This window comes from Oreochromis aureus, linkage group 11 (assembly GCF_013358895.1).
Source record: "Oreochromis aureus strain Israel breed Guangdong linkage group 11, ZZ_aureus, whole genome shotgun sequence".
In the NCBI taxonomy this organism is placed as follows: domain Eukaryota; kingdom Metazoa; phylum Chordata; class Actinopteri; order Cichliformes; family Cichlidae; genus Oreochromis; species Oreochromis aureus.
Genome location: NC_052952.1, coordinates 26,601,111 through 26,673,199, shown reverse-complemented (window position 1 = coordinate 26,673,199; position 72,089 = coordinate 26,601,111). Strand labels below are relative to the sequence as shown.

The following is a 72,089-nucleotide window of genomic DNA, read 5'->3' as shown; positions in this document are numbered from 1 at the left end:
TTTACACTGCAGAATTTTGGGGGGAGGAATACAGAAGATGCCTTTTTACCTAGTGCTCCAGATTGGACTGGTGATAAGAGCACCTTCCTATCACTCTCTGCTAGCGGCTTCCTAATCACATCTCTGCAACTGATACTGAGGCCGAAACACTGAATGTGAGAGTAAGACTGAGCAAGAAGAAGAGCGATAGGATGAGCAGCAGAGAGAGAGGGGCAGTTGAAGACACAGTCTTGAAAATCAAACGCCACAATCCACCGTGAGCTTAGCACAGCACATATACAGCAGCAGCAGCAGCATTCAGAGGTGACATTGCAATCGGTGGTGAATACTGTAACATGTTTACTGGACTGTTAGGAAGGTGGAAGCCACAAACTGCACTTATGAGGAACTCTTACAGTGTTTCCCTCCTTTACTTGTGATTTTATTTTATTTTTTTTAATTTACCAATACCTAAACCACTTCCACTCGCTCCACTTCTCTGCCAACTCATTAGAAACATTAGAATTGCTGATGCTGGCAAGAAAACACATTTTGCTTCGGTCTGAAGAATATCTTTGTTCTGCTTCCAATACAAATAGAAGGAGATTTAAATATTGCTCCTCTGGAGTGTGCCTGGGTGGCTCTGTGAGAGTGAGGCAGAGAGTCTGTGCATCTGAAGTTGAGCCGCCATTGGTTGTGTATACCAAAGGATGAGCTATTATATGAGCTTGTATGTGTGCGTGTGACTGTATGTGTGTTCCCACAGGGTATTTCTGTTCCTTGTGGGGAGTACAGTTAAAGTGAACAATAGGCAGTGCTGCACTGCACCCTATGCTGCACGATACTACAGACGATCAACAAAAGGAAGGCTTCGGCTTTGTACATGAATCTGGAATCCTACTCGGTCAAATAAATGGTCAAAAATGTTGTGAGTTTTTGGCCCCCAAGGTCATGCGTGACTCGTACAAAACAACTCAGGAGCTGATAAAAAGGGAAAGAACTGCACTTGCAGATAAGAGAGGTGAAATATAATGACTGAAAACAGCAAAAACAACAACGACAAAAAAAATGTAAGTAAACAGAAGGTGGAGACATGAAAACAGAAAAGGGTGGGATGGTTAAAGCTTGCTAGCTTTCCTCATTAGCCATGCAGAGCATCTTGGCTGCTCTCCCACACCTCCCGGCTCATCATCGCCTGAGCCGTGGCTGCCAGCGCACCCCCACTCCCATGAACCATCCCTCTCTGCCTCATCCCTCCATCCCTTTCCCCCTCCCCTCCCGGCCCCTATAATCACACCCGCAATCACAGCCCCTAATTAGGTTAATTAATTTGTATCAGCCCTTGTAGGGACTTGGCTGATGAGGCTGCCATAATAGCGTCATCACCCCCTCCTTTAAAAAAAAAAAAAAAAGGAAGAAAAAGATCTGATGCAAGCCTGTCTGTGGCAAGACAGTACTATAAACCATGGGGTCACATTTACATCCCCACCCCCAAACCTTTCTTTCAGCTACATCTTTTCTCTTCTCCCCTCCAACTCCAATACATCCCTTCCCCCTGCTCTTTTTATTCAATAGGGGTGACACTGACACCAAAATAGTGATATATAACCTGTCATGTCACAGTGCATCATTGTGTTTACTAGAATGCAAACATCCCGTGTAATAATAATAATAATAACAGAGTCTGCATCTTTACAATGACACACTTCCCCACATATTGAAGTGTGCTGTTTTGCTTGTTTGTTTACACTCTGTTTGCAGCGGCGTTCCAAGAGTGGAGGGGGGGGGGGACTGTACGCTATGATAATGATTCTCTTGGCGGTTTGTCTCTGTAGTCGTCAGAGACCGATCGAAGCATCACATTACAATCAGCGGCCCTCATCGCCCCTCATCAGGCCACTGACGAACAAACTCTGATTAACACCCCCATCTGATTACTGCAATCACCCGAGCTAACCACGCACAAGCACTGTCCCCCACCGGCGCGCACACACTCGCACATACTGATTCTCACACCTCACTGTTACTAGTAGTAGATAAAAGGCAAACGTGTGCACACAAAGTAGCTCTGATCAGGCATTGTCACATAGTTACCATTAAAGGAAAGCATTAGAGAAGCAAAACACTAACAAATTTTGAGAGGCAAAAAAAAAAGTGCACGGAGGAGAGCGTGATTGTGTGGAAGATGGAGGTAGATTAAGATATTGAGATTATAATTAAGTCATAATGAGCATGCTAGTAGGTGTATAAATATAATGAATGGCTTTTAAAAACTCACAAGCACGATATCAAACTCAAATGTGCGTCTCAAGAATAGTTCTTAATTTTAAGTAACCAAGTAACTCCCCCCACCCCCCCACAGGACACTTGAATTGGGTGCATTCAATTGTGATGCAAGCAGACACTTGCATAAATATACATACACACAATCTCAAGTCGACAATGACACAGGGAGACTGCGAGACAAGGACAGATCCGGTAGTTAAAGCGTAATGAACACGTCCCCAAGGCACGCGGCTGGCATTCCCCTGAATGATGGACTGACAGTAATACCGGGGCAGATGGGTGCGCTCCACGCCCCGCTCAACACCACAGATACACACACATTCTGGCCTTCTTTCCTGAAGAGAGATACCCCCTGTAGGTCTGATATGGAGGTGGGGGAATAGCAGGGGTGCTGTGTATGTGTGTGCGCAACTAGAGGTGGGGTGCGCAAGTATGAGGCCTCTGTCATGATTTAGGCTCCCATGCAAATTTAATCAATTCGAGTACCTCTCGCCAGCCAGGGCTCATTAGCGGCAATTTAAAAAGGAGGCTCTGTGATCCCCACCTCATTGCATGAGCCAGACATTCGGCTCAGGCACACGTTCATAGTATATACACACAATCATGCTAGAATACACACAGATATCCAAATACTCACACACAAATTCACAAAAATGAATGCACATCAGGGGGACTGTCATGGTTGTAAAGATTTTCCTTCAGATACCTTCCCCCTGGCATGGAGAGAGACCCTGCCTGAACCTCCCCCATGCTCCCCCTCTTTGGTCTCTCCTCTCTTTCGACAACTTCAAAAGGTCCCTGACACCCAGCTTCAAGTTAAAGGATTGGGGGTATCCATGGATAAAGACTAGCTCTCATCCCCCACCCCTCGCATTTGGAGATGCCCTCCCAAAAACTCAAACCTAGGGCTACTTCATTCTTCTCACCACCTCTCACTCTCCACCTCTCTGTAATTGGGGGATCGATTAGTACTGTCCCCAAATCACGCTTTACTGTGGCACTGAATGCTGGCTTTGCAGAGGAAAAGTGGTATTGGTAAATGAAGTGGGTGAAGTGCAGCAGGTTGTAAGGATCAAGCACCTGTTTAAGGGAGGTGACAGCAGCACGTGTCTAATTAGAACCCTGTATAAATAAGAATAAAATTTCACCGCGTTCTAGAATAATAAGCCATCACACCAATGCTACTGAAGATTGGTAATGTTTAAATGAAAACTGCTCACAGTGTGGTCTTTAGATCTCTCTCAAGAGGAGTTGTGTATCGGATTGAATGACAAATATCAATACTGCAAGCAGTAAAAATTAGGTTTTGTTCACTTTGCCTGTACTGGGACCATGGCTGAAATCTTTGGGTTACCACTTTGACAAAATTCCCCAGAAGAATGAAACAATCTGAAGAAAACTGACCAGATATCAGACATCAGTTTAGGTTAAATCTTGAATATATTAGGTTACTAATAATCACATGAGGGGTATGGCTGTTCAAAAGATTTTAAGGAAAAAATAGATGTTGGTATGATTTTATTCTGCTATTTTTTGTCTCTTGAAAAAAAATTAAAATTGATCCCATGCTGCCCGTTCTGCTAGTTGTTTTTCACGTATTTAGCAATTACTGTTTAGCAATTACTAATATGAGGCATAAATCACTGGTAGTCCAGGCTGATTTGTTAATCCTGTAGTTTGTATAAAGTAATTAACAAAATAAGATGGATTACCTGATTCCAGAGAGCACACACTGGGAACTCTAAATTCAGATCACTCTAATCCAGATTAAGTGTTGTTAACAAATGAGCCCTTGAACAATTCAAGTTTATTTAAAATGTGCAGTATTCAGTAGAAATGTACAAAAGAAAACCCCAAAGTGTGCCAGTTTTTAGTTTTGCTCTTTCAAATGTTTAATAACTAAAGTTAAAGAACAAAAGTCTGTTGTATTCCATTTTAACCAGGCTACACTTTCACTCTCTGTGAACAGTTACTATATATCAGGGTCAATGTCATACCCTGCAGCTGTGTGACTACCCCACAGTACTCCACTTCCACCCCCCCCAATTCCAAAAGTGACTATCCGTTAACAAACCTCAAGGGTCATTAACTTTAGAGATGGCTTATGGGGGACAGGATGGCCTGTGAGAGTAGTCAAATGAATTATGAGCCTTTTGACAAAAGAGGAATGCCTGTCTATATCTTTAAAATCAGAAGGTCACCCACTGCCCACCCCTGAGCCCTGCCTCTGCACCCCTGCATAAGAGTCCCGTTACTGGGGAGAATGAAAGGAGAGCTTGAGGAGGAACAGTGGCTTGTCTGTGCTAGGGTCGCATAGTCGGATTGGGGTCCCGGAACTGCGCACACAGTGTTTTGACCCCCGGGCTTTCCTCAACGACCTCCACCCCCTCCGCTTATGGACAGTGAGCCTCAGGGTCCTGGTACACACACGCCCTCATAGGAGTGTGACGCAGTAACAGAGGGCAGAGAGGGTGAGAGGAAGGCGTAAGGAAGGAGGAGGGAGAGCTGGCTGAGGATGCAAATCACTCGTACTGGGTACAACAGAATTCTGACATAAATCGTCAAGCATACAAGAGCCTTGTTTATGCTTTGATTAAAGTGAAATACATCAATCTGTGCACTATAACCTCGAGATGTTTATTATATAGGTGTACTTTTAGAGGTATTTGAAAACATCTACATTAACAGAACATTTTGTAGTGCTAGATTTGTCAAGCTGTTCTTCTAGACGAGTGCAACTGAAGTAAGCAGGAGTCCTGCTATCACTCTTTGCCTCTTTTGGCCCATTCTGAGCTACTGGCGCACCTTTCCTCTGGTCAGCAGAGTTTGGGCCAAGACCTGTGGTCCCTATCCTGTAGCCTCTATGCCTCTCACTTTTCCTGATGACACATTCACTAGGTTCCCTGCCTGCCCTCTTACCCCCCCAGTGGCTCCCAGGAGAAACTGATGGATGGGCCCCATTTATGGAGCTGCTGCAACCAACAAGGATCAATCAAGACCGGGTCACTGTGAACTGTTGCTGGGCATCAGGTACTCAATTTGTTTCAAACTACTGAAAGTAAGCAAACATATTTTTACCTGCTTTATGTGCAGACAAGACAACATAAAAGATTAGTAGAGATCGTGAGACAAGGAGCAAGAAAGTCCAACCTTTATTTTATTTTTATTTTTTAAAGTGTGCTTGCTTTACCCTAAATCATGATGCTTTCCTACATTTCAGGGAGTAGAGCAACCTCTATTGCCCACACAGGAATGGGATACCAACGGCTAACTGCAAAGGATTTGACGGACAAGTTTTATCATCAGCATTTTGTACAAATGAATGTGAGTACTCACATTTGGTTAATTAAATTTTCAATTTTAGCACCTTGATGTCCGGTAAGATTCTTAGGCAGCATCAAATCAGTTCGCTGAAAGAGAACTACCTGTCGAAAATGAGCTAGCTGTAACAATTTATCTCTCAAGGGGGCCTTTTAACAGAGATGTTGTTGCATAAGCACAGCTGCAGCTAATAAAATTAATAATGGGTAATTTTGATTAAAGTGAGCTAATGAGCAAGCATTGGCAATAGTGTTATTGTTATCGATGCTTGCTAACTGACACCTAAATCATTTTTAATTGTATTAGCTGCAGCTGTGTCTACCCTGCTGCGACATGTGAAAAGGGCCTGTTAGAGGTGTGCTGCATCCCAAGTCGAGGGCTGCAAACAAAGATGTGTCCTTCAGAGGCTCTGAAGGCTAAGCCAAGCCTGCGTCTCCACCACAGAAAGCAGTCCAGCTATGCTTCACTTCAGCACGCAAACAATGTCCTCAGTTGATGTTAAAAATATATAAATCATTTTTTTTAGATAATGTATCAGAGCTTCCAAAATACTTAACCTCGGTATACATGTCAGTTATTCAGGACTAAATAACACATTATTAACACATCATGCGTATCTCAACGTTTAACAAAGCATTACGCGTGTAACATGGAGAACTACCAAAGTTGTCCTCAAACTTGGATAAAGTGAATGTATTTCTTGATGTTGTTGTGTAAATGGGACAGTTACTGAATTAGAGAGCAACAACACATGAGTGAGAAATTTTATACCCTAAATCTGACACAAAAAGGAAATGGTAGGTCATACTTGTAACTCAAACTGTGGGGCAAGGATGACCTAGAATACAGTCCACAGCCAACCTTAACTGAATATGGCATTTATTTAACTACAGTTCAGCTTGGATCTTAATATTATTATTACTACTACTTCTTTTACTACTACCTGTCAGAAAAGTGTGAGGTGTGGGATGCAAGTCTTCTTCATCCTCTTAAAAAGAGTATACTAAAACAAGTTTAAGAACCACTATAGTAACTTCTGGGAACAAATGCACTTATCGCTCTCTCTTCCAGTTGCCTCAGATTGGAACACTCATGAAGAACACTAATGCCCCCTAGTGGTAAAAAGTAATATTATATTTCTTAGCTAACCAGATCATACAGCACCCCTCGAGTCATAGAGCCTGGGAGCTCTCCACTTCTTCACAGGCAAAGAAATCCTTAAAATATAAGTTGTCTCCAAATCAAGAAATTAACTCTAATTACAAGTTCTTTTGATGTTTATTTGAAACAAATTAAACATAGTTTATAAATATATACAAAACTGAATTTTCCATAGGAGAGAAGTTCATTATTTCCAAGTATCACCTCCCGACAATGATTTTCTTTCCCTCCTCTTGTCAACGTTTCCTCTTAGCTTCAAACTTGTAAATTGCGGAAGTACTGGTGGTCTCCTTCTTTACCTTCACTTTCTTGCACTTATCCTGGAGCAAAGGCAAAACATTAAAAAAAAAAAACACTGAAATGAAGACAGTCATAGCACACCATCACCAAAACACTTAAGGACCATGTCCTCCTCACCTGCAGGTCCTTACGGGTCTGAATTTTCTGGCTGATGACAAACATTTTCTTTTCTCTGTCAATTCTCTGGGAAAGTATCTTGTATTGATGTTTCCTTTGCTTTGCCAGTTTCTACAGGTACAAAACACATAGACCCATCAGTAGAATGAAATGCTGAATCTTAAACGTTACTATCAATGAACAATTCTGAGGAGCTGAATTTTAAAGAAATATTCAAAAAATGAATAAACATCATCTCCACAGACCCCCAGAGCACGCGGGTCTACAGCTCCCTGTATTCTCTTGGTTTCCAGTGTTTCCAGTGTTGGTCTGTTGTACACTCTGTCCACCAGCTCCGGAGCTGTGTTGAGGTGGTCCGCCAGGTTAAATGAATGCACTGAGGGAGGAAAAAAAACACAAAAAACTTCTCAGGCAATCTCAAGACTGAAAGCACAAGAGGAAAAGGATAGTTTGTGTGCACAGTACTTACACATTTCCAAGCACTCACTAAATTGATTAAATATACCAAACGCTTATATTCACCTTCTTTTTTGGAGTCCACAAAAAATGTGTGCTTGTTCTTTGGTTTGCTCTCTGCATCCAGAAGATGGAGCTCTCCTTTCAGCCTCTCAATTTTCTGGAAGTACATCATATACCCAGAAAGATTAACCGAGGCACCACCACAGATGTAAATGATGGCGATAATATCTATGCTCATGCTGCTGCCACTGCCCTTAAACTACTAGAAACATGTACCACCACAGAGCCCTCTCATTCATTACTGCAGATAGCTACTGCAAATTTGCCTTTTCAGGAACAGGAACCCTTCATCTCCCTTTATATTCCAGTACTAGTTCTACTCTGTGGAGCCTTTGGAAACTGAACAGTTTTCACAGGGGAACAACTTTTACCATTTGGTTATCATTTAATTGTGATGTGATGCAATGATTTGTATGTTGATAAGTTATTTCTTTGGTTTTTTTTAGGTTTTATGTTTTCAGATTGAGAACTCATGCTGTTGGAAAGAGTCATGCACAATATTCATGTTAAAAATATTAGTGCAAGGATAATATGTAGCCTGGGTACACTGCCCTGCAAAGTAACCACTTCCAAAATGGTATTGTGAACAGTAACTAGTATTTAAAAATTACACTGCAGTAGCATTGCTTTTAACAATTAATGGCTTTAATTTTTATCCACACCATTCTTCACCTTTGCTATTCATGTGTATTGACTTTTCATTTTCAGATCTTCACAGGTGCATTTCCGATGTCTAAAACAAACACTGAACATCTCTCGCTAGGAAAGCTTCACACATGCCCAATTCACTTCTTACTGGTCCTGCATCAGCAGTGTGTTTGAAGCCGTTGCCAATCAGAAGCTTTCCAGAAGGTGTTACATGGGGGACTCAAAATCTCGCGGTACTTTTTGGGTTCATAATTTTATCAGTTTTAACAAGATCTTCAACACGACTGGCTGAAATGCTGCCTCACACCATGACAGAGCCTCTGTGCTCTCCAGATGGCCGTAGACACTCACTGTCGTACCTCTCTCCTGACCTGCTCCGTACATATTGATGACAATTTGAAGCAAAAATTTCAAATTTGGATTCACCACTCCATAAGACGTGTTGCCACTGATTGTCAGCCGAGTTGTTATTTAATTTGGGATACCTCAGCCTGTTCGCGTTGCTTAAGAATGGCTTGTGAAAGGCCATATGTATTCCTGTTTTTTAAGCACATGACTTTTTTAGTTATTGTTCATCTGCTGCAGATACTTTTTAAGCCTCACCACTTCTGTTGTCCTCCCTTTGGTTTTCAGCTAATAGCACTTTGCCAAATTGTCTTCTATGTGTAGACAGACTAGTAGTTAATAAATTGAGGAGCATTTTTAATGCTTGGATGATTGGCAGATCAGTATTAAATACCATTTTAAATAATTACAAGAAAGACTGGTTCCTTTGAAGCAGTATATAAAGAAATGAAGGGTGAGTCAAGACTTTTGCACATTACTTTACCACAGTAGCTACTGGTTCAAAGACGTTATGATGTCACCAACCAACTAATTATCTATCAGAAAGATGCCTGGTGTAATCCGGTAAGATGAGTTGTAGTAATGAATCTCATAACTGGTCAACAAGCATGTCCAAAAAACCAAAACAACAACAACAAAAAAAACAAAACCCAACAACATCACACTAATTGAACAGAGCAGAAAAATGCAAATGTGGTTAAAAGGCAATGAGTTAAGTTGTGGCCACTGAGCCTATTAACAAGTCAGTTTTGCCACAGTGGTGGTATTTTTTTCTTCTGCATGATTTATCACATGGAAATTAAAGGTTACCTTAACTTCTGCAACCCTTTTCATCTCCACGTAGTTGATATCCTGTGTCCTCATCATTTTCTTCTGTTCCTCAGTCACCTCCTCCACCTCCTTTGTTTTTTTAATTACGTGAACTCCATCCTGTCAACATGCCACAAGATAAATAAAACGCTCAGGCAAAACTCATATATGACCGAATCTATGAAGCAAGGAGGTGCTTCTAGTTGCTTTAATACCTGCAGTGGAGAGCTGATCATCTTGAAGTAAAATTCATCCGGGTTCTTCTCCAGAGCTTTCTTTCGCAGAGCAGCGAGTGTGTTCTGTTTCTTATGATAGTCACTATACAAGCAGACATGGCAAACTTAAACATCTTACCTTCAAAATGTAAACACAACTATAAAGTGTGTCAATAAACTTGCACTTTTCCTTACTCTGCACGGAGTTTGTAGTCCTTCTTCTTCTCCAGCAATCCCAGTTGTTTCCTGAAGCCGGGCTACACAGACACACATACAGAAAGGACAGATCCAACATTACTATCTATTACTGTAAGTGTGTGCGTGTCAGAAAAACAACTGAACACACGAGAAGTGTGTTGTTTTGCCTTGGCTAATAGGCTAACGAGCTAGCCAACAACATTGAAACGCTCACCTGGGATCTTTCATGGTGGTTTTTCTGTCGAGATTTCAGTGCCTTTCTGAACGAGGACATATTTGTGAAATGACCCCGACCGTATACACGCAAAAATAACTTAAAGCAGATGAATATAAGGCTTATTAAGCACACACACACTGATGTTTAAAGCCTCCTTGATGCATCTGGTTTCTAGTGCTTCCCTGTGAGAGGGACACGTGGGTTCCTGCCTGATTTAGAGCGTGCCGTTTTTCATTTCGCTGTCGCAGATTCGCAACTCAAAACCGGCTGAAAATATCGTCATATTTTCAAAACATGGAGTTCAGCAACAAGTTGTATAAGTATTTAAAATTATATATCATTTTTCATTTACATTTTAAATAAAATTAAAGATGTTTTAGACAAATTAGAATAGTCGGTATTTTGGTGCTGCCTATTGTACATTCGGGTAGTAACACTAGGGGGCACTGTTGCATATGAAATGTTGATAAGATAACCTGTACGTGCGCTCCTACAGAGGAGACAAGAAAATATTAAGCAAAGCATAGATATATTTAAATAGTTAAACCCAGCTAAAACTTCATTATTATGTTTTTCTGTGCATTTCTAATCTTTATCCAAAACATACATTAAATATATAGGCTAATTTTTTAACACTTACAAGGGCTTTCTGGTGAAAATACAATTTAAAATATGTTTTCTTAAAACCCAGCATTTTTCTGATTCTGACTATAGAAGATTCACAGGTAATTAAGTATTTTGACCATTAAACTTTTTTGTTTATTGATAATTTTAATATTTTTTAAATCAGTAACATTAAATTATGAAATTATTTTGATATTATTAGTCTACATAGATGGGGGAAAACAGTGACATATTAACTGGTTATTTAATACATTTTCTAATAAACGTTATGTTTAAAAAAAATAAACTAATGTAATATCACTGCAATCCGAAGCCCTGTAATTTGGTTGTCTTTTGGTTTTAAATGTTGGGTCTATAATACTACAGTCGTCGTGCTGTAAGGCTTACTGGCAAAGACAAACTGAATTAATCTTATTTATCTAACAAGTACTCTCAGGCTATATACAAGCCAGGCTTGGCACAGGAAAAAAAGCCCAAAACAAGTGAGGGTCATCATAGTACAGCTAACGTAATATGTGTTTGGCTGCACTACTCATACACCAAATTGCTTTGGTTATTATAATGACAGCCAGCATTTGCCAGAGAGCACAGTTAACACTAATTGGTAATACGTTTATGTTTTTCCAACATGAGCATTCACTGCGTGTTTCCGTTGGGATTCCAGACCCCTATTTTGATTAATGCCCAGTCCAACAGGCCTAAAAAGGATTACACAGAAATCCTGTAATATGCCTTAAAACATTCACACGCTCTCAAACAGGAAACAAACTCAATTACACTTAAAACATTTATATGTGCTTTTCTTATAGCTATAGAACTAAGACACTGTGACTTTAGCTCACATGCTTGAAATGAAATATATACATGAGGAATTTCTGTGTTTTCCTTTCTTTCCACTCTGAAGATGAGGGTCACCCCTTCTCTCTGCGAGAAAAGATTCTCCACTTCCTGACATTTCAGGGAGACAAAGACAAAGCCTCAACGGCACCAGTCCCTAATCTCACCCAGGTTCTCAACTCTCTGTGGATGTGGGACGAAGCCAGCGAGACAGAGAGTGATATTCCACTTAACGGCCATTTTCTCCGATGGAAGCCCACTATCTCCTCACCAACCGCAAGGAATTTGTTTTATATGTGTGAGATTTGCCTGGCATGCAGAATGTCTTGCGGGTGATGAGACCTCTGAATGGGATCAGTTTTTCCACATTATGTCACGGGCTTGTTTATCAGTGTGATGGCTAATCACCCCGATTCCTGTGAAGGTTTCAGCCCAAGGCCCCACTGATCCACTCACCCACTAACATGTATTTAACTAGGCAAACACAGACTGCAGCCAGGATTTACGGGTTAATGTCTGCCTTCTGACTTACTGGGCTCCGTGCTGTTTAATTCATGTGAGTATTTATCATTACAAGTAAAATGCCTGGTGAGCCACGGCAGGGGTAAATACTACTTTGGAAATCAGGGACTTGTAACGAGCTGACACAAGAACAGGAGCACAACAGCTTGTGGGTTTGTTCATGGTCAGCAATGGAGGAATGCCCTTGCAGGGCAGATGCAGAGCCATTGGGTTTTCCGATATGACCTCGTAAAAATAACACTGCTGACATATTGTGAGGCTGCTGCACTCGGGGTGAGCTCAGGACTTTGGTATGTCTCCCCTGGCCGTGGTTGGTCTTCATCTGCAACGGGCCATTTGACCAACCCAGTCGAAAAATGCACGGGCTACAAATTTCTCCTGTGATTATTTAGTTGTATCTCCTAAGAGATTGAATAAGTTGTTGCTGTCAGCGGTGGAAAGTAGTGTTAAGGAAATTCTATTTACATCATTTCTATCTTCTTTCTTTATATATATAACCTTTATTCTTAGATGGAAATATCAAACTTTTTACAACATCTGGCACCTACACTTCAAACTGACTTTAGAATTCATTAGAGTGAACCCATTATGCCTATTTCTATATCCATAATGCCTTTTTCTTGGCACACAATTTAATATAATCCCTATTTACTTCATACCAGGACTTCATGCAGTTGCTCAATCATCTACTTTCAAGATGCTGTAGTTCTTCCCCCTTTAAGGAAACCTTAAGGCCAACTTTCTCCTGATTGGCTGCCTATTGCAAACAGAAGATGAAGATGTTTTCATGTAGTTAGCAATTCTGTCAAGCATCTTTCCTCTTATGAATTCCTCATATGGTTTAGTTTAGATAACTAAGTAGGTAAAATGACCCAACATTAAGAAGAAAAAAAATGAAATCAAAGAGGATTAATAAACAAAACAAGAAGAAACACTCAGTATTATATTATATAATAGCAGACATCATTTTACCCCAGAAGGATCCTTTGAGCACTGACATACTAGATAGTTTACTAGATAGTTTAAAAGCATTTATATTGATTCAGTCTAATGGTGTAATGTGATGCCCACGGTACATATTGAATGCATAGCTTTTCCCTTGTAATAGAACAGTGTTACATTCTGCTTCTTTATGCCCAGTTCCCAGTACATTACAACATAGGGGCACTACTGGGTGGGATTCTCACAATAGTAAGTTAACCACAAACTCTTGTAAAACAAAATTGTCTACTATTAAGTGTTGATATGGTGCTTATTTTCTCTGCTTGAGTTTTGAGAGTGTATATTGTGCCATAACTGGTTTTATACTCCAAGCAATCATGGCGGCAAAGTGTAGAAAAAAGGGGTAGGGTTTTTAGATGAGACCTGATGTGCTCTGTAAATAAGCTCTAATTGCTGATATCATCAAACGCCTTTGTTTTTAAATCGATTGTCTTGTGATAGGTTATTTTGAGCTTATCTTTGATAGATGATAGATGGTGTACTCCACGTGCTTCTCTATCTAAAGCTACAAAGATATTGTAAATTCAATTTAAATATCCAAACACCCTTTGATTTTGTGCTGTTTTGCGCCTCGCACCACTGAATATGACAATATTTTTATTACATTATAGCTGGATGTCACGATGTCCACTTGCCATCATGTATCTGGTGAAAACACACACAAATTGGTGCAGGACACATTTAGATATCACTCAAGTGGGGCATTTAGCAATTTAGTAACACCATTGGTCTTGTGCTCAGGGTCATGTTGTTCATTTGAGCTAATTTGCCTCAGATGTTTCAAAACCACACATCCAAGAAAAGAGCGTGGTGTGTGTAGCAATACACAATAATCAAGAAAATTCATTGCATAGCATTCACTTTAGACATTATGATCCATTTCTGTTCATGATCAAGTCACATTCAGTTGACTCATATTAAACCTTTAACTTGTTTTGCAAAACTAAAACATAAATGTTTAAGGTGAAGGTCACAGTTAACTTGGTTACAAAGTAAGAAACTCATCGGACTATCTCGACCACGATGAATTGACAGGCCTGTAATCCTGTAATTTGTTTCACACAGCCTGATGGGACCACGCCTCGGAGTGTAAAATTAGAATTCATAATTAGGGGGTTGCGTGGAAGTGAGGGGTCAAATGAGTGTGGATCACACTCTTTCAGTTTTCACAGAACCATGAAAAACAACGTGCCACATGGTCAGAGGGTTTTGTTTTAAACTTTAAGGTCAAGGTCAAGGTCAAATTTATTTATATAGCACATTTCAAACAGCTGATGCTGCACAAAGTGCTTAACAATATAAAAATGGCATTAAAAAGCAACAATGTAATACAATAATAACAATAAAAAACAATAATAGGACAATAAAAGAATTAAAACAATAACTAAAACTAATTCAAATAAGACCAAAATGCTTGGATCATAGTGTGTTAAAAGCCAGGGCATAAAAATGTGTCTTTAGTAATGATTTAACTTAATATGACTTTAACTTTAATGACTTTAACTTAATATGGGCTATCCTCTGTTGCTCGTCCATAAACAATCAAGAAACAATGATGCCATATTAAGTGAATCAAATTAGCAGGAATTTATATTGTAGTATTTAATACTTCTGAGCACTGGCTTTCTTGGAAAAGTCTTATTTGAAGGAGAAGCTTATTGACTGATCGCTGTTCTTATTTACTGATTGTCATTGAAGGGTGGTGGTGCAGCTTACAGAAAGTATGTCCACAATCTAATACAAACATCTAGTCAGTTATTTATCATACAGTGAAGAGATGTTTTCATCTCTCTGCAATACATTTAAGTGAAATTTGCTTTAAATAGTGAGTTGAATCGCATAACAAATAGCTAACAGATAGCTGAGGATGGACACTTTTTCTTGATCAGAGAGTTTTAAGTTACTATGTTAGTGCCTTACAGCCAGAGGGCTTGTCAGATGGCTAAAACAGTATATGAAACCTTTTTGCCCTGCACACTGGCACATTTCTGAAACTGTCACTCCGCACACATCACCCAGAGACCAATCCTGTTTTGTTAGGTGGAAGTGAGAAAGCAGGATAGGTTTGAAATTCTCTTGCATGGTCTGTTTTTGTTGTTTGCAAAGCTGTTTGTGACACTTTTGATTGAAATGCAGTGTAACGTGAATAATGTCTTCCAGGAGAAAGCGTGCACCACTGTTCACATCTGTGTGGCATTGTGACGTTTTTTACTTGACCTTTATGTGGCCTTTGATTGAGGCCATCCTAAAATAAGAGTATCAAATAGCTTGCCTTGCAAGAAGCATATAAACCACAGAGAAGGTTCGAAAATTGAGATCATCAAACTGTGAGAAGATTAATTACTGGTTCAAGTCACAGATATGGTCATATGGTGCGGTGGCTATTATGGTCTTATCTCCGCCTTACTGAAAACTTGCAGAGCACCCTTAAAAGGAAAATCTGTGAGAGGGTCTTCAGTATAGCTGCAAACAGCAGCATGTAATAATAACAATACTGACATCCTTGAAATGAAGTCCTGCAATGAGCTTAAACAGTGGTTAAAAACAGCTTTTTTTGGCCACAGGATGATCTTAGGGGCGGCATCAAAGCAGCATAGGCCAGTATGAGGTCGTCAAGGATTGCTTTGAACTGTGAACTGCAATACAAAGATATGCTAGTAGACTAAAAATATGGAGTTGAAAATTAGCACCACAGTTCTTTAATTACACACATTGAACTGTTAAATGTTGAAGTTTTTTCACCAATTCACAAACAGTTATTTTTTGAAAACTTTTCCTACAAAGAGTGTAGTCTTTGTGGTCTTTGCTATGTTTGAGCTGCTGCTGTGTATATGGTTGAATCCCTAACCACAGAAAGTGTATGGTGACTGCCGACCTGAACATGATGTACTGTTTATCATGCATGGAGGCACTTGTGCCAACGATACTGTGTTTAATGGGTTGGGAACATACTGATTCACTATAATGACTCAAATGGAGATATCAGGATCATTCACTGTATGACAAAACAGCAGCCAGCTGCATCCAGGGGAAAATGTCACTCCCACTTGTTGAGTCATGACAAAAAATGAAACATGGGGAGTGGAGAAATGACCCACACTTTAAAATAGGGAAGTGTAATTTAACAACTGGGTTTGCTCTTTACCCTTTTTGGTAATGTAACTGCATGAAAAGGTCAACAAATGTCACTTAAAAAGCAAGAGATTTGTGTGTTTTAGAAAAGCAAGAATGTCTTAATACATATCTAGGCTGCTTGCTGCTGTTCACTTTCACCAGTTAATATTTATACTTACACATTATTTAGACTATAGGAAATATAAAGTCTCTATTTGAACCCAAGTCATTAATATCTGGAATTGATCTGAGACCAAAATGTCAGAGCATTTTAACCCTATTATATGCATCCATTCATGCTTTATTTATTTATTTTTTTTAATGTTTTTATCGTAATGTATTTTATTTTTTTCCCCGCTTCTCCAGTTCAGGGTGCTGGCCTGGCTGGAGTCTATCCCAGCTCTCATAGAGTGGTCACGTCTCATGTGTATTAACTCTAAACATTGCATGGGAGGTTCACAGATACTTTCAAATTCATCTGACAGACTTTTTACTTCTGTCTCCTAGATGCTTGATTTATTTACTAACCGGCTGATTGCTTGTCAGAATTAATTAAGGAAGCTCGTGAGCCAGTATCGCCTTCTCCAACATACTTATTGTAAGTAGGTGTTTCCTGTTAAGGATATTAACTCGGCTATAATATGTAATTCTACTAAAACTGACAGCAGCACGGAAAAAATAAGGCCCGGTTGAGATGTACCCTCCACTGCCTAGACTACTCTCAGGTCTCGTTTGAAGTCGCTGCAGGGAGGGAGGAAGGGAGGAATGTTTTTTGGGGGGGCGGGATCTTGTGACTCACCAGCAACTTCCTCAGTAGTAGGACAAAAGTAGCCGGCAAGCTGCATCCCTCTCTGCCGCAGAGGTTTATCAACAGTCAGAAGAAACACAAAAAGTAGCACAGTTGCGGGCGACACGTCGGAGGAGCGATCTGCGAACTGATCCCAGTCCTGATCTGAGCGAGAGCCTGCTGACACAGAGGAGGAGGCGGGTTACCACTTTGAAGTTGCAAAGGTGCCTCCAGACTTCAGAGACTCCTGGTAGGATTCAACTTTCTTTTAAAAATATATACAGATAGATAGTTATATACAGACTTTTCCCCTTCTTACTATCACGGTATTCCTTTTACTAAACAATGAATATACCTTTAAAACAGGAAATTACTTCGCTAAAGATGGATCATGGCAAAATAAAGTAACTTATACATACTGATTCTTGGTGAGGTATTCAGCTGAAAATACATTTCACAAAGAATCTCGAGTTTAAAGAACTTAAAGTGTTGTAATGACTAGTTGTGTCATTACTGTTTTATATTCAGTAAATTGATAATAAATAACAGCCTCTGATTGTGTCTCGTGGCAAAAGTTGACTCTTTGTGAAATGTATTTTCAGCTGAATAGTAATCAGCTTACTGAAATACTGATTATTATTAGTTGCGTTTCATGTGGTTGAACTGGTAGCACTGCACTTAGCTGCACAGTATGAGCTTCATGTATAATTTAACATCTTAAGATCACATTTACTCTGCACTTTTCATGTTGGGAATTGCAAGATAAGAGCAGGCTTGGGCTTGACATTATGACAAGTATTAATCCTTCACACCTTAGTCAAACACAGGGCCTGTGGATAAGCCTGCAAAGTAAAACCCAGAGACATGTCAGGGGGCCTGGATCTTTTCTGTCTGTCTATATGTTTTTCTCCTTTCTTTTCTTTTCTCCTTTCCTTTTCTTTGTTATTGTAAAACAGTATATGCATACATGCAAATGAGGCATAAAACAAATAATGTCCACTTAATGGAGAAACAGAGTGTGTGTTAGTTTGTGTGACCCACTGAACTGTGTCGAGGAAGGATTAAGAAGCAACTTTTGTACCACTGAAGCTCCCGGCTGAGCAACGTGTGAAGGCCTCACTGAGCAAAGTCCCTCGGGCTTAACTTGTCATTTCTCCAGCGGAACAAAGTGGGGTATGGCAGTGTGCGTCTGGGATGGGTGTGTCCGTACTGCAGCTTCGAGGTTTCTGTTGGGCGTGTATCGTGACATCATAATGCATAGTAGCAGTGTCATCCTTGTGGTGATTGTTTGGTGTTTCATCTGTTGTGTCATGCGGGTGCAGTGGGCATGTGGTGAGAGTAACGTGTTCACAAAGGGATAAAGTTTAATCCAAGGATTGAAGATGGAAATGGTGTTTATTTTTATTTCTACAGCGTAAGCAGATTACAGACACAAAGTATTGTGTTTTGTCTTGGGTATAGTTGGAAGGGCTTTCAGGGACATAACAACTGCTCTTGTGCTGACACTACATGTGATGCCAAGTTACAAACTGAAGATGCAAATTCAGTTTTTCCATTGTGCTAGGAGGATATTTATTACATTGCATTGCCTGTAACAGATCGTTAACATACAAAGATTTGGTCAAGTTAAACTCTAACCATGCTTTGAATCACTAGGGATCTCAGAAACACAGAAACTATTGTGCAGCACTGACATATGGTATTGTCACCATATAAAGTTGATATGGCACTTACAGTTGCATATTTGCATATCCAGCAGATAAGGAACAGCACAGGCTTTTGTTTAGAGCTCTGAAGCTGGCCAAACAGTGATTATAGCTGGGATATTGACTTTCCTTTCTTAGTTTTGTTCTCTCAACTAGTTCCTCTTTGTTAGTTTTGTCTGTCTGGAACTCAGCAAGTAGTATACAGTCACACTTTCCAGCTTTAGCTGGGAATAGGGTTTAATGAGAGCAGAGATACGCAGTGAGCATAATAAAGTTAGGATGAGGACACGAGAAATGAGAAAATAATGAGGCAAAAATGCTGATACTCTTTGCAAATGAAGGAACCTGCAGATCTGGGTGATGTCTTTGTGATGAGCAACTGCTTATGCATAGTCTCTTGATCCATTGTTAAAATTAAAATATTATTAGATTTAAAGTAAGGGCTTGACTCCTGAAACCCAGTGGTTCCTTAAACACATGTGTCATTGCGGCGCAGCTGAGGCCTAGGAGACAGAGGCAGTCCTCTACTAATTAGAAGGTCACTGGTTCAATCCCTGACTACTCTAGTCTGTATGCTGAAGTATCCTTGGGCAAGTTTTTGAGCCCTGGGTTTACCCCAGTGCATACATTGGTGTGTGAGTGTTGCTCATGATGGTTAGGCAAGGTGCTTATACATAAAGTAATGTGATGAAGGCTTGTAGTAGAAAGTGCTTCGAGTCCTCATTTAATGCAGAAAAATGCTAAATGAATTATTAAATAAGGTGTGTTTTAATGCAAAGACAACAAATGTTCAAATCAGCATTAGATCCAGCACCCTTGTTTTCTTTGTGTCACTACAGAATTGAAGGGATGTGCTCTTTTTGAACGCTCGTTGTGCTTTCACCATTGACAGGTTATGTTTGTTATTTTTACACAAATGCCTTGCCACAGTAACACGCAGAAGTAATACCCTAGCAACCAAAAGACAGTCATTCTGTCCCATTTAGCATCTGGGAAGCTTGCCTTGACAGAGCCCACGGGCTGTATAATGTATTTGTTTGCTTTTTTCCCTCTTCCTCTCTCCCTCTCTGTTTCATTGACCATGGTCACATTCTTCAGAGGTCTCAGTGTTTTCTAAAGGTTTCTCCCTGCATGGTGGTTGGACCATGGCCAGCTCTAAACTGTAGTGGGACTGCAGCTAAATGAATTGTCTGTAGCTAGTTTTATGTGTTGGCACCATTTGAAATAAGGCCAAGGATAATGATGGAGGAACTGGTGGTCAAGTGTTTGCAGGTGGTTTGAGAGCAGAATATAGATTTGTAAAGAAGTGGTTCGCCCCTGACATTTTGCATTGCATTTTTCCTGTCCCTCGGTGGTATATGTCAGAGGGCACGTTGGGCAGTTTCCACAACAAGTCATTGTGATATTTGATAAGTTTTATTTTGATTACTGCTTCAGCTTCTTTCAAAGTTAAGGCATGTGTGTCTTTCAAAAAGATAGTGGTGTCTTCCTAACCCTCACTTGCATGCTCCCGCGCTTTGGTCCTTTTTGTGTCTTGTTTTTCTTTTCAGTTAAAAATCTGAAATTTTGATTATCCCAGCACAGATATGAGACTGCATAACTTCTTTCCAGAATTAAAAAAAAAACAAACTCAGTCCAACCTGTAGCTGTTTCTACTGATTAAAAAATGTCTGTGTTACATGTGAGACCATATAAGGCAAAATGTAGTCCTTTCTGCTTTAGAGTTAATATATATATATATATATGTATATATATATATATATATATATATATATATATATATATATATATATATATATATATATATATATATATATATATATATATATATATCATGGCAGCACAAGAACAAGCTCTGAGTACAAGATCCATAGAGGCTGGGGTCTATCACACCAGGCAAGACCCCAGGTGCAGGCTGTGTAAAGATGCCCCAGAGACAATCCAGCACATAACAGCAGGGTGCAAGATGCTAGCAGGCAAGGCATACATGGAGCGCCATAACCAAGTGGCCGGCATAGTGTACAGGAACATCTGTGCCGAGTATAACCTGGAAGTCCCGAGGTCAAAATGGGAGATGCCCCCAAGGGTGGTGGAGAATGACCGAGCTAAGATCCTGTGGGACTTCCAGATGCAGACGGACAAAATGGTGGTGGCTAACCAACCGGACATAGTGGTGGTAGACAAACAGAAGAAGACGGCTGTAGTGATCGATGTAGCGGTTCGAATGACAGCAATATCAGGAAGAAGGAACACGAGAAGCTGGAGAAATACCAAGGGCTCAGAGAAGAGCTCGAGAGGATGTGGAGGGTGAAGGTGACGGTGGTCCCGTGGTAATCGGAGCACTAGGTGCGGTGACTCCCAAGCTAGGCGAGTGGCTCCAGCAGATCCCGGGAACAACATCGGAGATCTCTGTCCAGAAGAGCGCAGTCCTGGGAACAGCTAAGATACTGCGCAGGGACCCTCAAGCTCCCAGGCCTCTGGTAGAGGACCCGAGCTTGAAGGATAAACCGCCCGCAGGGGGCGTGCTGGGTTTTTTTTTTTTTTTTATATATATATATATATATATATATATATATATATATATATATATATATATATATATATATATATATATATATATATATATATATATATATATATATATATATATATATATATATATATACATGTATATATCTTTATATGTCTCCTCCACCGTTACTCACTTCCCTCTTCATTAGGATATGGGGGCGCGTGGCTGGCAGCATGAGTGTGTCTGCATTCCCTGAAAGGGGGGAAATGACCTCAGGCTTCCTGTGTGGGGAAGGCCAGGTGCTGTGCTGTTATTGTGAGGGTCGCAAGACTTCCTCCATGGACGCTTTGTTGGTAAATGTCTGAAACATGATCCCTTGAGCCAGGGCCCCTGTGGGAGGTAGTGCCCCCCTCGCCCCACCACCACCTCACAATTCATTCATCTTGCCTAACACGTGTGACTGCTCGTATTTCTCACTGCCACAGTGTTCAGTCCATATGAGATTTTATGTAAGGAGAAGTCAAACTTCATATAGGCTGCAAAGGCGTGTTAAAGGTAACTTACTCTGCGCTAATGGGGTAATTATGCTCCTTTAGGAGTGTAATTACGGGTCTATACCTAGCGCTTACAATACAGTACCTGCTGTCCTTAAAGGAAATACTGTTTTCAGAAGAAATACCAAATTGCGAGGACCGAATACTAGGTAACTTATAACTACACACCTACTAGTTTAATACAAGCTAATTATATGGCACGAAAGAGTGGTGCTTTGTTTTGCGTCACCCCGCCTTTCACCTTATCCATTCAAGTTTTCCACACGTGTCCTATAAATTTATTACACATTGAATTTATGGAAACCATTCGTAGCTTATCAGTGTTTCCTTTGCAGCCTTTCACATGAAACAGATGTTGTTTGGGTGCAGAAATCCTGTCGATTCAATGCTTCGTCATCACATTCAGTTGTGCGCTGAAGAAATGTGTTAGTCACTCATGACTCTTTCCCTGCGCCCTCACCTAAAGGGAAGAGAGTAGGGTCATGTGCCAACAGATGTACAGGACTCGATAAAAGGAATGTCATGTAAAAGCTACGGCCGTTACAAAGCCTTCCATCATCTGTGTAACCTGACTTGTTCCTGAGAGCAGGATCCCAGAAAAAAACTGTCGTTAGTTTCTTGGAACTCCTTCAAGTCTGCTGTGTGTTGACTGAAACTTTGCCAAAAGGTGTGAAGATCTTTGAATTGCATAATGCAGTTGGTTGCTTAAAAAATTGGCACCCATAAATGATGCTGTCCTGGGAAAGTAGTAGATTTCAACAACGAGAAAGAATAGTTGCAAGTCCCATCAAGAAAAGGGAGAAGGGAGGACTGGGAAGAAAGCTCAAATTCAAAGTCTATGGACAAATTGCAGGGCTTTTATATAACTGGTAATAAGATGTGTGTTATAAATTCATATAACTAATGGTTATGTTGGGCTGTGGCTAAATCATAGGATAACCTATGGTTAATGGAAGTACTTGAGGAGAGGAATGTTGAGTGAGGAGAATTTCTCCAAGATCCAAGGTAATAAGATGTTATTCCATCCTCATATGTCTGCTAGGAGAGATGAAAAAATAAAGAACCAGTGCTTACACTTCAGATTGTAACACCACACTTTTTACATGTGGAATAACAGAGAGAGATTCTTCTGGATAATATCACGAGGGACTCACTGAGTTGAAATGATCATGACTTCTGTCACAAGTAGATGACTCTCAAGTTTGTGTGCCTGTTACTTATAGATCCCTGATCCTGATCCTACCACTAAAATACTTTGTAGGTTACTACATGTACGTTAATCTAACAGCGATCATCAACCTTCCTAGAGCTGATTTATTTTTTTAAGGGGTACAACAATGCTTATCATCCTTTCCATTGGATGGTCTTGTACATTGGCTTAATTAGGTAATAATTTGAGAGCATGTGGCAAACAGTCCTTAACCACGCAGTGATGCACAGCAGGCAACAAACACAGCAACAGTGCCTGCAGCTTAAAATGCCACCTTTCAAAACACTGCAACCCCCAGAAAGAATGGGCTGTTAGCAAAGAATTTCTCCTAAACAACATACTAACAGGCCTCTGTTCTCATAACAGATGTCTTGGAAAGGTAATTAAAGCTTGGCTCTGTATACCTGCACTGTTTGTTCCACCACAGCACTACTGTATCTCACCTTTACCCCATGCTGCGGTGGTAGTTGTGTCTTTATTTGGCTGTAACTTCACTTTGCCGCAATGCCAACTGCGCTGGTGTTGATTGCTTCCCAAATACTTTATAGGGTTGGCTCTCACATCTGCACAGAATGAACCCAGACTGTGACATCACAACAGAGGAAGTGCCGTCAATCGAGTTTGGGTGTGAAGCAAGCTGTTTAGCATGTGCACATTTTTATTTGAATGCTCACAAATGTTTGCTGTGTTGCACAACTGTCTCCAAGGAATGAACCCCAGGGAGTTTACACGATGTCCTGTGTGAAAAGCTGGTACATGTTCAGAAGTGAATTATCTTGTCTCTGATAAATACAACTCTGTTTATTTGGAGTGAAGCTGTAAGAGAGCACGTTCCCCTTGCTTAACATAAACACTGTAAAAATGCCTGCTCTGCATGATGAAACTAGCAAATGATGAAGAATGTGATTCTTTAGCCAGAATATCTCGCTCCATCTTCGTAGTTCTTTTTTGCCTTTTGCGCGCACGTATTGCAGGCACACATACATACTTTTCTACCATCTCACTTTCATCTCTATGGGTCTGTGGCAGAGACAATAGTCTCTACAGAGAAAACAAGCTGAGACAAGCCAGACTCGCTGCATACACAGAGGTGTGGATTTATGTCAGTCTATAAATTGTGCTGTATATGACAGTTGTGCCCTTTTCGAAATACACAGAGGAGAGCGCGTTCACCACTGCTTGTGTAGCATTTGGTACTAATTGTAAACCTGTCAAAGTTGCATTGAATAGGTGTACGAAGAGGGCAGGATATTTTTTGGCCTCCCTTGCTTCCCTGTCTTCTCTCACCTTCACTGGATACTGACTGGCCCTCATTCAGTGCGTTGGAGGAGCCATAAATGGCAGAAAGTGGCCGTTGTCTGGCTATAAAAGGACGTTAGCTTCTCTGTGAGAACACGACGGTGATGTACGACTAAAACGACTAACAGAGAACTGGGAAGGGATTTTGTGGCTTCTTTGGTTGAAGTGAAAAGCGAGAATGAAAGGATGAGATGGCTAGGAGAGGTGAGCGCACGCATTTATCAAAGGACTGTTACAGAAAGGTGTAATCAAAGGCAAACGTACATCCCTACTGTTTATAGTACACTCTGTGCACCACCTCTCCGTCTTGGAGAAATTTCTATTATTAATTTGCAATAATTTCAACAACTATTTACTCTTATTTCAAAAATGCAAACAAGCAAAAGAACACGTTGTGCATCCAGCGATGCGTCTGGCATCATCTCTCAACTATGAAACTCCTTAAAAGTGATGCAGTGTAATCTTAAAAATGAAATACTGCTTTGTTTGAAAGTGTGTTCACAACCAGCCGATCACATTCAGCTCAGGATGTTTTTAGTACTTTCAGCACAACTCCTAATGATTCAAACTTTTCCAGCACCCCAGAATTATGTGGGCGTTGTTTTACTTTTGTTTTAGCGTAATCACCTGGCATTGAAAACCATCATTGGCTCTGTAGCAATACTCTGTAGCAATTCCAAACCTTTTTGTCTTTTACCAAGGACAGAAAGTCCACGCATGCAACACCGAGCACGGAGCCTTTCACTGTTTTTGAATATGAAGGGAAACTGTGCAGAGAATTTCAGACACTTAAACTTAAATATTGCGTAAGTTTACATGCATTTCATATATATTTTCTGATTATTTGTTTAATATTATGTATCGGATGTATGTTGGGCTGTGATGCAATTATTCTTGGATATAGTTGTCTGCACAGTTCAAAAAATTATATTTAAAAACAAATCTAAAGCCAAGATGTCGTCATATGATGACTATGTCTCTGCCACAGCTGGAAAAACATAAAAGGGCACACAAAATAGGCCTTTTTGCAGACCATGTGGTACATCAATACACATATGGCTAAATGAACTTGAAGAATAGTACCTTGGAGTGCTTTTGCAGCAATTCAGTTTCGTTTGATGGGGAAAAATTATAAATGTCTGGACGTCATTGTTGCAGCCTTAATGAAGTGTATTTTTGTGTTTTTGGAAATGTCTTCTTTTTGTGCCACTCAAAGCATTTTATCTTTTGGAACATAACATTCCCCCAACTCACAAGAAGCCCTCAGTAAGAAAGGGATTTCACTTCTTGCAGGTAACCGTATAGTGTCTAAGTTGTCTTATCTGAGCATTATAAGAGTCACTGTGTAGTTTTCTGCCCTTATGCGTAGAAATAAAGCTGTCTCTGTGATGTTGTAGAAATTATGTGACAGATACAGACCCCCCATTACAACTAGCAGCTTGATGTATTGTATATGGCCTGGGCAGTGAGCCAAACCACCTACAGAGATGGTTTTTGAGCGCATTAGTGGCAGCACAGTACAAATATAACATGTCTCCAACAAAATGTGACATCCTGGTTTTAAAAAATTTTTTAAAAAAGTTAGGATGCTGATGTGCAATAATTTGCAAATCATTTAAAACCCATATTTAGCTGAAAATAGAATATAGGCAAGTCAGATTTTGAAGGTGAAATATTCTACTCTGTGTTTAAAATTATATTCGATAATAACTACCAGCAACGCATGTGAGCATAAAGATTCTACATAAATGGATATAAACTTTTCTGACGCTGTGCTCACATATAATGCACAAGAACTAATTCGGTTTTATTTATATACAGCCATTTCACCACAACAATTATCTCAAGGCACCTTTATATAGTAAAGTAAAGACACTAGAAGGTAAGGTTAAGGTATTGCCTTCTTCCATCGTACTAAACGCCCCTCAGAACGAGACAGTGTTCCTTATTCATACTATATTCTGCAGTCCTCTCAGAAGCCTGGCAAAAAACACTAAGTTGTTTTCCTACTTGTCCTAAGGTCCACCATACGTTTGCAATTCTGTCAGTACTTTAATGGACCTAAACATTCAGCTTCAAACAGAACCACATCCAGTGTTGGCAATGGAAATTAGATCAATGGGTAAAATGCAGGCCAGACGGTGAGCAAAGCAAAGCAGAGGGCCAATGACACAAGCGCCATGACTTCACTGTGGAAGTATTCAACCCCCCTTAAAAAACCCCATCCCTCATCGCATCGCACGCTTTCTCAACACTGGTGAGTGGAAACTGTTTAAGGTTTAATGATTGCTGAAGAAAAAAGGAGGAAAAAGTGTCCTATAGTATCAGAAGACTTGCATGATCAAGCTCATTTGAGACACTGCGTGTTTCCAAGATCAGGCATTGGATTATCTCAGTGTCTCTGCACAGCACTTTGTGCCATGTAGCTTTTAACCTTTATCTACTGCTAGTCTAATAGTGAAGGTGGATCCATGTATCCTGATAATTTACACTTAGCATGACTTACATTTACACTTTACTTGATCGATGAAGAGGCTGTGAAACCAGGATGCAATCCTTGTGGCTTTAGCTAACTCCTCACTTTGTCTGTTTTGTGTTCAGCACAGTTCCCAAATCATTCTTCTATATAGGAAAGAGAAGCAGGACAAAAGCTGAATAAGGTCAGACGAGAGTCGGGTAGGAGCTCTGGTTAATAGATTGAAAGAGATAGACAGGTCTTCTTCGGAAGCAACATAATTCAGCAATGCTATCAGTGTTTACCAAAGCACCTGTTTTCACATCTCGCCTCTCCATTTAACAACTGCAGCTGGGTCTTTGCATTTTATCACCGATAATGAATTAGGTGGGGAAGATGAATGGTGTTTTGCATGGCTGCATGATAAAGAGATCCCAGTGTGTGACACTCTAAGATAAGGACCTGACGGATTGCAGCTCTCTTCTGGCAAAGTCAAGAAACAAGCTTGGATTTCTGAACTTGCGGCTCATCTCGGGGACTTAAAACAATCTCAGATAAATCTACTGGGATGTATTGTGTATCACAGGGACTGCTGTTTTTTGATACTAGTGCTAATCACTTTTAGGTGACTACATGCTTACATCTACTACTATCACTCCACCTCTCCCTGGTTATTCTGCTATGGTTTGTTTCTTTTTTTACTTCTACGGCCTTTCCTAGGTCACTACACAAATAAATGAATGCACTTGTGCAATTGTGGCCCTGTGAGTGGATGCAAGAGCTCAAAACATGAATGATCAGAACTAGTAAGGGACAAAAGACGTATAGTCTGAAGCTTTGTTCGATGGCAGCAGTGAAAAGGGGGAAAGGGGAAAGGGGTAGGTGTGGGAGCAACTGAGGGGCGTGGGGAGGTAAGGGTGGATGCATGTCAGCGTGATTTATGGACACCTTTTGAAGTGAGCTCATTGCAGCCACAGAGCCTACCTGCTGCATTTCAGAGCCGAGACATTCTCCTAGCAGTCAGGCGAGGGGGATGTATGACCTCTAGGTCACTAACCTCTACTAGTGCACCGCTCACATATACACTTCCTGGTTTTGTAGCCAATCATCATGTGTTTTGTTGTTTCTTTTTTTCCAGAAAGCATACATGCACTGCCAAAACATCAGGTAGTCACATGACTTGGCCCAGAGTAACCTATTTAAAGGTTAAAACAGGGAGACTGACAAAGAGGAAAAGGAGGCGGCTGATCTCCGGATCATAAAAAGTGGGTCACAGGAGATATGTTCCTACACAGTCCTTTCTTCTTTTTTTTGCATCAGTATGCAGAAATATAAATGGAAATTTATACAATCTCAAGTTGAGTCTGAATGGAAACTGATTTTTATCATCCCTTGCACTTTAAATCTCACTCTACGGTAGTCTCACCAACAATGACATCATTGTTTGACTAAGTAAGGCGTCCATCTTCTGAACTGCTGGTGAAGGTTCGAGTGTAAGAGGGGGCGCCTGATCGTCAGCCTGGTGTGAATTCATCAACTACTCAACATGTTTAGATTGTTGTTACCAAGATCTTCCCACTGTGTTTGAAACTCATTTCCTTAATGCATTAGACTGCTTGACCCTATCAGCTTCATTTATGTGAGCAGAAAAGCTGGGGATCATAAATATGAGAGATAATTACACCCAACAGGAAGTCCCCACAAAGAAAGTTAAACAAACGGTGGGTGTGTGTATGCAGCTGCTCATTGCACTCTTCATGCCACTTATTGCCCCCTGTTTTGGTTGCAGTGTTTCTTTTTTGTTTGATCTCTCTACGCTCTACCCTCAGCTTTGTGTGTGCTTGCATTAGGTGTGTGTAAAAACGTCCGCAAATTGCTGCAGGTGTATCTGTGACATTGCCCTTCCGCGGGACTGTTTCACTGTGTTTAGACATAATACATCTGTTTTTCATTGTGACTGTGTGTTTGCAAAATGTATGTGAACATCTTTCTGAGAAGTCCCAGAGATGTCTGTGTTTGGGGTAACAGGAAGAAGCAGTGTGTGTGTGCATACTGTCTTGGACTTCTCATTGTTATCCACCGCATGTGGGTGAAAGCGGTCATCGGCCAGTAGGAAATGAACCTTGGTATGTTTCTCAGACTGAATAGCAGAGTAAAGGAAGTGGACATCATGTGTTTTTTTTTTGGTCTTTTTTTATGACCGGGAAACACGACGCTTGCGTTACAGGCTTCACTCTTGAAATAGTGAGGAAGTCCAGAATCGCCTTTTCAGGATAGCATAACACATCAGTTTTCACATTGCACCAGCATTCCTAATAAAACGTTGGGTTGTGCCCTCAGGCAGAAGTGAGCAGGATGAAATGAGAGCTAAACGTCACTGCCAAGAGGTTTATGGTGCTAGGGAATGAGGGCACTGTTTACTTGTTGCCATGGAAATGTGTCTGAGAAGGGAAAGAATGGCAACATGTACTGGAAATGACTTCTAAGCTAATCATCCCAGTCAGTTCACAATTGGCATTTTACCCTTATTTTCTTATCCAGTGAATTGCTTTTTTTTTGTTTTGTTTAAATAAACCTATCTTTTCAGGGTAACAGTGTCAAAGGGGGAGAGAGGTGAGTGTTTTGGTCTGCTGTGGTTATGAAGCACAATTTGTGCAGCTGTTGTCAGGAACGTAGATTCCTCTCACCCCTTATAATGCATAAAACCCCTGGCGCTCAGTGAATGAAAACATCCACCTGCTTATTACAAAATGCTGAATATTCATGTCTGGGGATATTTGGATGAATGTTTTATCAGAGAAATAATAAAAAGCTCCCTTGCCTTCATATTAACCTCAGGGTCAGGTGCCATCACTGCAGCCACGAGCCGCAAGTCTAAATGAGTTACAAATAATTGCTTGCACTTGTGAGTGTATACTCAACAGTTGTGTGTGGCATGCTCAGATTGCTGAGTGTGCGGGCTGTGAAACTCTAGCCTGGTTCCTTGATGTCCTGGCTAGTTATGCTGACTCAGCAACATTAGGAGACCACCTGGGAATGACCAAGAGTCTGAAGGAGCCATTTTGTGTCTTTTGGTTCACAGTTAGCCTCAGGGCTGGTTTCCCAGCCATAAAGTAAGTATAGTTTTACACTACAAACTTTTATCGATGGAGATGTTAATAGATTTATTTGCTTTTTGTTTTGTTTTGCTTTGTTTTTTAGTCTGGGACTAGGCTTAATCCTCGTCTGGGAAACTGCCTATAAATTTCAGTGCCCCCGTGTGACTAATAGCCACAAAATCAGTGTCTAAGCAGTGTCTAAGGAGCAGAGGCCTGAACATGTTTAAGTTTCCCACCTCTTTGGTCATGCTTCTCAAGTATACTTTAAGTTTAGACATAAAATACAAGTGCATAGTTAATTAATTGTGTTAGCAGGTATGTGAAACATTGCTGACTCACATTATAGGCAGGATTAAGTGGATTTGTGCATGTGTGTGAGTTACCCCCCAAACATTAAGACTTGATTTTAGGATTGACGTTAGAATGACATGACAGTTTGACTGGGCAGTGTCCTCTCAGAGACACAAGTACAAATGCATGTGTGTTTGTGTGTTAACTAATGACAGATTCAGTCTCTATGCTACATTACAATGCATCAATCCGTGGCCCTTTCAGACAGGTCTCTAAAGGAACTCTAAAAAAGTATAAGAATGACTGCTCCTGTTGTTTTCACTCTGGTGCTCTGTAAGCACCAGAGTGAAAACAGCCTTTCCTAACAAGGTCAAAAGCTGTATAACACAGATTTAAGTACAACAATAAAGACATAGCCATAGCAAATAGAAAAGAAAAGGAGAAATGTCCATGACTCCATCACAAGTTATTTTTTATTATATCACAAAGCATGGATAACAAAGTCAAAGCATTTCCAAACCACTGTGTAATTAGATTTCTCTTCCCAAAATGCCATAAACAGGTCAAAAGTGCCTGCCTCAAATACAAAGTAGGACCTGTGTAAAACAAGGGGGAAAAAAGGACTTTGTGCAGTTTATTTAGGTTAAAACTCACAAAAACTCTTGCATGGAGTATGATACTCTTAACTTTATTAAGGGATTAATGGGGAAAAGTTCAGAAATGTTGTGCAATTGGTTTAGCTTAACGGGTCTTTACTGAATCTGACTGTTCATGGAGCAAAGGCACAAAGAGACAGACAAAAATATATATCGTTTGTTTTCCCATTGAAGATATTGTATCAGAAGGGCTCTTTCCCTCCCCCCTCTGAAGCTTGGTCTTGTGAAAACATCCTCTCCTGGGGCTTGCAAACCAGTAAATGAATCACCCAGCTTGCAAGTGGAAGTACCCTGACCTCACTAAGCATACTTCTGTCCTTAGATCTGAATGAAGACTAGGGTGGCCACACTGAATACATGAGTAAAGAAGGGCTCTTAAAAATGGGAATACATTCATTCAAATGTTATGCACAGCATTACAAAGCAGGTGACTGAAATGGTTCTCGACTAAACTGTGAAGGATTCAGATTTCAAAGGGATTCCCTATACTGTGGATCATGGGGTTGGGGATGACGGGGAGGATGTGAAGATAGCAGGACAGTGACTTTCCATGTTTGTGCACAAATCTGCCTTGGGAAACTTTGGAGAACCAGGTTCTTGGTATTAAACTCTGTGTTTCTTTAAAGAGAGACATGGTCGTATAAATCCTCTCTGAAAGCTATATAGAAGGCTTAGAACATCTCTTTTCATTTTAATTATTCACCTCAAAGCAGGAGTAAGACTTTGAGAAAATGGAACTTTTATCTTGAGATCTTTCAGCACCTTTATTGGCTTGTCTTTGTTGTTTGCCTTTGTTTTCTGCAGGCATCAACTTTTTGAATCGTTTGTTGTGAATTGGCTGTTTATCACACATTCTTTTCAACGCCATTGTTTCTGAATTCCTTACTTTCCTCTCCTCACTCCGCACTGTTTTCCACCTTTAAATATATTCAAAGATTAACTACAGAGCAGACTGTCAAGTTTTAGGGGGTTTTTTTTAACCTTTCTTGCCAGCTTTTAAAATTTTTTGTCTTTGTCCTCACTCCCATTCTAGTTTTCCCCATGCCATCTAAACATTTGCCAGCAAATACCAGCACAGAGAAATAAAAAAAAGTAAAAACGCCGCTTTTCCTGCATTCTCAAGGCAGTGATTCTCCAAAACCTCCACTGGCACACAGGAGTTAACTGCATAGTTCCTCCAATGCAAACCAGATGTGAGGCACTAATGTATGGCAGCATTTTTTTTTTCTTCAAAGGAAGACAAATGTAGGCCAAAAATGTAGCCTTTTGACCATCTGCACACAGTGGTACAAAAATACATTCAGATTCAGTTCACTTCCAAGCTTTCCCTCATGGTGGTTGGGACAGCACTGTATGATTTAAAGTAATTGTAATGTTATTGTTTGGTGTTGGTGGAGTATTGTGGAACACTCGGATTGAGATCGGCTTCTGGAAACGGAGCGGTGACGTGTGACAATTGCATTTTCAGCTGGGTTCTTCTTCACAGAGTTTTGTGATCCGTGCACACATGGAGGCCCTCTAGCTAACACGTCCTCAACTCTCAGTTGGGCCAAGTGACTGTCAGACTGTGAAAAATTTATGTTTTAAGTATAGCTAAATTAACGTCAGTGCAGTATGTGCGGGGCTTTTGTTTATCTTTTGTACACACATAAATCATTGTGTCAGATCCTTTTAATGAAGGACTCCAGAAGGTTTGAGATACAGTTCTTTCAAGCCAGCTGATATTCACTTGTAGCTTTTCCCTAATACCGCTGTGTGCACAACACAACAGACTGAAGGCTAATATTAAAAGACATCAAGTCATATCCCCACAGTTGCATGGTCATTAAAAGCTGCCAAGAATGGACAAATTACAAAGGCCATGGTGACATTTGCTGCTGCAGGTACTCATTTTCTTCCTTTATGTTTATGATGTTGGCTTTAACTTGAGCCTTCTGTTGCCTCCCACTCCACACCAGGCGGTGTTTAAATGCTCAGAGACAATAACAGGTTAGCCTTCCAGTGTCTGGTCCTGCAGCCTGTGCTCTGTTGTCAAGTCTGACCCATGCTTCCACAGAAGAGCAGTCTCAGGTGACCTCACACCAAACCTTGTCTACGTCTCTCTGCCCTGCCACATCTTTCTCAACAATGTTGTTGAAAGAAACTCAGCAGAAGAAAGTGTCTCTGTGTACCTTTATATTCAGCTGCTCATCTAATGTACTGAGAATGTGGGTGGCCCAAGGTTTCCTCTAATGAAAGACGGAGAGTGCAAAAATGACAACAGATCTAGTGGAGCCACTGGTTATCTACCAATAGCATCTTAACAGTGGCTGGGTGCCGACCCCATCAAATAAACTCTGATGACTGCAGAGTTTATTGCAGAGATTGCAGTTTGGATTTCTTGCTAAGAGTCTGTATAACAGCTACACTAAACAGCGGCATATTTGACTAAACTGTCAGTTCATTGTGGTGGATTTTTTTGCTACTTTTAAGTAAGCAAAGTTGTTGCTTAACACTAGAATTAAAGTGTTTTTTTGTATTTCCAAAACCAGCACTTGTATGCTTGTTTAAATAAGCACATCTGTCTTTGAATAGAGCTGCAGCATTATCTCTCATTCATGAGCAATTTCCTTCTCTTCCTGTGATAAGACTCAGTGTGTCCTTTTGATTGCTGGACTTTATTTATCTGATCTAGTGAAAGCCAACAGGAACAGCGCACCAAACAACTGACTAATTTAGCAAATACATATCAATGTCCAACTCTGTTTTTGTTTTATTACGACCTAAATATTTCTGACCACTTTCAATGATCCTCACAAAAACAGCCATACTGATGGGATTTAGTTTGTTGAGTGACTTGTGGATTTGAAACATTTTCCCAGAAGGTCTAGTTGCGAGTCACTTGAAAAGAAAACATGAACGCAGTTCTTGTGACATTGTGTCATAAACCTAAGCTCTGAACCATTAAAAGAAATCTTCATTGTGCAATTCATGCTTTGACTGCATTAGTCACCATAATGAAATTCTTCCTTGGTTATGAGGAACTGGAATGAATCAACTCATCTCCATCAGGCTCTTTTTATATAGCCACTGGATGGAGACACAATTGTTTTTGCAAGTGTTTTTCTTGCTAATGTGCTTTATTTTTGATATGCTCAACAAGGCTCTAAAATGATATACTGAAATTTCTCCTATCTCAAAGCCAGAAAAGGCTTACTGTCTTTGGAAGATGTCCAGGCAGCAGACAGGACACAATGTGATCATATGTGTTTATCCAAATGCAGCTGTTTCACTTTTTCTCTAATTTTTTGTAAGACTTTTGTAAGACAACATGCATTTTGCTTTTTATCTCACATTCTTTGCTCATTATCTGTTTTTGGGCTTCATTTCATTTCCACTTCATCACTATCTCTGGAACCTTTATAGACGGAAGCTGTCGTGTACTACTTGAAGGTGACCCGCACAAAACACACTCCTTCATCTAGTTTGTGAGTCTTTTTACTCCCGAAAGATTCAGTCAGTTAAAGTGATTGAGTGGCTTTTGTTGCTACTACTTTTTCAAAGTAAATCAGGCTTTACCCTCCACAGTAAAATCCACACGTTTTAAGTATCCACTTGGATTTAAAAGCACACATGTCACAAAGGACGTATAAACACAGACCTATAATAACAAACAGCAGTTGCTCTTATGCTTAAATGGCTTCTTCTTAACTACTTTATTGCATGCACGCCTCATATTACAATGTAACCACAACTTTTGTGTAATTTCCACCTTAGAATTAAACAGAACAATTTTAAAATCTGCTCCCAAGGTGTCACTGCTGTGTCACAGCCGTGATGCTATTTCCAGTTGTCATGCTGTCTTATCTTGGTCCAACCAGTCGCACTGCTTCCGCACTGGCACTTTTATTAATGTTTGATATGTGACATTTCCCCATTAACTGTTTAGTAAAATAGTCATAAAATGTGTTTTTCTCATTCTTGTTGCTGAAAAATGATTCAATAGTTTCTCTGTTAATGTGGAGTATATGTATATATATTTACATATATAAATATGTAATTCAAATGGGCTTTATTTAACTGTAGGACTGTTTATTACAGCTCATACACAGCCATCTGCTTTCTATGGTCTAGATGATTTCTTTCCCCAGTTGGTGTAGCATGATGTCAGGAGATATTTTACAAACATGTTCTCCAGATAAGCTGCAGAGGACAAGGGACAGATTTGGCACATTTGTTCCCAGCAGGCTGTGCGACTGTTCATTTGGAATTAACCAGAGCGTATGCAAAGTTTGGGCTGGGGATTAACAGGCCTGCCTGTGGGACTGGACAGGGTGTTTGCTAGCTCTTCAGTGACCAACCATGACTATGTTGCTCAGCAACAGGATACAGTCTGCATGCTCTGGTTGGTCTGGTTGCTTTGTGGTGTCTCACAACTGACCCTGAACTTGACCTCCTGATGCCAATCATGGATGGCTGTAATGAGAATGTGGCCTTGGCATTGTTCTGCTATCTTATAAACTGATATACGAAAACAAGTCTGAAGGTCTGTTTGTAGCAAGTTTAAACACAACTATAATTCTATAGTTGCATGGGATGTTACTGAGTGTTTTGGCATGTGGTTGGAGCAATTATTGTAAATTCATCCTTGGGATAGTAAGAATTTACAATTAATTTTTCAGAAATATATTAGATTTACATTTTTTGGTGAAACTGAGAGTTTGGTTTGTAATGGTACTAGAAACTAAGGGCAAAGAGGTGTACAAAACATTCAAGACCCTTTTGTCTCAAATGTTTTTGAGACAGTTTAAAGATGACAGTTGACTGTCAGCTCTCAAACAATACAATTTTTAAACTTAACTCCTAGAAGTTTATTCTAAATATGACTGTGACATTCGTGCAGAATCAATTTCACCGACCCCGCTGCTGAAACGAATGTTGCTTTGAAAATCAAGAGAATGGAATGCATCTTTGTCTGTGTAAAGTCTCTTTTTGAAGAAGCACTATATTTGAACTTTTGGCAATATTTTTGGCCCTATGTCGATTCAGTGACGATTTTCCTGAAAAGCCCACACTTTTCCCAGGGGAATGAATTCAGTCACACTTCTGGTATTTTTGAACATCATTAACCCAGAGTGGGGCTTTTAGTCACTTGGTACTGTACACAAAGGCAATGGAACTCTGCCAGAAGGCTAGTATATACAGTAGTAGATACACAGCCCTCTCCCTGTGAGAACTGACTTTGGGAGTAGAGTTCACTGCGGCCGTCTCACCATCTTCTCTTCTCTTCTCTTCTCTTCTCTTCTCTTCTCTTCTCTTCTCTTCTCTTCTCTTCTCTTCTCTTCTCTTCTCTTCTCTTCTCTTCTCTTCTCTTCTCTTCTCTTCTCTTCTCTTTTGATTAGTGGCCAACAATTTCTGCATGCAGTCACGTCTTAAGCCATCACTGCAGGGTCAGTACACTGACGTCATGCCCCTCTCTGTGAGAGTCTGTGCTGTTAGAACTTCATTTTGGGCTTTGGATTGGTATTTGAAGTAAATCACTTCACTGTAACACTACAAGTCCTGGGAGTAAAAAAAAACAGCCTTTGTTCTGATTCTTGAAGTATTACGTGCAATATATTTGTACTTGGTTCTGGAAAATTTTGCAATTACTTCTAATGTTCATCTGTGCTCCACTGAGTTCTTTGGATACTTAACCCTAACCTAGTTTTTAGACAGGGAAACTAGACAAACCTAAAAAATAAGGGAGACTGTTTAGTACTCTTTAAGGAATAAGTGTAAACATTCTCACTTCTCTACTTTAACAACTTCTATATACTTTTTTATCATAATGGACAGATTATGTATGCAATAAATACGTGTGTGATTTGCTGTGGAAATTTAATCTGATATCAAACATCATAGCACTGACTTCCTGGCTTTGTGAGTCATGCCTCATCCCGTACCTTTACCTGGAAAGCAGTGCCAGGTATGTTAACGTGACGTGCAGATAATATTAAGGTCGCAGTTCTGCTTTTGAGCTCTTTACTTTGCTGATATAATCCTGGCGTTGTGGTTATGTGGGCGAATGGCAGCAATTTCTTAGATGGATGGTGTGTCAAATGTACATAAATGTAGTGTTAAAACACATATTTGCAAGTTCAGCGTCTTGATGTACACGACAGAACCACAGCTGCTTATTCGGATCTTTTCCCATAAGCCCCAGAATTTAAGACATTCAGTCATTAAATTAGAGTGACATGGCAGTGTAGTGATGTGCGCCCGTTCATACACATGGCCAAAGCGGCAGAGACGGTTGAAACTTGAGAGGCTGAGACTAATTCTTTCTTTGATGGTGGATCCTGTGTGACTTGGCTTTGTTCTTTTTTTCCCCTTTGGTACAAAAAATGTCAGTATGTGTATTTACATGCCTCCTTTGGGATTTGTGTGTAATATGCTTGTGTGCATGCACCCGTGGGTGTTTTTCTAAGGGTGTGGGTGTAAGACAGGCAGCAATGGACCAGTTTAAAGTTTGATTGATTGTCTTATCAACGATGATTGTTGTTACTGGGTGGTGGGAATGAATAGCCAGCACTAGAGCCTGCCAGAGGGCTGTATAACTTATCACTGGGCTTTTCTCCAGCCATGTTGTAATGTTTTGGCAACCTGATACTGTTACCATAATGCTCACACAATGTTGTTCTGTCACTTTGTTGTTCACTCAGTCATGATCAAGGGTGCTTTCGTACAACGGAAACCATGTTCTTAGACAGTTTACCGCCTATTATCTATAAGGCACACACTGTAGCTGCATCTTATCCTGCAAGGAAGCCACTTGCTGAGCAGTCGTGTTCAGACATACCCACACAAACACACTTTCAAACGCTTCACCAGATTTCTGTATCTGTTGGTGGTCCATGCTATACACAAAAATAAATCCTTGCATCATAAATATTTACAGACATAAGTGATGTGTGGATTTCATGTGATGTGCGCAGATATACTACGTCTTTCTGTCATAATCGCAGCTGAGGTTGTTCGGTTTGGCGTTTTACTCGTTAGTTTGCGCTTCGTAGAAATGGTAAGGTGTTTTACTCAAAGACAGCAAGTGACAGCTCCCTCTTTTGCCCCCTTCCCTCTGCACCTACTACACTTTCATCACAAGCAATAAAAAGTTAATAGGCATTTTGAACTGCCTCTAGCTCGCTCCCTCACTCCTTTCCCTGCGTCTCTTTCCACTTGCTCCCACTTGCGCTGTGTGTTTTGTTTGAGCTCAGCTCCATTGCTGGTACAAGCTGAAGTATTTACAGCATAAATATTGGCAGTGAAAGTCTACACTGATGTTCGGCTGCTGTGATGGAAAAGGTGATTGAATCATTCTTGAGCACACTCCCTCCCTTTCGTCCACTGTTCATTGTTCTCTTCTCTCGTGCTTTTATTGTTTGTTCTCACTTTTGCTTTTTAGCATTTTATTTTGGAATCATTGATGAACTGAATGCATCTTTTCTCTATTTTAGGAAATTACGATGACTGACCGATTTGACTGTGACAATTGCAAAGAATCGCTGTATGGCCGCAAGTACATCCAGTCTGATGACAGCCCCTACTGCATTCCCTGCTATGACAGCTTGTTCTCGAACACATGTGACGAGTGCAAAGAACTGATTGGCCATGACGCAAGGGTAAGGCATCCATTTCAACGTGACCCAACATGTAATCAGCTATGTGCTCGACAACAAGAGTAACAAGTGGAATATTTTTTTTAGATTTGCAGTTGAAAAGGATTCTATAGTTGTTATAAAAAGATAAAAACATGATTGTATATATAGGAGTTCTTTATGTAATAAATTGCTAATGATGATCTACCTCTTTCCACAGTGTGGACTTTGTATTAACTGTTTAAACAAAGATAAATCACACAAAAGAACTACTCCAATGAGCTTTATGCCATTTTTACAGTGTTTAGACATGGCTTTGAATAGCTAAAACAGAAGTTATGTCATGTTAATGATGCATAATTCATGGTAAATGAGGCGTGATCTATATATTTTGCGTAGCAAGACATTGTAGAGGCTAATTTAACAAGCAATTATGCAGGTAATTTCCACAGAAGTCCATAAATGCCAACTAACTAATTTTGAGATAGTAAAAATGCAGCATGAGGCAATGTCTGTTTCTTCCCCACAATCAAGTTAAAATTTAATCCTCCCTCAGTGGAAAACACTAATATGAAGTGGATCAGCTAAAGCCAATATGGTCCATAATGGAGTCAAATAAGTGGAGATATGACACAGCGCTTGATAGTTTACTTAGCTAAAATATTCCAATCAGTTATCCTCACCCTTAAGAGGGGTAAATAAAAAATAAAGCCAGCATTTTCCTGGCTTAAAGCCCTGTATACAATTAATTCACTCCACATGCCTAACCAGTCACAGGCATGCACATGTGCAACATACTTGTCGCTGCATATACAGACATTTGACCCAGCCCAGGACTAAACTCCTCAATGCTCATGCTATAAACACAAATTATTTTTTAGTATTTTTGTTATCCCCTTAGTTTATATGCCTGGAAATGTCACTTCACTTCTTGGACACATTTGTAAGTGTATGAAATGACTTTCAGTGTCCTTGCCTTTTTTTTGCTCTGCTGCCAGGAACTCTTTTATGAAGACCGGCATTACCATGAGCACTGCTTCCGTTGCTTCCGCTGCGATCGCTCTCTGGCAGATGAACCCTTCACTAGCCAGGATGATGCACTGCTCTGCAATGACTGCTACTGTAATGAATTCTCCTCCAAGTGTGTAGCCTGTGACAAGATTGTCATGCCAGGTACGTGTGGATGCTGCAATGTTTCTGTGCAGAGGGACTTTGAAGATGAAATGTGCATGATAGTCTTTTTTCTGCTCTAAATTTCGTTTGTAACAGTTTACAGTTTTTCTTTTTTGTGTATGTATGAAGTATTCTTCCAGTGGCAGTTAGAAAAGTAAAGTTGTGGGGCATTTTGAAACCTGAGCCGAGGCATAAGATGAAATTCAACAAAATAGAAAAACATTGTCATAAAATATGATACCTTACTAAGCTCCTCCTCCTTGTCCCTCCTTTTATTTTCATGTACACTGTAAAAAGAAAATAGGTGAACCAACTTAATTGAATTATTTCAATTGGTAACACCTAATTTAATTAAGTTCTTTGAAATGAAGTTAATACATTAGATAACACAACTGATTTATCTAATGTATTAACTTCATTTCAAAGAACTTAATTAAATTAGGTGTTACCAATTGAAATAATTCAATTAAGTTGGTTCTTTTTTCAGTGTATATACAAATTGAAAAGTTAAAATATAGGCACATCAGTTTAAAAGAACTGTAAGATGGTAAACTCCAGAAAACAGGGTCAAATGAAAAGTGTAAAGTCAAAATTATAGAAAAAGGCAAACAGGATGGATTTAGAAAAAAGGATGAGATGAGGCAAAGACAAGGCTTGAAAGGTCTGCTTGAATTGACATGTTTAAACTAGATCCCAATGGCTGACAGACTGGAAGTAAACTGATCATATCAGTAGAGAAATCTGCAAATTCCAGTCCCCAGTACTATCTTTCTCAGCCCTCATAATCTACAAATAATTCAAGGAAGACTTTGGCTTCCCCCAATTACTCCTCTTTTTTATTCAGTATTATGTAAGACAAATTTACAGGGACACTTACTTCATCCTGTTTCATTTTTGTGCGTCCAGTTACCATCATTTGTCATCAAATAACATAAACACCCGTAAAAAACAGAAGCATACTTATCATTGTGTAATAGCTGAATGATAGCCTTAGTGCTAGCGACTTGAGAAGAAAAGCACAGTTTACACTGAATTTGTATAAAGATTCCACAGAAACTGTTTTGGTTATCAAGATTGTTCTGATAAAAGTACTGAAATTATTCCGTTGCCAAAGATCATCAACCAGATGTTCTTGTGCAGTCGCAGACAATGGTCCTCTTCTTCACTTCTGAAAATCATTTAGCGTTTCTGTTGTTGTGGGGACTGAAACTGCAAAGTCTTGCATAAGTTCTTTTCTATTTTTCAAACAGACAAAACATACAAGATATGTTCTGCTTCACCTAAAAAAAAACCCCAAAAAGTTTAAGTGATTTAAATTTTACCTAAGCTAACTGATATAATTTTGAGTTTTTGGTCTCTGGCTATAAACTCAGACACCAAATAGTATTTCCAGTAGAAGAGCTTGCAGTTTCCAAGCCTGAAGAGCAGTGCATCAGGTCAGACACACTGGGAAATTTTCCCATAGGATCAGACTGTGAGTGCCCAGTTCTACTGTCTTAAAGTGGGATTCATGGTACTGTCTTTGTGCTCATTTGCGTGAGTATTCGGTTATCTCTACAGAGATGCGCTGATGTGCAGTCCTCAAAAAGACAACAGTGCATGGCTCAGCAAAGATGATGCTATGTGTAGATCGAATGCTGATTGGTTGAAAAGTGGGGCTGGGCAGGAAAGGGAGCATTCACCGCAAAGGGGAGACAGAAGCATGAGAAAAGAACAAAATAATACCAAAGATCAAAACAGTAGCGTGAAAAAGCCCAGACACTGGCTGCAGTTGTTTTGTTTTGAACGCTTGGTTTCACTTTAACTCTTTGCATGTTATAACATCAGTCTTCTCCATGGCTGGCTGCAGGATCAACAGCATCACAAGAACAGCCCACAGACTGGTTCTTCCACACATTTTTGACTCTGCCACCTGGTGACAGTAATCAGTTACGGCATATAGGTGACAGTCTGCAAAACCGTGCGAAGGCTCTGCACAGCCATGCCAGTCCTTTGAGGTGTCTGAGCAAGGGCGTTATGTGCAAATGAACTACAGCACACACAATTGTCCTACAAGGGCACAATCTTCACTCACCTCTCACCCTACTCACCACTTTAGTTACTTCCAACTTGAAGTTGAAGGGTCGCTGTTTTGACAGGCTGGAGGAAATCCAGTGTGCATCACAAATCTACACCTGCGACTAGTCAAAACAGAACTTCAAGCGAGTGATCAAAACGTAGCAGTGTATGGCTCAAGGACACGACCTTGAATGAAACATTATCCAAACTGAAATCCTTTCATCCCTGTGCTGTAGTGGAAGTTTTTGATTGCATCTTACATATATGGGAAATCCATTTATGGAAGTGTACTGTAAGCGTGTACTGTAATAAGCAGAGTACACAGTAGTTTTGTGGTGTAAGGTCAAGAGGGCCCGTAGAGTCAAGAGACCATTTAAAGAATACTGACTTTAGACTACATGCAGAAAGCATGCTTTAGAAATTCTGCTTTCTGTGCAGGGATTTCGTGCTTTGTCATAAACTTACTGCCTGTTTATAAAGTTTCTAAAGCTTATCGCAATTCTTTTGAAATGCTTTCTCTTCTAAAAAAAAAAAGGAAAAAGAACAGAATTCTATTTTAGCATGTTCACTTTTATTGTATTTGTCAAATACGCAAACAGTTAACATTATCCTTCTTGAGCCACAATTATTAATGTCAGTTTCTAATCTGGAAAGATTTTGCTGGGGATTTCAGTGTTTTTGATTAGAGATCACAACAGCATATAGACTAAGGCGGTGAAACGTTAGCAATTTGCCAAAAGCAGTAATGCAAGATGTCAGCCCAACACAAACCACTACGTCACTGTAGAATAAACCAACCAGTATAATAAAAAACTCAACAGCTGTGGAATACAAGATGGATTGGTTGAGGACACAGAGGGGAAAATGGCATTATCCCTTTTCTTTTAAGGCCTGCCACCAGTTTCCAGTTGTAGGAGAGAAGTATGGGGCCTGTGGTATTATGATGTAAAATAAATCTTAGTGAAACAAAATGGATTTATATGTCTTCATGCAATTCAACTGTTTTATTTCCTATTTTAATATAACCACAGAAAATACCAAAATGATTGTAACTATCCTATAAAGACGTGTAAATGATGCAAAGTTAGCGCTTTTATAATCATTCTTTCCATCATTCTTTTTCTGTCTCTTGTTTCCATTCTTCTGTTACTGTAGGCACAAGAAAACTCGAGTATGCAGGTTCTACTTGGCATGAGGGCTGTTTCATCTGTCACAGCTGTTCACAGCCGATTGGCTCAAAGTCCTTCATTCCTGACAAGGATGAGCACTACTGTGTGCCCTGCTACGAGGACAAGTTCGCTCCACGTTGCACACGCTGTAAAAAGGTCAGCAAAGCTGCCACATTGTTGTAAAGACTTATTATTTTTAAAGTTTTAGAAACTGGTAAACTGCCACACTTCAAAAACTGAGTTAAAAATTAGTTGGATTAAATCTCTGCAGTAGTGTGACAGATTTCCACATGACCTTTGATCTTTTTTAAGACTCTGACCAAAGGTGGAGTGACCTATCGTGATGAGCCGTGGCATAAGGAGTGTTTTGTGTGCACCAGCTGTAAGACCCAGCTGGCAGGTCAGCACTTCACCTCCCGGGATGACAGCCCTTACTGCCTCAAGTGCTTTGGAAACCTGTACGCCAAGAAGTGTGAGGCCTGCAGCAAACCCATCACAGGCAAGAATACATCACTGTGTATACATCACTGTCTTGATTTGTGAACATACTTGTAGTGCTACCTTTATACACTACATACATTGAATTTCAGTATGGTATGGAAGACTGCTTGGACCACAGAGGGTAGATACAGAGAATTTATGGCAAAGAAAAGTGTTGAATGCATTGAAGACCTGAAATAGTGAAAAACATGAACTTTTCTGCCATGTAATTTGTATTTAATCTATTTCCTAACTACCCTGCTGTAGTATAAATGACCATTGGTCTAGTGGTGAAACTTATGAAAACACAGTAAAAAATTCAAAATGTATCCACTCGTTGTTAACATTTCTGAAAGTCTTCCTAACCCTGGGCCATGTTGGAGTCTTTGCCTGGCCGACACTGTCCACCGGGCCTTATGTTTGACACCCCTGTTATAGTCAAAAAATGTCAGGATAATTTGGTGTCAAAAATGGCTATTTTATTTTCAAGTATCAACTTTCAGCAGTCAATTTGTTTTTCCTTGCTCTTCAGGCTTTGGAGGAGGAAAGTACATCTCATTTGAAGATCGTCAGTGGCATCAGCCGTGTTTCACCTGCTCGCAGTGCTCTGTTTCGCTTGTTGGTGCTGGGTTTTTCCCTGATGGTGACAGAATCTTATGTCGTGACTGCCACACCAGCCTATAGAGCATTCATTTCCTAAAAACCCAACTTTCCCTCAGCTTACTCTTTATTATGGCTTTTCAAGAACCCTGAGTAATTACCAAGACAGGAAACACAGGCTAACACATACTGCTTCAGGTCAATTTCTTTTCATAAGACATCAGTTACTTGATGTCCCGTCTATGTCAGATTTTAATCTAAAAGCTGGTGTCCAAAATCCTGTTTTGATGCTGCATTGTTTGCATGAACCATCACAAAGATTTCCAAAAAAAAGTTTTAAAAAATTTTAAAAAATAGATTTTGTTCATGGAGTGCCTTATTATTATAAATGCAAACTGCTTGTAACTATGTAAAACATTTTTTTTCCATCAATAAAATGTAACTTCAGGTAGAAATCATACTCTGAAGAAAAGACACCAAACACTGATACAGTATAGTAGATGAAACTTGCAGTCTATATTTTAAAAGTGTCATGGAGTTACTGTTTTAATGCTCTTATAACTGCAGTTTTATGCATTTTGAATGTTTCCTTTCCTCACATGTCAGTAGCCTTTCTCTATTGTATGTCTTTCTTTGTTCATCTTAACAATTTACTGTATATAATGATCCAGAAAGAGGTGGGACATTTTAAAGAATTAGACATTTTTTTGTAAATGGAAAAATACGAATGAGAAGAACATGAAAAGCTGAACATATGTTTATTATTGTAGTCAGTTCTTATTATTCACTCCAAATTATTTGCACTTTGGGTAAGATATGTACGTGCACATAAAAACATTCACTTTGCCTCCCTGTAACTGTTACTGGCTGTTACAAAGACAAGGCACAAGAAATACAGAGCATTTTTTGTCATGTATCTGCTTATATTGAGCTTTGCAATGACACTTTTTACATAACATTTTATCTTATTTCCTTTTTTAGTTGTTTTAATAATTCTTTATATATATATATATATATATATAATCATTCTACAAAGAGCCAGCATTAATACCCAAAAGAAGCTGAAACATCAACATTACTGTTGTGTGTGGCAGGAATACGCACCGCCTGCCGTGATTGGCCACACTAATTATTTTGTTTCTGTTGAAGCTGTTATTGTTTGTTTTTTTCATTGTAAGTTTGTATGATACACTTTATGTGAAAATTCTATTAAAAAATACCTTAATAATTTCATTATTTCAGCTTTGATGCTGGTGAGTCAGAGTTGGCAAATATACATACATTAAGATGGAGAATAGGCCATCAGGATTAAAACTATGAACATACCTGTAACTCAGATGAAAATTGATATGGCTGAATGGTTAGTTTTATTTTGAAGACTTATTAAATAAATTCACACTGACTTTGAAGTTTCTTAGCAGTTTTTATATTTTCTATCTTTATATTCTGTGCATCTTTGTGGTCATTATGTATGAAGATTTCTGTGAACTTGTGTTTACTCTGTAAACCAGAAAACCCTCCACTTTGGCAAATGTCTTTCTAGGAAAAAAATATCTCTGTGTATGTGTGCGTAAAGTCAGGGGAAAGAGTAGCTGAGCATGAAAGTGTGAGTGCGAGAAAATGGTAGAGACAAACCAGGCGTAGGTAATAAAAGAGTGAAAAGTGTATGCCTTTAATTTTCTGATATTTTTAAGATATTTGTGTGTACGTGTGTGTGTGTGTGTGTGTGTGTGTGTGTGTGTGTGTGTGTGTGTGTGTGTAGGTGTGTGAATGTGTGTGTGCTCGCATGTGCGTGTGAAAAATGGAGCACGAGCGCAAATTTGTGTGTATGTCCCTGAATGGATATACATGCACCAGTGTTTATGCTGAGTCGACTGTTTCATTGCCTTGATGAAGCACAAATACACAGACCTCCAGATACACTCTCCTGTCGGCGTTGGCGAAATGTCCTCCTCCCTGCCTCTGTTCCAGATTTTTTCACCAAAAAAGGAAATGGAAAACTCGTAGCTGCATGGGGGAGGGCGGGTGCACTGGTGGTGGAAGTGGGAGAGTGTGGGAGACAGAGAGGAGGAGAGAAAGAGAGGGAAGATGTTCACATCTGGAGTTGCTCTATGGCACTTTCACTAGGGGGGTCAGCTCCACTCACAGCCCCCTTTGAATTTATTAGAAGAAGGAGGCTAGCGGGGAGGTGATGGCTAACAGGAAGGGTCAGATGCAGACAGTTAGCTGTATCATATGGCACACGATCCCAACAAGCAGGTTAATCATTCACAGTTATTGCTTGCAAGAGAAGAAAAATGTGCTTATTCATATGAAAATCTGACTAGAACTGCCCTTTACTGGGGGTCATTCTCTTTCTGGTTTTCAGCAACAGAATGTTTTTTCTCTTTGACTCTGCCAGACGTGTTTGTGGCTACTGTCATTCAAAATGAAGTTTACCGCACAAAGAAGTTCCTGAAAATCAGGACAGCTCAAAGAAGGCATGTCCTTGTTTGCCTAGAAGTGTGTAGACAGCAGCATCATTTGGGTTCCTACGTGATCAGTCACATAAAAATGATTATAATCACTATTTTGCTGTTAAACGTATTTCAGTAAAACATCAACCCTTAAATAAACAGTTTGACTTGAATGCAGAAACTATACAAACAGGCAACAGTGATTACAGAGAGATGCCATGTTACAGGATTTGTGGATTTAAGGTCATATGTAATATAAACAGTTATCTATTTTAGCGCTTCATGCTTAAAGACGAAAATAACATTCAAGTTCCCAGTGCAGAAACTTGATTTTACGGTAGGAATTAGAAAACATGACTATAAATGCTGAATGCTAAACAAACACTTCATCTATTATCAAGGCATTAAAACAGACAGTGTTTAAAAAGTCCAGCATAGCATTAACAAGTTCTGCTGAAGGTTGCATGTAAAGGCTTCTTGTATGGCCTATAAAACACCAGTAAAAGGAGAGAGACTGGTAGAATCATATGGGCTAAGAACAGGTTTACAGAAAGTGAATGAAAAAGTTAAATAGGACTATCAAAATTTTTAAATTACTGTTTTTAACCCCTTTTAAAGCTCAGGCACTTGTTTAAGATGCATTTTCTTAAATTCCCCTAGCTATTTGGTGTTGGTTGAGCCTGATACAAAACAAAAAACAAAAAAACTGAACACCATCTCTGAACAGAAAGCATGTCTTCATGGGAACAGTGAGTTTATTTTACAGCATAACACAATAAATATATAATTGAACCAAAGTTTAAAAAACTTTAATGAGCAGAACAAAGCAGAAAAGCCCAAATGTAATTTCCCATATGAGGACTCATGGTCTCCTGAGGATACATGGACATCCTGCCTTAAAAACCAAATACGATTTGTGTAACTCTCAAAGGCTTTAATGTTTAAATGTTTGGATTAAATTAAACTGACTTTAGAGTATTACATTATGATCAATTTATAATGACACAAAGTTTTCTGTGAAACCTAAACTAATCTGATTTCTTTGATCATCAAACTCCAGTGGCTGGGCGAAGTGTAATTAGACTGATGCCTTATGTGATAGTAAAAACTAGTTTAATGAATTCATGTCACATTTTCATGATTACATGATTTAATTCATTTGACTGAGTCAGTGTGTATGTGCTCTCTTCCTACAGAGCAGACTGGGTTAGCCTCTTTCAAAGCTGAGGTTACCATGAACAGCCTTTCTTAGTCTGGTAAATGTGTATAAGTATAATAGAAAATGATACTTTAAACAGCAAAGAATTTGATAGGGTTAACTGAGTAATAGTGAAAAATATTAAGATGTTATGGTTTGCTTTCCTGTCTTTGAAAGTTGTTTTCTTTTTTCTTCACTTGCTTGGAAGTTTTTATTTCATCTGATTAGAATTGGCAGCTTCCTGTACACCATCTATACAGCTTTATAACCATATTAAATCTGAGCAGTCCTGCACCTGTGGACCCTGGTCCCTCACCCAAGACCAGTTTGCCTTGGATGATCCTACCAGGAGCAAATGCCCCCAGTAACATAGCTCCTGGGATCACTGGGCCACACAAACTTCTACATTATAATAAGATAGAAATTCAAAGAGGAAACCAGATAAAGAGTGATTCATAAGACCAACAGCTGTAGGTGTTGGACACATGAATATAAAAAGGGGCAATTGTGGTGAGTTGGATCAGGTGATGAGGATGGATGTTAGACAGGGCTGGAGTACCTAAATGTATAGGGAGGGTTCACTTTGAATATCTAGCAGAGGCCCTGTTCTGCAGGATCTTAAATTCCCACCTTTGGCAGAACTTCAACACACATCCTGAGGGACGCTGGGGACACTGAGTCTGAATGCCCCATGTCCCATACCTCCCTTGCCAGAGTAGCTGTACAGATCTGTCATTGGAAGGTAATTGGTGCTTCTCATGGCAGTAATTCTCAAATCGGATGGTGGACACTGGAGGTGAGGAGAGTCACCAAGTTGGAAGAGTGCTACCAGCCTTGGTTAGCTTTTGGGACTCCTAAGGTCTGTGCCAGGGTACTGGAGAAGAGAGTCCACCTGCTGGTCGAATCTCCAATTCATGAGGAGAAATTGTTTTTGTCTTCACCGTGGAACACTAAACCATCTTTTTTACCTCTCAAGGATATTTGAGATTGCATGGGAGTTTGCCCAACCAGTCAACACATCCCATATGGAAAAGAAATAGTAAAAACTTATAAAAGACTTGCATAAGATGTGGCCTACTTCATATAGTGAATCATATAAGGCTTATATGATTTACTCATGAAAGTGGACACTTTCTCATTACTTTCATATATTGTTTTAGTAAGTGTCCAAAACATACAAGTTTCATTTATATAATTTTTCAAGGGATCTTATATCTGTTTTCACTCTTGTATGCTTTTCATACAAGTTTCACACAAGACAGATCAACCACATCCCTTGGGGAATTCTGTTACACGTGCTACTGGTGTATGGGGTACTTGACCAGTTGCTATGGGCCAGTCAGTCCCTGTTCAACCACAGTGAGAGCTTGGTCCATATTGCTGGCAGTCAGAGCCAGGTGAGGTCCATTCCAGGAGGGTGTTGGACTACACAAAGCCTGCCACTGATTCTGTTCATAACTTTTATCATGAGAACTTTTGTGGCTGCAGGATCTCTTCTCTGCTTTTTGCAGATGATGTGGTTTTGTTTGCTTTATCAGTCGGAGACCTCCAGCTCACTCTGGGGATGTTTGCAGCCACATGTGAAGCAATGGAAATGAGATTAGCTGCAAAAGGGTGGAGCGCCTGCTCGGTTTCAGGGATGAGTTGTTGCCCCAAGTGGGGGAGTTCAGATATCTCTATGTATTGTTCACAAGTGAGAGGAAAGGGGAGCGGGAGATTGACAGACAGATTGGTGCTACTTCTGCAGTAATGTACCAGTCCACTGTGGTAAAGCGAGCTAAGCGTTAAAGCGAAGCTGTCCATTTACTGGTCGATTTATGTCCTCACTCTCAACTTTGGTCTTCAGCTCTAGGCAGTGACCAAAAGAATCACACTGCGGATGCAAGCAGCAGAAATTTCTTCCAAAGGGTGGCTGGGATCTCACTTACAGACAGGGTGAGAAGTTCAGTCATTCACCAGCATCTCAGAGTAGAGCCACTACTATTCCACATTGAAAGGGGCCAGTTGAGGTGGTTTGGGCTGGATAACTAGGGGTTGTTTCTGACTTAAATGCCTCCTGGTTGCATCCATCCATGCATCCATGGGACAAACCGCAAGTGAGAGATATAATCTATCTCCTGGGTTTGCCTATGGGCCTCTTCCCAGTGGGACACACAGTGGGTAAAATAAGTATTGAACACGTCACCAATTTTTCTAAGTAAATATATTTCTAAAGGTGCTATTGACATGGAATTTTCACCACATGTCGATAACAACCCATTCAATTCATACTTTACAAGAAATCAAACCATAGATGTCCATAAATTAAGTTATGTGTAATAATGAGAAATAACACAGGGAAAAGTACTGAAAAAGCTTACTGAAATGTATTTCATACATCTTGCAAAATGCCTTTGTTGGTGATGACAGCTTCAAGATTTTTCCTCTATGGAGAAACTAGTCACAAGGGTTACTCAGTTGTGATTTTGGCCCATTCTTCCACACAAACAGTCTTCAAAACCTGACGTTTCTGTGGGACCCTTCAATGAACTTCGAGCTTTAGTTCTTTCCACTGATTTTCAGTTGGATTCGGGTCGGGTGATTGGCTGGGCCATTCTAGCAGCTTTATTTTCTCTCTCTAAACTGGACTTTCATTGGATGTGTGTTTGGGATTATTGTCTTGCTGAAACGTCCACCCTCATTTCATCTTCATCATCCTGGTAGATGGCAGCAGATTTTTATCAAGAATGTCTCAGTACATTTTTCCATTCATCCTTCCTTCAGTTATGTGAAGTGTGCTAGTCCCGTATGCTGAAAAATAGCTTCACACCATGATGTTCCCATCTACAAACCTCACTGTTGATATCGTGTTTTGGGGTGATATGCAGTGTTATTTCTCCGGGTACTCCGGCTTCCCCCCACCGTCCAAAGACATGCAGCTTGTGGGGATAGGTTAATTGGATAATCCAAATTGCCACTAGGTGTGAATGTGCGAGTGAATGTGAGTGCGAATGGTTGTCTGTCCCTGTGTGTTGGCCCTGCGACAGACTGGCGACCTGTCCAGGGTGTACCCCGCTTCTCGCCCTATGACAGCTGGGATAGGCTCCAGCGCCCCCCGCGACCCTGAAAAGGATAAGCGGAAGCGAATGGATGGATGGATGCAGTGTTTTTGATGTCCAAACATGATGTATGGCATCCAAAGAGCTGACCAACCTACACTCTCCCAGTATTTCACAGGCTTGTCTAAATATTGTTCAGCAAAATTTTAACATGCTTCAACATGCTTTCATGCGTGCAGGCCATGGCAGCTGAGTGCCATTACTCATTATTTTCTTTGGAATAATTGTACCAGGTGATTCCAGATCTTTCTATAGCCCTCAAGAAATTGGTGCTTGGCTCTTGGACAAACTCTTCTTCTAATTCTTTTCACTTTTTGCCTGAAATCTTGTGGGGAGCACCTGGTTGTGGCTGATTTATGGTGAAATGATGTGCAAAACCTTTTCCCTTTGTCATGTCTCATTATTACACATAATTTAATTTATAAACACCTATGTCTTGATTTCTTTGGATTATTACCATGACTGGATGACATCTGGTGTGAATTTCATGACAACAGCCCCTTTGGAAATATATTTACTTTGGTGATGTGTTCTTTAATTATTTTCCCGCTGTATGTCCCTGGAAGAGGCCCACAGGCAGACCCAGGATACACTAGAGAGATTAAATCTTTCTCTTGTGGTTTGTCCCCTCTGGATGGATGGATGGATGGATTATAAATTAATCTCCACTGATGGGTACCTTTGCTGATCTTAATTATCACAAAAAAAGCCAATAGTTAGCTACAATGATTAAAATTGATTGTCCTACAAAATAAACTTCTTTTTGGAAGAATTTGTCGGACCAGTAAGACTCTCAGAAAGTCATAAAGTATCATGCTGAGCTTTACTTATAAATACACTTTTCCAGTCTTGCATGGGAGACAAAGTGAAAGGGAATAAAAAGTGAAACAAAATTATTTATTTGTCAGATAGTATTACAGAGTTAAAATGCAATTGTTCATACTGTATATCGTGAGTATTTTGTAGGAGTCATGATCCAGAAGAAAGAAAAAACAATAAAATTCATGATTTAATGCATGACATACTCAAAATGACCATCTTCCCGCTTTTCATTTGCCAAAAGATCAAGACAGACACAATGACAAAAAAAGAAAAGAAAAGAAAACGTGAGCAAACTTTAACAAGCCGGATGTTGCAGCAACTTCAGGTCATGTTTTTTTTAGTGTCTAGACATCCACACCATGAGTCAGTTGTACAGTACTATTTTTCACACTGCAGCAGTATGCAAAAAAGAAACCACAGAGCTGTTCTATTTTTTAGAAATGGGCATAGACAAAAAAAAAATTGATATGCTTTGCAGTTCTTACACAATGAAACTTTAAATATTTGTTAATTTTCAAGTAATTCATTCACAGTATCGATTTTAGGTGTAGCCACAACTGACACACCTATGAGAAACAATTACTATATCAAGGTTGTCTCGCCTGTTAATGGCATATTAGGAGGCACACCTGTGGTGAGTGATAAAGGTTTTTCGTTTGCTAAAATGTGTGATTTGGTTTTGCTTGTAGAGGTTTGGTGGCATTGAAACAGACTGTCTGTGAAGTTTGAGCACTTTTCAAAATTTCCTTCATTGGACTCATTGAACTCCTTCAAAACCTGCTGTGATACTGTTGAACGTAAAAAATGTCACCAACATATACTTCATACAGATTAAATTTAAAAAGGCTTAAATAACACGGCTACTAATATCAGGTGGTTACACCACAGTGGGTCCTAGTAGAATTCAAACCTTAAGTAAAACTAATATTGAGTAAAATATTCCCGCAAAAACATGTGTAAGGGCAAGTTCGCAACTACAGATGACTCAAAGAAGAAACTTGCATGACCTTTTAAATGCCTTAAATTAGGGATCTGTAACCCCATCTGCCAGAGTTTCATGTAAACTTTTTATCAATGCTCCCACACAGTGGGAACAGGAAGTGTGTGAGTCTAAAGCCCACTTATCAGCTGTGACACAGCAAAAGTTGAAAAAGAGCCTTTGGGGGAGGAAAGGTTCTCTTCTTTCACACCGCATTCAACAGTGGGCTTCTGATGTTTGTGGATGTGAGTGAGGATCACTACGTGCACCACATATGTAATGCACACTCACTCACACTTTATTATGTACACGTGTTCAACTGCTCGTTAACGCAAATATCTAATCAGCCGATCACATGCTCGCGTCATCAAAAACAGCAAACTGAGAATACAGTTCACATAGAAAAACATTACCTGGTCTGACAAGTCTCGATTTCTGCAACATTCAGACAATAGAGCCAGACTCTAGCAAAAACAACATGAAAGCATGGATCCATCCTGCCTTGTATCAACGGCTAAGGATCCTGGTGCTATAATGGTTTCTTGGCACACTTTGAGCCCCTTTGGTACAAAGTGAGCATTGTTTAAACACCACAGGCTGCCCAAGTATTGTTGCTGACCATGTCCATTGTTGTATGACCACTGTGTACCTTCTGATGGCTGCCTCCAGGAGTATACGGTGCCGTGCCCAAAAGCTCAAATCATCTCAAATTGGTTTCTTGAACATGACAATGACTTCACTGTATTCAAATGGCCTCCACATTTACCAAATCTAAATCCATCAGAGCAACTTCAGAATGTGATGAAATGGAAAACTGACATCATGGATGTGCAGCCAGAAAATCTGCAGCAACTGCGTGATGCTATCATGTCAATATGGACCAAAATCTCTGAGAAATCTTTCTATTACCTTGTTGAATCTCTAGGAATTGCAGACTAAAGACATCAGTGTATGTTAAACAAATCAATAACATGCAATATGTCTTGTGATTACTACATATAATCAGAAAGAGGAATGAGTTTTGACAGAAAACAGACTTTATGAATATTTTCCACAGTAGATCACAGATGCTGCCACAGCTGTCAAAAACAGAACTTAAAACGTGAGCCATAGATCTCTATGGTTTCATCCTGGCCTCCAATGGCCTGAGTATTTTTCAGTTCAGTGTTTGGTGTCCACTTGACGAAGTGCACTGGTCCACCGCAGCCACGTCTTCAGTATGTAACCTCAGCAGACGTGGGTTAACCCCAAATGTCTGAGAAATTATTCTGTCATTGGTAGTAAAGGATACCTCCGTGACTACTTAACTGCATGTTTGCAGCTTTGATGATGCACTGTCAGGATGAAATGGAGTTACAAATCATGACAGTTTACAGTTTAACTTGTATACTGAAATATTCCCAATCCAGTGGTTAAAATGGTAAATGGACTGTCTCTTACAGAGCACCTTTCTGCTCTGCTTTAAAACTCAGAGCACTTTATGCTACAAGCTTCATTCACACAAACACTTGCTTCACTTGTATGTCCAAGTACTTTCTTAACATTCGCACTCTCATGAACTACTCAGGCAATTTCAGGGTTCAGTATCTTGCCCAAGGATACTTCGGCATGCAAACTTGAGGAGCCGAGTCTGATTGGGATTGAATCATTAAGCTTCTGATTAGTAAATGATCTGCTCTAACTGCCGAGGCACAGCCACTTCAAAAACACTCATAAGGAACAGAGGAGAACTTCGCCCTCGATAGTGAGCTGTCTGGGAATTCACCCCAGATCATAATATTGGGAATCATGTATGAGACAACTACTCTAGCAGCGCAGCATTCAAAGTAAGGCCGATTTCAAATAATTTTGTGAGCGCAGGTGTAGGTACCAGGACACACCATCCTACCAAGTTTGGCCTATCAGACCTATTCAATTTTGACTCATAAAATGCCCATTACAGGCTAATATTTGTTGCGTTTTTATATTACCGTCAATTTATAAAACAAATTAGGTTAACTCTTTTTGATCAGGTCCTTTAGACTATGTGGAGCAGCAATGATCTTATAAAGAGATAAAATATAAATAATGAGCAGATGGGAGTTTGGCTCATTGGTGCAGGCTTCCACAACAATCTTAGTTTCTCATGTGACTCCTTGGGAAACTTAATTGTCTCCCCCTGGGAGGGTAATTAAGCTGATACCATATGTGATAGCAGAAAATAGTTTTATGAACCCATCTAATTTTCTTAATTGTGTGATTGGATTAATTTAACTGAATTACTGTGTTTATGCCCCGTCCCTGTGGTGCAGATAAGGGTAGCCACTTTCAAACTGAAAATTTCTGGCAGCAACTGGGATCAAAATAACTTTCATTTATATATTTATTTATTTTCATTCCATTGCTGAAACATGGACTTTTCCTTCTCAGTTGACTAATCTTTAATGAGTTCTAATTGTGTGTATGTGCGTGTCTGTGTCTTAGACATCTTAGCAAACAACAGCGCCTAACGAGCTAATAGCATTAAAGCATTGACGTAATTGAGAGGTTAACTGAGTTGCAGAGTGAGTAAGTGTGGTCTCTTTTATAAAGACCACAAGGTTAAATGTAGCTCTTAGGATCTTAACAGGCAACATTTTGAACAAAGAGAGAATTCTAGATAATTGATTTTAGAAACAGAGTGTGGGACACTCACTATGTGTCTTGGTTTTTGTAATTTATTTATTTGTTTTGTACTCTTTCACTGTCTTCTCTGTTCCCTTGTGTTTCATGTTTGTCAGTTATTCATCTTGTAGATAATTAATTTCTTTTGTGACACCCCTCTCAGGACTTCCTTGTGACACCTGTCTAGCAGGAAGTCCTGGCTTAGTCTTGGTGATAATGCAGCTCACCTGGGGCTTTCAGCAGGGGGGGATCTGCTGTGGTGGCATGGGGAGGCATGCGCCACCCTTACTGCATATTACAATGTTGTTGTTGTTTTTTTAATTAAAATAAGCTAGCATTAACTCTTCAAGCCCAGCTACAATTAACACTGAATATAAATGTTAAAAGTGAATGTATTGCATAATGCACCTGGTGCTTGTCCCTGCTTGCCACATACCTTGATCCAGTTTGTGATGCTGTTTTTTGTTGTTGTTTTTTACCCACAGCAACAACAGCTGCCTGACTTTATTTCCTTTTCAATACTTACTTTTGGTTTTCAGTTCATGTTAGTTTAACCTGTTGATCCAGCACACCTTAACCTTGCTCTTGTAAGTTTATTAATTTCTCTAATTTTGCAACCTGTAAAATTTCCTGCTTGGTCATTGGTAATATTACTGCTGTATTTACCACAGTATTTGGTTCATGTTTAAAGCTAGGATTTGACCAAATGGGAGATTCCACATCATGTTTCCGGGACTTCTTTTTTCTCTAATCTGTTTTACTTTCCCAAGTAAAACCCAAACTGAGTTAGATATTGTAATTTTGTAATGAGATCAGACAAACAGCACATTCTCTAACTAGAATGATAATCCTTGCTGTTTTCTCTGTATAAGCAAGGCCTTTTTAGTAGTGGTTTATGCTTAGCTGACCTAAATGTTTAATGCAAGTTAAAACAATACGTGTGACTGTGAGCACCTGTGGCTACAGACCCATCACAGAATGGTTTCCAATACAGACCCATTAAATCCAATGTCTGTAGGTTTGCATTTAACCCATCTGAGAAAGCCAAGTCCAGAAATTTAAAGTTTTCACAGCAGAAATTAAAATTTCTGAGATGAGTAATGAAATGCTTCAGGGGATCTGGGGACAAAAACACATTCTGCTGTCCAATCTGTGAGTTAATTGTTAAGTTAAGGGGTCTAAATATGGTCATAAACTATGACCTTGGTAACCCCTCAGGCCAGAATTGTTCAAATACAAAGGTTAAAATTTAATTAAAAAAGAGACTTAGGACTTATTCTTAGGAAATTAGGACAGTGTGTACAAGGTTGTGTAGAAATGGAATGAGTGTGGACTTTTAAATTTTAATTGAAATTTTGTTTTCTTACACACAATGCTGATCTCATATTTTCAGTATTTTCATGGTTGTCATAAATTTGTTAAGCAAATCTTTTCTTTTCTTTTCTCTTCTTTTCTTTTCTTTAATGACTGAGACACTGAGGGATAAGTTGGATTTATTTGTTGTAGTCCTTTTGCTCCTTTTTGCATTTACAAATGAAATAACCTCTTGGTTAGGCTTAGCACATCCACGTACATTGAATGGGGCTGAATTTCAATTCTAATGTACATAACAATTCATTATTGTTGATGGTGAACTGATTGCTCCCTGTCCTTTTACTGACATTAACCAATAAGAACATGTCCAACTATGAGGACTTCTTGCAAATATTATGCAGATTGATTGCTGAATAACCAAATTCTAACATGTTTAGATGTTAAATGATAAACATAGAAACATATGAGCTAAATGTATTGAGTGAATGGGTCAGCATGTTGACAAAGAACAAGTAACCATGGCTTTTCTCATCAGATATCTCCCATAACTAATATGAATAAAAGAGATGCTTTCTCATCCTCAAACTTTCTTCTTAAACCTATTCTCTTCAGCCAAAGTATCACAGGAGATTGTGAGGCTCCACACAGCTGTAGTTACTCAAAGTGTTCTGAAGGTCTGTTTGCTGTGCATGGAGAAAAAAAAAAAAAGTATATACATCTGTGTCCCAAGCTGACACTCCTGGGGCTGGTGCTTGTTGGTGAGGTTTGGAGTCTGCCTCTGCGGTTTGGCTCGACTTTCGTCCTCTCCATTCACTCCCATCTGAGGTCAAGGAGTTGTGCTTGTTTGTGGGAAGCTCCATACTGTCTCGTAATGAGTGCTCTAAGCAAAAAAATGTTTTTTCCAGACTTCAGAGCTGGATGTGTCCACCTCTCTGATTTGTCCTCCATTGAAAACCTTAATGTCCTGAGAATGACTAAAGACAGCTCCTAATGTAAATGGGCCTCTGGAAGTAATGGATGCATTACAGAAATGTTATGCATACTTGTAGTCGCTGTTGCATTTCACACCCACGCTGTATTTCACACATTTGCCTCAAAATGTGTTAGTGCGAGTTGTTTGTTCTGCTGCCATTTACTCTCCCCTCATACATTTTACACATTAGGGTTTAATGTGGTTTCAGACCTAAAACAGTGTATTAATGTGGGAAAGCAGGAATGTGATAAATTCCTACAAAGCCATTCAGACTTGAACATCTCTGGGACAGAAGGACATTACTAAGATCTATTGTCTGAATGTGGTTTTTAACTTTGTCCTCCTTTGTATTTGGTCTGGTGAAACCACAAACAATACAATGCCTAAAATGTTCTGCATGTAGTAAAAGTATCTTCCTTTTTCCTGCAGAGGGGAAAGATTTGTGTCAACAGATTATTAGCTTTGCTTACATCTTTTTCTTTGTTCTTGACTTAGACTGAGAGAAAAAGTGTGTATCTCCTCACTTATAATGTGCACAAATTCTGAGGTGAAACCAGTGGTACAGATGAAAGCTTGGAATCTCACAGCATGACCTTTTAAAGCAGCTAAAGTGGAAATTAAGTAAACAAAGAAATTGGTTATTAATAAATACAGCTTAATACCTTTTTGGGCTTTATTTTTTACTCTTCACTTGACTTTCAGTGTGAAAGACTGGAGGACAAAACAAAACTCAAGAGGTAACAGGACTCAAGACAGCAATGGAGAGAAGGTGACGGTTCAGTGATTCTCCAGCAATTGTTTGGAAATATAACAGCAGTTGAAAGCAGGTCAGATCACTGGGGAAGACAATGAAAGATGGCTCAAATCACCCAAATGTGCTGAGAGGAAAAGAGGAACCTCTTGATTACTTTTCTGCTTCAGTGGGATTGAACAGCGTCTACAAAAACATTTCTACTCGAGGATGTGTTTGAACTTCGTGGCTTATTGAGACATGAGAAAAGTAAGTGTAAAGGGTAAGGTGGAAAGTTGCTGATCACGCATGCTTTTCTTTACCCAGCGTCAGATCAGTGGTCACACAGTTGCGCTGCTTTCCATTTTGGAGCAGTGCAGCATAACTCCAGTCATTTAGTGCTGCCAGCTGGGCAGCTCAGATGGAACAGTTGTTTGGGATTAGATTTTTGGAATGCAAAAGGTTTGAGGAGTGGATTGACTGTGATTGACTGTAATTTAAAATGTCTGAAGGATTTAGCAATGAACAAAACCAGGGAACCTCTCCAATTCTTTTTTTAAAATCAGTCCTCTAATTCATCTCTTTTGTTCAGGTTAAAATAGTTAATAATAAAGTAAATTGATGGATTAAAAGAAACCAACAAATCCATGGACGAGAGTAACCTTGTAAAGTTCATGTGATTTAAGAGGATTTATTCAAACCTACTTTAAGTGTTGTGTAAGATTTCAAGAGGCCAGTTTTTGGGGGGTTTTCGTGTTGTAATGTGGGAAAAATAGTGCTAACTGAATAGGTTTTAAACACATTCTGAATTCATCTTTATAACCTGTAAATGCTTGGCAATGCCCCCACAAAATTTAAATAACATTAAATGGAAAAAAAAAAAAGTTCTACAGGAAAGTGCTATGAAAATTTGAGGACATGAAATTAAAGTCACACATCTGCGATAAAAGCAAGGTCACCAGAAAAGGGCATTTGTCTCTGCACAAACAAAAAACTGGAGCTACTTGAAAATTGAATTAGAAATTAGATTTCCATCAAAATAAAATAAAGCAGAGCATAATGTAGGGGTCGCATGATTTAAGTTATTCTTCTTAGATATGGTACATCTTTACATTTGACCTGTAACAGCAAAGACTTGCATGTTCCGAATGATCTTTAATTTGCCTCACTAACTTTCTGAAATCTTACAAAATGTGTTTCAGAACGGACATTTTTCTTGCTTATTTGGAATGTCACAGTGAATACTGTGTTTATGATGAAAACCATTGTAAAAATCTCTTTCTGTTTGTTTTGTTTGTTGTTGCCTATTTTGTATGTGTTCATACCTCCCTCTTGTGTCCAATTCAGTTATTGCAATCTTGAACCAAAAGGTCTTAAATTGCAATATGATTTAGAATAGGGCAGCAGGTTGGCGTGGTAGTTAGCCAAAGGAACGTCTTGAATTTGGCATCCACCATCTGGTCGGTATCTTTATATATGTGGAGTTTGCATGTTCTCTGGGTACTCCACCATCTTCCCACAGCCCAAAGACATGCAGTTAGTCAAGGTTAGGTTAACTGGTGAATCTAAATTACTCATAGGTGTGAATATGAATGCAAATGGTTGACTGTCTCTCTATGTTAGCCCTGCATTACACTGGTGACCTATCAGGGCTGCAGGGATAGACTCCAGGCCCCCTTTCAACTAGATAACTTGGAGAATGGATGAATGGATGCAGGACCGTGTAGAAGTCTTGACCTATCTCATATATTAATAGGAACATTGAAAGTGGGTGCACTGATTTACTAAAATATGTGCATGGAAATTTAAACGTATGAAGCAGTGTATAAAGTGTATGGTGTAGAGTGTATAGTGAGTTTGTAAAATTCGAATATGCCTGAAAGTAAATATTTGGTATGACCACCTTTATTCTCCAACGCAGCCTAAACTCTGTAAGCTGTTAGGCCTGCCACTTCTTCTTTTGTCGTCCACCTGTCCAATTAACTGTTTGAAGTTAGAAACCAAGTTGTTGGTGTAAAAATACTATTTTATACCTGTCAAACTTTGCTATTTTTGATAGATTCTACTAAAGAAAGAACACCAATTATTTTTATTTTTGATTTGGGTTTTTTTGTTTGTTTGTTTGTTTGTTTTGGGGTGGGGGGGTCTTTAAAACCGTCATTTTAAAGACGGTTCTTTGCTGAGTTTTCTATTATGTGTAGATACAACACAGGTTCACCCCTCGGGTTAGATGCCTTTTTTTGCTTGAGTAATTCATACACTTCTATGAAATGTTCAGATACATGGACTCAAAATGAACAAAAAAGGAGCCAGTGTCTAAAGAAAGACTTTGAAAGACTTTCAGACAGCCAGAAGAAGTATTGCTCAAGACCACTTTAGAAATGACCAAAAAGAGAAAGATTAGCTCTTTGGAAGGATAATCATAGAAATGAGGGGTGGCTCAGGACTTTTACAAAGTACTCTACATGCCTAAATCTACAGTCATATAAACTACCATGTTGTGTTTATCCTGTCCTTTTTATCAACCCATACCCCTTTATGACCATTTTCTACTGGTGATTTTTTTTTGGCATAGGTCTTTGTGATTTAAAGTGTTTGGTTAACAAAAAAAGGCAGTGATTAAAGAAAAGAAAAGAAAAGAAAAGAAAAGAAAAGAAAAGAAAAAAGACTTTTACAGCATTACAGTCTTCAGCAAGGTATTTTCAAAGATCTTATAAGCGCTTGAATTTTTTTTGTAGTGATACAATAAAAATTTAAATTAAAGTCATTTTTACCAATGATTGCTTGACAAATTTGGCACCACTGTATATAAAATATAATAGAGTATTATAAATAATTATTAATAATTACTAATAAAAAAGGTATATGAATCACTGTAAGCGTATGTATTTTAAACCACATACCTTATAGACCTTTACCATTTAAACATTTAAACAGAGAAGCAAACGTCAAATCAAAATTAAAAACTGTCCCTTCTTTTAACATGTAGTACCATTTTATAACCAAAAGAGGGCAGTGCACTTCAAGTATCATACCTACCATCCTACAAGCATCTCCCAACCTTTCCTCTCAAGTATCAGGAATTACTGACGACCTTTTTCAGCCAGTCCCTTCCAGTTAAATCAAGCTATAATTTAAACTTTCTTAAAAATAACTTGACAGCTGACACGAGTTAAATCATTTTTCCAGCTTCTTTCTTTAGTAAGTGTTGAGTGAAGACTACCAGAGTTGAGAAATCCACCGACACCCTAAAATACCCCTATGTTTGGGTCTGGCACTAAACATCGAACCTAAGTTTCCATATTAAAGAAAAGGTCCTTCCTCACTAAGTCTTTTAGTTCTTATTTCCATTACACGTGTGTGCTTAACTGTTGTCAGATGCACATTTGTGATTTGTCTTTTCTCACAAAGCATCCTGGCTTGCCCTAAAACACAAAATACTTCTGTTATTTTGATTTAGAAGCCCTGCTTTTATTGATATCTGCTGCTGGTCAAACATGCCAAACTGTCAGTACTGATGTACAATTCTCTGGAATATTTTTGAATCAAATAGGACATTTTCTTTTTGTAGATTTCCAGAAACGGCCTCTCAGATCTTGAGCCACAGAGAGGGTATGTTCGGCTTTCAGCATAGAAATGATCAAATCGGATTGCTGATGGGACATCTGCAGAGGCTGTTACTGGTAGTGTACTGTGCATTCAAGTGGAAATGAAAAATATGACAGATTAACATTTATATCTCTCGCATGCCTTTAAAATGTTATTATTTTTCAGTTAAATTGTAAGCATTTATTTATGTATTCACAACACCATTCAAATCAGTACACGTTACACTGTAACCTTACAGTATTTTAGAGGAAAAACTCAATTCCCTTGAAGTATAACAGCGGAAATAGGCTCTAAAGGCATGGCTCAGTTAGTTTATATGACAGCCTTTACTGACTATGGGTTATTCTGAGGAAGCTGCATAGTGTCAAAAGATATATATATATATATATAATTTTTTTCATACAGTATAAGCCTTTGGTGTGTTTTGAAATAACAGTATAAACTTTAACTTGTATAGACAACTTATAAATACCACAAACAAGGAAGTTCATTCCTGGAAACAGTTTGACAAAATCATCAAACAGATGAGTCAGTTTATAGAAACAATTTATGATGATCACAAGAGAAAAAAGTAATGAGAAATTTCAAGATCCTGTAAGTGAATCTTCTCATCTGAGATTATTTTAACTACAAATGCCATCAGAAAACAATAACAGATTTGATTTAGTTGCTCTCTACCGGTAATCTTTGTCATTGTTAGATTTCTTTTAAGGGTTGTTATAGTGATAGTACTATTTTGTTTACATTTGGTCAAAGCATTGTGCATTCAAGTCCAGCAGACATAGAGAGGGTGTTCCCTATTGATGTGATGCACTTTCTGGGGTCTGGGTTAAAAGCCAAGCTAAAGTAATGAAATCATTTAGTGTTAAGAATCTTGGCAAATCAAGGGCACCCATATACTCCAAAGATTTACCATTCATTTCTCTTGGAAAACATGGGAGCGGGGAACAAGAGAACGAAAAAAGAGAGTGGGAGCTGAGGGAGAGCTCCGTCCAGTGGAGCCAGGGTAAGAATTTATGGTCAGGAAGAGCGATGAATGTGTAATTTACGGTGCATACTCTACCATTCCCCCTGCCCTCCCCTTTGGTAATGAGAAACGGCTGTTTTGTTGTGGGGCCAGTGCATGGTATACCCCCTCCCTTCTGGCTATGACACACCATTAGTTTTTATTTCTGTCTCTGCTTTTACGACCCCTGCCCAGGCGCCAGCATTTGGCCAGTGATCGGGACCATCACACCATCTAAGCCCTTCCACCTCTCGAAATGGCTTCCTGTAGCCTGAGAAAGAACATGCTGTGGCTACAGAAATCTTTCAAATTGGAGATAGATAGCAACATACTAACAGCTCCAATCTGCCAGGTTTATATTCAGCACAGCGAGGAGGAAATGGCTACTTAAGGTACAAAACTGTCCAAAATAGATCACATTGACCAGGACTGACCTTCCTTGTCACATATTTTGCTTCTCTCTGAAATGAATAAATAATTACTATTTTCATTTTTGTTATGATAATAATAAAAGTCCTAATTTTGGTTTGGCTATCATATTGATTGCTTATGTAACTGTATTCACCAAAAGGAGTCACTGAGATCTCAAATAAAGGCAACACAGCTGGATTGAAAGGCTGGAAAAAGAGCTGCAAGAGCAGCCATCAAAAAGAACAGGATCTTAACATTGAAGTGAAGCAAATTATACCAAATATGTGTAGCTGACTCTTGGGTTTTTGTTGATACTGATTTTAATTTATTCTGTATCTTAACTTGTTGTCATGGCATTCGAGTTTCTTATTTATTTTACTCTAATTTGTGTGCAGTGCTTTGTGACAACTTGCCTGTAAAAGACACTTTATATATAAATGTTACCAACTTAACTGAATTATCTGCTGCTGGAATAAAAAAAATTAAAAAAAAACCCACCCATGATGCAGATTACAAGTAGGAACATTTGTTTATGTGGCCATAATTACATTAAAAAGATCAAAGTTAAACCACAAAATCAGTAAAATTGTAAGGCAAGTTGATATTTTGTTTATCCTGTTCCTTCTGAATAAGCTTGACTAAGCTTGAGATTTGTATAAAAGTACTACTTTTACTGAGTTGGACTGACTTTGTTTCTTTCTGGAAGTGAAAAAAAGACTAAAAGTAAGAAAATAAGGCCACCTTGTAAAAAGGACTGAATTCATTCAAGTATACGCACAGTATTTGGTTTTACTGTTAACCCCACAGCAGCAATTATTTGTCATTTAATGACAAAATCATAAAACAACCGATCTAAAATCAAACAGACCAGGTGCAACATGAGCGTAGGAGTGATGCTCGTTAGCTTCATCTGAACTTTATTTAGGCTTTCACAGAATAAGCTATACATGATAGTACTAATACTTTTAAATTTGTTGATAAACACAGCTTGACATATTCAGTATCACAACTCATAGTATGAATGAATAATAGAGCGTGTAACTTTCCCCGAAACTAATACCTTGTTTAACAAACAGACCCATGGAAAACACTCTATCCGCAATGTCATAAAGCCAGTTTTTACAGTATACGTTTATAAAATGCTATTATCCTTCTGAAATATGAGCAGTAGGGAACATTATATTTGTGCAAAATCTTCAGACCCTGTTGCAAACATACTGATTAGTGATGATTTGATGGCTTATGTAGTAATAATTGGCTTGTATTTACTGCGTATTCAATATATCACTGTGCATTTACATTTTTTCTGCTGTTTTCCACACCCTTTTCTTTCAATCTGTTAGATCAGTATTACCATATACTATATGTGCAAACATCAACAAACCTACAAACAACTAAGTTCTGTCATCAAACCACTTGAATTCGTGCAGGAATGCATATAAACAAACACCCAGACTTCAGGTACAAACAAACAGATGCACACGCATACACACACTTGCACACACATGTAATCGTTTGCCATGCAAATACTCATTTCTGTGCAGAGATATTTTCAGATACAAACATTTTTTTTTCAAAACAAACATTAAGCTATCAAATGACAAAAGTTTGTGACTAAAGACCAGAGGATATAAGATGTGCGCCCAGTAATCCTCCTCTGCATTTTCTTCGGCTTGTTTTTGAACAACGACTCAATTTTTGTACACAACACAGTGGGTTTTAAATCAAACAATAAAGATGTGACTGGGGTACAGACTTTCAGCGTTAATTCAAGACATTTGTTAAAAAAAATGTATTAACTGTTTAGGAATTTAAGATGTTTTTATACACAGTCCCCAATTTTCAGAGTACTGACTGACAAGCAGTTTTATGGCCAGGGAAGGCCTGTTCTCTCAATATTACACTGCAAATTAAACAGATGAATGATCTGAAGTTGAATCTAAGAGTTGTGTGTTTGTGTTCAAAACTCTCAATATGAAGTCCAAATGAAAGTAAAGGATGCCATCATCAAGCTGAAAACCCAAAAAACCTACTAGAGAGATACAGTCTTAAAAAGAATGAATGCACCAGCCAGCACGTAGTTTTATCATTGTCAAGGTCTACAATCAAGAGATGCCTCAAGACTAAATACACTCAAGAGTAAATACGGAGGGTTTACAACAAGGTGCAAATCACTGGTTACGCCCAAGAACCGGAAGGTCAGATTAGATCAGCCTTTGCTAGAAAACATCTAAGAGAGCCTGCCTCCTTAGCTAATTCTAACGAGTACAGGGCTGTAGTCTGCACTCAGATCCAGCCAAAAGCTGCAAAACCGATCTGGTGCTTCACAGTCCAGATGGATTAGGATCCACAGCATTACTACAGAAGAAACCCAATAGTTTTTCAAGGTAAAGAAATGGGATATTCTTCAGTAGCCATTTCAGTTAATGGAGACAAAACTGAAGGGAGAGAGACTCACAAGCAAGGACCTACTGAAAGTGACTACAATCACTAAGGGATTAATGGAGAATCTAAAGGGAGGAAGCACAGAATTGGTGATTCATTGACTGCAAAGGTTAAAAACAGTATGAAAAAGCATCTTTCATCTAAATTATGGCTGAATTTGAGCCTCTTAAAATGGGGGGAACTATGTATAAAAAATGGCTGTAATTCCAAACAGTAAATGCAATACTTTTATGAAACCTCTTGAATCAGAGCTCACAGTCTGCACTTTGATCATGTATTTTTTACTTGATTTAAAATCTGCTGTAGTGGTCTACAGATGAAGTGCTACAAAAATTGTGTTTGTCCAACAAATTATGAGCCTAACTGTATAGAAGACTTCTGTCCTCAGCAACCACAAGTGATTTCCAGTGCCTTTCTTTCTGTTTCCTTTCACAATAGGAAATAAAGGTACCAAGACGTAATACTTTCTTTGTCTTTACATCACAGACAGTGACAGTTGAGAAAATCCATCTGCCACCTCTTACAAACATGAAAACAAATGGAGAACAGACGGTAATTAAAATCAGACTGGAACAAAATACATCATGGACCAGAGGAGATTTAGGCATCCCTTCATTCATAATCAGGCTCGAATGCTGCATTTAAAACACATGGTCTGGTCTTAGTTTAAGAGTGATATAGGGTCAGTTCATCACACAAATCAAGTCCAACCATAGTCTTCAATTTGGCTTTGCTGTCCAACATTAAGACAGCATGTCTCTTCCAGATATGGTGAGCTATTCAAAAAGCTTCAGGGAATCTTTTGTGTTTCAGCAAACCTCCAGTTCTCTCTGCATCTTCTACAATGCAGCATAGCAGCATTAATCCTTTCCTTCAACATCAATCTGTGTCTGTGGCTGACACTGCTGGGCGAGGCATTGTCTCTGGTTTTCTCTCAGCCTCATCCAGCAGGCGTCAGCGCTTAGGTGACAGAGCTGGTTGTGATGCTGGGAGCAGTGGTCGTCCTGCTGTGGCCTTTCCTCCGCTTTCCTCCTCCGCCTCCTCCTCCTCCTCCTCCTCCTCCTCCTTGTCCTCGCTCACGTGTATTCTCCCTTTCTCTCCTGTTTGTATCGTCTTGTCTGTCTCCTTTACTCTTCCTCTCTGAAAAAAAAGAATGTATAAGGAAAAAAAAGGTGGTTATACTACATATTACTGTATTTCTTATAAAAAGGCATCTGTCCCAACAAAATGTTGCACATAGAAATGCTCCTGCTTGGCTAAAAACCTCCTGAGGGGTTGTGTTATGCATCAGAACTTTTAATACAGGCTACCAGACATAAACCATAGTCAAGAAATCCCAAACAACAAAAGCTAAAATAATGTTATGTTTAGCCATGGTGACAGTATATGTATAGCAGCAATTACCGCACAACATGCAGCCAGCAAAAAATAACACATCTAAACATTTGGAGCCAGTTTGTCCACGACTGGACTGAAATAACCCAACAGCTGTTGAATCAGTCTCATGTCTTCAGTGCAGACGTTCACGGCCAGAGGAGGTAGAATGCAAATCACTTCAGAGTCTCCCTGACTTCTGTGGCATCAGCATGACTTTCACCTTTGTTGTTTTCAGTAAAATATCTTCATAACTATCGCACGTGTTGCCTGGGAACTTGATACAGACGGGTTGTAATCACAGTGATACTCCCTTTACTTTTTTATCTGCAATGCTGTCGGGTCCCAATAAAAAACTGTGTAACACCGGAAAAAACGAATGACATTTGCTGTCAGGCTAAAAGAAGATGGTAATCGTAATTAATATTGGATCTACTAACAGCTGCATATTGATGTTTTCATAGCATAGCTACAAGCGTTGCAGTACCTAAGTGCATTCTCACATAGGTGTCATCCACACGCTAAGCTCTCAGTCTGTTTAATTTCTCTTTCAGCACCCGCTCCCTTGTCCCACTTGACACACACTCAAACCTCCCCCAGTCTCCTCCCCGCTAGTACTCTTGCATTAAAATTCACAGCAGTCGCACATTTTAAGAGCATAATTGCTCTCTAAATGCAAACATCCATCATTGTGTGGTTAATTTCCCCACTAAACCTGTTCATAAAAGTGAAGGGCTTAGATCGGCTGGTGATTTTAAATTACAGCACGCGTACTGACTGTAAGAGCGGAAGGGACAGACAAGTGACAATTTGCTGTCACATAAATCACATCTGGCTTAATGAGTTAAACATCGTCAAGGACCCAGTAATGGCCCACAATGACATGAAGAGCTGTCGGAAAGTGCAAATGGACACGAGGCTTGTGTCTAGTGTCAGGTTTCAGTTTAACTTTGTCAACTTTAACTTTGTCAACTATTGTTTAGGCAGCACTGAAAAGTATTTGATTTTGTATATACGAGGGAGCATAGTTACGCTGGAGTGTGTTTGTTATAAACTTGTGCGTTGAGACTCTCTGCACATCCGGAAAGCTGAGAGGACACGTGCCAAGGGCTGGACAGTGTTCACTACATGGCTGACAAACTTAGAGCTTATGGCGCCACCATGTTTGTCTGCTGCTATGCAGTAGTAACTTTATGTCTGTGTTTATCTCCCTACCAGCACTTTTAAATTTGTCACCCATTCAATTATGTTCAAATTGAAAGAAAAGTAGAAAAAAAAAACTCAAGCCATGATATTTCACAAACTTGAAAAAGAGCAGAATTCTACAGTGAAATTCAGTGCATGGGCGTGATGTAATTTTGATGTGAATGTGAACAAACCTAACACAATAACATTTATCCACCACTGACCCATGCATGTCACAGTTACTTTAGTCTGAACTGTAAACGAGAAGGCTCAGTCCCACACAGTAGTGCACAAACAGGAATAACATGTCTTTTTTTTGGAGCTATTAGTGCCAAAAGTGGTGGAAACTTCACTAAGAACTCATTTGTTTAGTTGACTTAAATTACATAAGATGAGTTTGTCCAGCTTGTTCATCATTTGTCTTGAATGAATAAACATATTTCTGGACTTTTATAGAAACTATTAAAATAAACACTTAATATTGAGAAGTAACAGATTCGCTTTAAATCATTGAGACACAATGAAAGAGAATGGCATTAAGTAAGGGTCTTCAATCACACACTGCAGCCTCTGAGATGATGTGCTTACTGTGTAAGGACTTAATTACTTCTATAACAAATCACTAATGGAGCCAAGAAAGGCGGACTCCATCAGTTTATGACAGCTCTGATTGCAGCTCCTCTTCATCCAAGCTAAACAATTTTGCCTGACAAATGAAATAACATATCCAGAAAATTTTGTTTTCGCGTGAGACCTTTTTGTAAAGCTTCAGGAAAAGGGTGGAAAAAAAAATCACAGCCAAATCAACACAAAGCGTGAGATCTGCAGACCACTAAATCACTAATGTTATACAAGGTCTGCCCCCTGTGTTTTATATAGCCAGTTGCCAGCCAACTCCCACCCCACAGATGAATCCACAGCTGTGCTCTTTTTGCAGAGTTTACCCACATAAACTAGTTCATTGGAGTCGTGGTACCATCACGGATGAATGACCCCATAGAGGGAAACTCATCCCTGTACGTTTTAGCACCATTAAGTGTCTTCAGTTTATATACCTATTTAACAGTAGCTTACTCAATGTGAACAATCACATCCACAAAGCTTCCACGACTCATCTCCTCAGATGAAACCAAAAACACCCTTTGCTTAAAATTCGACAATCTACATAGCAGTTGTTTTTATAATATTACACTATTCAGTATTATTCTGAACCCAAGGCTGAATTTTTGTTCCAGGGTGCTGGCCACACAGAGCAAATCTGCCACTCATTTCTCAAACTGCGCTGTAACAGCCTGTCCAGTGAAGCGGCCCCTCCTCACTGAGCAGTTACGAGCCATGCCAACCTCTCTCATTTCCCATTACCACAGATCTATGGGAAAGTGTCAGATCATGTTCTGTTTTTCAGACTCAGACCCCTGGAGAAGAAGAGAATGATACCAGAGTACGCAAGCCTCCACCATGTTTACTCACATATATCAGGCCATGTCATCTGTTACGTGTTGCAACATCTGTACTGTGGCCAATTAATATTGTTATGCAATGCTGCTGCTGTGCCCGAAATCCCCAAAGCGTGCCACCGAAAAATAAAGACCTTAAATACTGCTCATTAACAGTTCTCTAAGTCTTGTAAATAAGTTTACGGTTGAAAATTGGCATATTATGCAAAGCAGATTAATATGGGGGTATTTAAAGACAAAGAAACTTTCTAACGACATTTCATTAGCAATAACTCCTTTGCACCTAAAGAGACCAAAAGCCGATGATATGAATCAGGAACATGGGTTAAACCCATCCACTTATTTTCCTGTCTTTTGCAAGGTTTATCACCCCCAAAAGCCGCTGCTGATACTTATTTATTTGTTTGACTAAGAAGCAAAATATTTAAATGTAAATAAGCTTTATTTCTGTTTTTGTTGCATTTTTGTATTTAGTATGCTCAGGATGCTTGACTCAACTGAACAGACCTGTCATTTAATAGCCGTAGCAGCAAATAAGGCCAAGAGCACTTAATAAGATGTTATGAAAACTGATAATGACCACTAACTGGTGAGAATGACTGTTCACCCGCTGGAGAGCAAGCTGCTATGTGGATGAAAAGACCTCAAGCAAACATGTCATGGGCATGTAAACCTCGCGCTTCAGCAGTCCTCAGAACAAACAGCTCTTTCTAGCTCTGATCCTTATCCAGCTTTGCAGTGCGTAATGTCCGCCCTTCATCTGCTTGGCTCGCAGATGAAGTTTTTTGTTTACATGCTGAAAAGTCAAGAAATTCTGTGTTCTGCTGCGGACTCTGCCAAACCAAACCCAATCAACACGCTGCGGGTCACAGACACACTGGCGAGAATGCAGGCCTTTGAATGTTGAGTACTGGTTCCATCAATCATCATACTGACTAAGAAGGAATTGCATAAAATACATGGAGAATATTGCCCTTTAACATGTTATCTAAGCGCATAAACATTTTAATATTTGACATTTATTAAGTGTATCCTCTTCAGTCCATTTGTTCTGTGCGTGTGTATTTGTTTTTTACCCCTCACACACGGCGTTTTGGTCACGACACACTTCCTCCTCTCTGTCTCGGCAGCACAGGTCTGCGAGGGTACAAAAGCAGGGGAGGTATCCAGACTGTGAACCTGCGGAAGGGGCACACGAACCCGGGACTGGGTGCCTTTCCTAAATCCGCATGTTTTGTTTTTCTTCATACAGGAACCCCATTGGCTCCACTCACCCAGTTCACACTCTGAGGCACGTTGACCTGGGACCAAAAAAAATAAATAAATAAGTACATAAAAATGTGGAAACCACTAAGGTACTGAGTGAATGGTTCACAGCTCACATTTGCTTCACAGCCTCTCGGTCTGCTTTTTACAACTCAGCAGTTTTAACTGAGGATAATGAGTTTAAGTAAATCTGAAAACAATTTTTGCTTGTTTGATCTCTGATGAGAGAAGGACAGACTGATGAAGCTGAAGGAACCTGAAAATGTAGCAAACTGTACAGCATAGTCTCGTTTTTAAGGGCCCATTCAGCATATTCACTGTGGATGAGCAAGGCTAATTTAAAAGAACATTATGTGATGCCAAAAAGGCAGCTTAAGACTCCAGGTCTCTGGAAAACTGCGCCAAGATGCCTGGAGAGCTTTGAGTTTCCTTTGTGTTTTCTAACTTATGACAGAATTATTTTCACAAGAAATAAAACAACAGAAAGTGACAGCCCAAGAGTTTGCTTTTTTCGTAAGAGTTCGCTTCGCTTTTCCAGACCCGAACATAGATGACTGATGAAATTAAGTGATAAGTAAAGTTTATAGATTCCAGCAAATTGCTGTGAGTTGCTAAGCAGTAAATATAAGGAAAAAGAGCACTCACCGACACACTCCATGGTCTCATTGACGGTGCGTTGGCCTGGAGGGCAGCTGACATAACATCTCCCACTGTGTGAATACAAGCCCTCCTTACATTTTGTGCAAAAATTGCGATTGAAACACGCTTCACAATTGTCTATTTTACATTCTGCAAAACACAGGGAGACAAAAAAAAAGCCAGTAAGTAATCTGTCAGTTTAAAGTCACGTTGAGACTGGAGACTGTGTTATTATTTTGCCTTCAAATTTTTGGTATTGGTCTGAAACCTTTCTGAGGTTAACGTAGAAATAATAATATGGAATATTCATTGTTCTCATTCAGGGTTGTGGAGACTGAGGACAAGGGGAACTTAAATTTTATTTCCTCTGAGAGATTTATTAGTGATGGGGTCTTTTAAGGGGGAGTAATCCCTCTAAAAACACATGCACCACAGTCCTTGTTTTTTTGGAAACGGGGTGTGAATGAGTACAGCCAGAAGTCTATCCCTGCACTAACTTTTGGAAAAGTGGGTTTCTCCACACCTTAGTCTCATTAAATCTCTGACTCAAACAACCAACTTCTTGAAATCTGGATAATGAGAACCATAAAAGGATAAAAACCAGA

The 72,089-nt window shown here is 39.4% G+C and overlaps 3 protein-coding genes across 3 annotated transcripts in view; 1 reads left to right on the top strand and 2 right to left on the bottom strand.

Moving 5' to 3' along the window:
* Nucleotides 1-6,845: 6,845 nt before the first annotated feature.
* On the bottom strand, nt 6,846-10,337 carry utp11 (UTP11 small subunit processome component). The gene is made up of 8 exons (XM_031740683.2): nt 10,114-10,337; nt 9,897-9,958; nt 9,702-9,804; nt 9,487-9,606; nt 7,687-7,780; nt 7,410-7,540; nt 7,165-7,275; nt 6,846-7,067 (listed from the first exon to the last, which is right to left on the bottom strand). Exons 1-8 carry the CDS (start codon nt 10,171-10,173, stop codon nt 6,984-6,986), a joined length of 765 nt encoding a protein of 254 aa, XP_031596543.1. The 5' UTR covers nt 10,174-10,337; the 3' UTR covers nt 6,846-6,983.
* A 6,684-nt stretch (nt 10,338-17,021) lies between these two features.
* On the top strand, nt 17,022-45,288 carry fhl3a (four and a half LIM domains 3a). Its single transcript, XM_031740686.2, has 6 exons — nt 17,022-17,252; nt 38,259-38,423; nt 39,398-39,572; nt 42,786-42,955; nt 43,112-43,298; nt 43,812-45,288. Exons 2-6 carry the CDS (start codon nt 38,268-38,270, stop codon nt 43,961-43,963), a joined length of 840 nt encoding a protein of 279 aa, XP_031596546.1. The 5' UTR covers nt 17,022-17,252; nt 38,259-38,267; the 3' UTR covers nt 43,964-45,288.
* Nucleotides 45,289-64,011: 18,723 nt separating this feature from the next.
* Nucleotides 64,012-72,089, bottom strand: part of rspo1 (R-spondin 1) — an 18,410-nt gene continuing 10,332 nt past the window's right edge. Inside the window, exons 4-6 of the mRNA XM_031740718.2 lie at nt 71,491-71,634; nt 70,656-70,880; nt 64,012-66,703 (exon numbers count right to left, since the gene is read on the bottom strand). Coding sequence (XP_031596578.1) covers nt 66,525-66,703; nt 70,656-70,880; nt 71,491-71,634 — 548 coding nt within the window. The 3' untranslated portion in view covers nt 64,012-66,524. The remainder of the gene's footprint in view (nt 66,704-70,655; nt 70,881-71,490; nt 71,635-72,089) is intronic.

Excerpts from the sequence above, each read along its gene's own strand:
- utp11 (XM_031740683.2), bottom strand. The coding sequence starts at position 10,173 with ATGTCCTCGTTCAGAAAGGCACTGAAATCTCGACAGAAAAACCACCAT. Across the intron at positions 9,607-9,701 it reads TGATCAGCTCTCCACTGCAG|GATGGAGTTCACGTAATTAA; the intron begins GTATTAAAGCAA and ends GCATGTTGACAG. Across the intron at positions 7,068-7,164 it reads AGACCCGTAAGGACCTGCAG|GATAAGTGCAAGAAAGTGAA; the intron begins GTGAGGAGGACA and ends CCTTTGCTCCAG.
- fhl3a (XM_031740686.2), top strand. The coding sequence starts at position 38,268 with ATGACTGACCGATTTGACTGTGACAATTGCAAAGAATCGCTGTATGGC. Across the intron at positions 42,956-43,111 it reads GTTGCACACGCTGTAAAAAG|ACTCTGACCAAAGGTGGAGT; the intron begins GTCAGCAAAGCT and ends ATCTTTTTTAAG. Across the intron at positions 43,299-43,811 it reads CTGCAGCAAACCCATCACAG|GCTTTGGAGGAGGAAAGTAC; the intron begins GCAAGAATACAT and ends CTTGCTCTTCAG.